Here is a 72,089-nt window from a genome sequence, read left to right as displayed (position 1 = left end):
TTGTGCCTTCTAAATTCATCCATCTCATGCTCACCAAAAGGAATCCATTAACAAGGTTGATCAAGTCTTATTACTAAACTTCTTCTGAATGACATGAAACTGGAGAACTTTCAAATAACACTAGGTTACCTCAACAGGGATATGCATATCTCGAACAATAAGAATATCATATTTATTTTTGGTAGTAGGAAGAGGAAATTCAAAACCTCCAATAGTAATAGTTGAAATTTTTCCGATAGAATTGATACTATGAACTTGAGGTTGTTTCTCGGAAAGTGCACCGTATGCTCATTACCATTAACATGAAAAGTGCCATTGCCTTTGTTGCAATCAATAACAGCCCCTGCATTATTCAAAAAGGGTCTACCAAGGATAATCGACATACTAACGTCTTCGGGAATATCAAGAATAACAAAGTCCGTTAAGATAGTAACGTTTGCAACCACAACAGGCACATCCTCACAAATACCGATGGGTATAGCAGTTGATTTATTAGCCATTTACAAAGAAATTTCAATAGGTGGCAACTTGTTCAAATCAAGTCTACGATACAAAGAGAAAGGCATAACAATAACACCGGCTCCAAGATCACATAAAGCAGTTTTAACATGGTTTCTTTTAATGGAGCATGGTATAGTTGGTACCCCTGGATCTCCAAGTTTCTTTGGTATTCCACCCTTAAAATTATAATTAGTGAGCATGGTGGAAATCTCAGCTTCCGGTATCTTTCTTTTATTTGTAACAATATCTTTCATGTACTTAGCATAAGGAGGCATTTTAAGCATATCAGTCAAATGCATACGCAAAAAGATAGGTCGAATCATTTTAGCAAAGCACTCAAAATCCTCATCATCCTTTTTCTTGGATGGCTTCGGAGGAAAGGACATGGGTTTCTAAACCCATGGTTCTCTTTCTTTACCTTGTTTCCTAGCAACAAAGTCTCTCTTATCATAACGTTGATTCTTTGATTGTGGGTTATCAAGATCAACAGCAGGTTCAATCTCTACATCGTTATCATTACTAGGTTGAGCATCAACATGAACATCATCATTAACATTAGCACTAAGTTCATGTTCATTACCAGATTGTGTCTCAGCATCAGAAATAGAAATATCATTGGGATTCTCAGGTGTGTCTATAGCAGGCTCACTAGCATGCAAAGTCTTATCAGTTTTTTTTCTTTTTAGTATGAGGACTAGGTACTTCAGTATTAATTCTCTGAGAATCCTTATCAATTCTCTTAGGATGCCCCTTAGGATACAAAGATTCCTGGGTCACCTTACCACCTCTAGTCATAACCCTAACAACATTATCATTATTCTTACTATTCAGCTCATTAAGCAAATCATCGTGAGCTTTAAGTACTTGTTCTACTTGAGTTGTAACCATGTAAGCATGTTTACTAATAAGTTTGAGATCACTAACAGTTCTACTCATATAATCACCCAAGTGGTCAAGCATGTAAGCATTACTTTTCAATCATCTATTAACATAAGCATTGAAGTTCTCTTGTTTAACAATGAAATTATCAAACTCATCTAAGCATTGTCTAGCAGACTTATTATAAGGAATATCACCTTCATCAAATCTACGGAGAGAGTTTACCTCTACTACCAGTGTCGGGTTATCAAGACCATGTATTTCTTCAATAGGTGGTAGATTCTTAACATCTTCAGCTTTAATACCTTTTTCTTTCATAGATTTCTTTGCCTCTTGCATATCTTCAGGACTGAGAAATAGAATACCCCTTTTCTTCGGAGTTGGCTTCGGAGTTGGTTCAGGAAGTGTCCTATCATTTTCATTACTCAATATATTATTCAATAGCAATTCAGCTTGCTAAACAGTTCTTTCCTTGAAAACACAACCAACACAACTATCCAGGTGGTCTCTGGAAGCATCAGTTAGTCCATTATAAATGATATCAAGTATTTCATTTTTCTTGAGAGGATGATCAGGCAAAGCATTAAGTAATAGGAGAAGCCTCCCCCAAGCTTGTGGGAGACTCTCTTCTTCAATTTGCACAAAATTAAATATTTCCTTTAAAGCAGCTTGTTTCTTATGACCGGGGAAATATTTTGCAGAGAAGTGATAAATCATATCCTGGGGACTACGCACACAACCGGGAGCAAGAGAATTAAACCATAACTTAGTATCACCCTTTAATGAGAAAGGAAATAATTTAAGAATATAGTAATAACAAATTTTTTCCTTATGAGCAAATAGGGTGGCTATATCATTCAATTTAGTAAGATGAGCCACAAAAGTTTCAGATTCATAACCATGGAAAGGATCAGATTCAACCAAAGTAATTGACTCAGGATCAACAGAGAATTCATAATCCTTATCAGTAACAAAGATAGGTGAAGTAGCAAAAGCGGGATCATATTTCATTCTAGCATTCAAGGATTTTTATTTCAGCTTAGCTAACAATTTCTTAAGATCTTCTCTATCATTGCAAGCAAAGAAGTCTCTAGCAGTTTCTTCATCCATAACATAACCCTCAGGAACAACAGGCAATTCATATCTAGGGGGTGAATCATAATCATCAGTTTCAATAATATCATCAGTTTCAGTAATTTCATTCTCTCTAACCCTAGCAAGTTGTTCATCAAGAAATTCACCTAGTGGCACAGTATCATCAAGCACAGAAGTAGTATCACCATAGCATCATGCATAGCAGAAGTGGCATCATCTTTGCAACATATTGGAATCAATAGCAGGAGTAGGTGTCACAAGTGTACTCAAAACAGAAGGAGAATCAAGTGCAGAGCTAGATGGCAGTTCCTTACCTCCCCTCGTAGTTGAGGGAAAAATCTTAGTTCTTTGATCTTACAAATTCCTCATAGTGATCAATAGATATAAATCCCAAGTGACTCAGAGAATAGAGCGATGCTCCCTGGCAACAGCGCCAGAAAAAGGTCTTGATAACCCACAAGTATACGGGATCACAATAGTTTTCGGGGGTAGAGTATTCAACCCAAATTTATTGATTCGACACAAGGGAAGCCAAAGAATATTCTGGAGTATTAGCAGCTGAGTTGTCAATTCAACCACACCTGATAGACTTAATATCTACAGCAAAGTATTTAGTAGCAAAGTAGTATGGAAGTAGCGGTAACGGTGGCAATAGTAATAATAGTAGTATTATAGCAATCGGAACAGTGGTAATGGAGAAGTAACTTAGCAAAGATCAATATGTGAAAAACTTGTAGGCAATGGATCAGTGATGGATAATTATGTCGGATGGCATTCATCATGCAATGGTTACAACATAGGATGACACAGAACTAGCTCTAGTTCATCAATATAATGTAGGCATGTATTCCGAATATAGTCGTACGTGCTTATGGAGAAGAACTTGCATGACATCTTTTGTCCTACCCTCCTGTGGCAGCGGGGTCCTAGTGGAAACTAAGGGATATTAAGGCCTCCTTTTAATAGAGTACCGGACCGAAGCATTAGCACTTAGTGAATGCATGAACTCCTCAAACTACGATCATCACCGGGAGTGGTCCCGACTATTGTCACTCTGGGGTTACCGGATCATAACACATAGTAGGTGACTACGACTTGCAATATCGGATCAAGAACAAAAATATATTCATGGAAATATAATAAGTTCAGATCTGAAATCATGGCACTCGGGCCTTAGTGACAAGCATTAGGCATAGCAAAGTCATAGCAACATCAATCTTAGAACATAGTGGATACTATGGATCAAACCCTAACAAACTATCTCGATTACATGGTAAATCTCGTCCAATCCATCATGGTCCAGCAAGACTATGATGGAATTACTCACGAACGGCGGTGAGCATCATGGAATTGGTGATCGAGGATGGTTGATGATGACGATGGCGATGGATTCCCCTCTCCGGAGCCCCGAACGAACTCCAGATCTGCCCTCCCGTGGAAGAACAGGGCTTGGCGGCGGCTCCGTATCGTAAAACATGACGAATCCTTCTCTCTGATTTTTTTCTCCCCAAAAGTGAATATATGGAGTTGTAGTTGAGGTCGGTGGAGGTCCAGGGGCCCACACTATCGGACGGCACACCCCAGGGGGGTGGGCGCGCCCCCACCCTTGTGGCTAGGGTGTGGGGCCCCTAGTGCCGATTTTTCGCCAGTATTTTTATTAATTCCAAAAGTAATCTCCGTTGATTTTCAGGTCATTCTGAGAACTTTTTATTCTGCACAAAAATAACACCATGGCAATTCTGCTGAAAACAGCGTCAGTCTGGGTTAGTTCCATTCAAATCATGCAAGTTATTGTCCAAAACAAGGTCAAAAGAGTTTGGAAAAGTGGATACGTTGGAGAGGTATCACTTATCCTCGAAATAGACTGGAGCGACTTCTGTTTTTCTTTTGTGTATTTATCAACAATGCGTCAGAGTCTGAACTACACATGCATAAAAAACGATAGTGTGAGTATGGGTGAAGTGTGTGCACAACTAGTACATTGTAAAAGTAGCAGATAGCAGGTGGGTGAGAAATAAATGACGAGAGACGTATGATAGCTCTACGACATGCATGGCATGCAAAATTAGATTCTAGGATTTTGAAATATGAGTACAGGGATGGATGGGAAATGCAAGTACTCCTCCAGCACACCACAAGATGTGGTCCTATGAAAATAATAGTGGACCGAAAACAAATAGGCCAGTCCATTTTTTATGCACTGTCCAATGTACAAAGAATGGGCAGATGGCCTTCATCTACCTCCAGCCAGTCAGTTTTGACGATCTTCCTCGAAACACCAGCAACCACCGGCCTAGTCCCCTATCTCCGCCCTTCCCTCGACCTCACCACACCACCGTGCTTGGCACAACCCCGCAGCCATCCCTTTAAGACCCACCGAGCTCTAGATCTAGCGGAAGCAGCTCCTACGCCCACACCCCTAAGATAGGCACCGATGTGCCATTCCCATGTGAAAAGGCAGACTAGGTGCTCCGTGTGCCTAAGCGGGTGCTGCTTCTTTTAATTGCGAGTCAACTGAGCTAAAATTGAAATCTAGGCGGGTCTAACTAAGGTGAAATAGTAAATGGGGGGGACTGTTGTAGGGCAAAACCCTAGAGGGGATCTTTTCACACTTGGAGGGGGAAAAGAGGAAGAACACTCACGAGCACAAGACACAAAACACTCAAACAAACCCGAATATCACATCCACTAGAGTAGCATACATGAGATCCACAAGATTACATGAACAATTCAAGGAAAATAGCACTAGGTAAGTTCTTCCCACTAGGTGAGGTCTTGATCTTGATCTTCTCCAAGAGGAGGGCTTGATAATCCCAAGGATTCTTCCCAAAAGGGGTCTAGATCTCCAAGAGGAGGGGATACAAGGAGCAAAGCTCAAAAATGTCTCACATATACTTTGCTAACCCTAACAAATGGTCTAGGTACGAAATATATAGATAGGGGGATGGAGGGGACGAAGAGGAGGCCCAACAGCAGCTCACAGCCATCCATCCTGATGGGCCCGTGCGCACGGGGGTCCCGTGGGCACGGTACATGCCTGTGCGCACGGGGTGCTCCGGTGCCAACTCCCTGTGTAGCCCGTGGACACGGGGTCTCGGGGGCCTGTGCGCACGGGGTCGCCTGGGACTTCTTGTCCAGCTCCTGTTATGCTTCTCCTTCTTCCTCGTGGCCTTGTGGTTCTTCTCCTACTCCTTTGGGGTGTTCCTCACCAGCTTGTGGTCGTCGGCCTTCGTATCTAAGGACACATAGAGAACTTTGGTGAGGTAGCAAGCAAGTCCAATGGATATTCATGATATATTCTTGAAGAAGAACAAGTTCACATTAATTTTGGTAGGTCTACTTGGGACTCGAGCTGCTATGACGGTGTACATGGAGATGACCGTGGGATGCTCTGCATCAGCAACCTTGTGCATTTAGCATCATGAAGAAGGTGCAGTAAGAAGCGGTCAACTAGTTTCTTTCATGGGATGATTAAAGTGTGAGCACAGATGTAAGATTTGCATGAATAAGGGGAGAGGAGTGCCTCTTTTTGTTGGCAGTGTTGTGTCCTCCTTCTATTTGTCCAATGATCTTCATGTGGTTCACTGGAAACAAGATGTTGTGGAGGACGGTGGAGCCTTGGACGAACCCATGGCCAAGTTGTTGAGTGTGGTGCGATGGCCATCTGTCGGCAGCGGGGAAGCAGATCCGAGGCACTAAACAATGGCGTAGCGGGAATAGCTCTAGCGCGGTGGACTTGTCGCGATAGTGGACTAGCTACGGTGAGGCGCAGGACGGTGTGGTCGAAGTGGCTCGGGTATGGCGCACGTCGACATTGGCATAGTCGAGGCAGCTCTGCCTCGGCTTCAGCTGCTAAGTCCTTGAGGGCATTGCAGTTGCGGTGGACGATGACATCAAGGTACCGGCTCCGGTGTGATGGAGGAGGACGGCGATGGGCGTGATGGGGTGGAGGATGGAGGAAGCTAGGGCTTCACGGAAGGTGGAGAGGGCGTGATGTAGGGTGGAACCCTAATCGACCGATCTTTCATGAAAGGAGTGGATCCCGCGAAGAACATGAGGAACGCGAGGGGGAAAACGAGGGAAAACACAAGGGGAAACACAAGAGGAAACACTAAACCAACACGAATAAGTCACACATGTGCTAGATCCTCGAGTACATAAGGAAAGATACACGATCCACGGAAAACTAAGGACGATACAAGGGTAGCCGGTCTTCTCCGTGAGGTCTTGAGTCCTTCCCTAAAAGGGGTCTTGAATCCGCTTGGGGGATCTTCTCCGGTGGAGGCTCGAATCTCCGAGGAAAAGGTATCCAAGTGGATGAGCAAAGCTCTCACACAAAATATGAGCTAATCCTTTGCTAACCCTAGCTAGAAGGAATAGGATATTTATATATAGTCTTAGTGCAAAAGAGGGGGGGGCGAAGGGGTACATGGGCTGCGGCCCAACACGAAACAACGCACAGGCGTCGGACGTCCGGGAGTTACCGGTCGTCCGGAGGCTCGCGAGGGTCCGGACTTCCGGTGCCTGTCGGACGTCCGTAGATTCGGCTCGGGTGGTCTTCGGTCGGACGTCCGGGCGTCGGTCGTCCGTGGGGAGTCGGAAGTCCGTAGTTTATGCTCGGGTGTGGAAGTGTCGGACGTCCGGTCTGGGTCGGACGTCCGGAGCCTGGAGGTCGTCGGACGTCCGGTCCTGGCCTGCCGTCCGGAGACTGAAGCTTCTTCTGCATCATCTGTTCTTCTTCTCCGTCTTCATGTCCATCTTCATCTTCATCTTCTCCTTGCTCCTTAGCTTCTCCATGATACCTGACTATGCACAATGTGTCCATATGAGGTAGTAGCCATGTCTCATGTGCATGAAAGTGGAAATGTGAGAGGAGAGATGTCACCTCGGTTTGAAGAGCTCTTGCACGTGCTCGTGTCATGGGTCCGCTAGGCACTTTGGTGAGACGATGGTAGGTCCATGGAGGTGACCTTGGGATGCTCCTCATCATCTCCCCTCCGTTGGGGAAGATCCATCCTCAGATCAAATTCATCACCATGGTAGGGAGAGAGATCTTTGACGTTGAAGATGTCGCTCACAGAGTACTTGTCACGTGGAATGTCGATCTTGTAGGCGTTGTCGTTGTAGCGTGGAAGCACCTTGAAGGGTCCATCCGCTCGTGGTTGAAGCTTGTACTTGCGTTCTTGTGGAAAGCGGTCCTTGCGAAGGTGTAGCCACACGAGGTCACCAATGTTGAAGACCATAGGTTGCTTGTTGAAGTTGACCTTGGTCGCAAGGTGTTGAACTTGGCGCTCGATGGTGTTTCTTGTATCTTCATGAACCTTCTTGAGATGTGTGACCCATGCACTTGCATCCAAATTGATGCGCTCTTGGAGTGGTAGAGGAAGAATATCCAATGGGGACAATTGCTTGAATCCGTAGATGACCTCGAAGGGGGACTTCCGGTTGTTGAGTGTTTTTCTCGGTTGTAGGTGAACTCGGCGATAGGTAGGAACTCTTCCCACTCCTTGATGTTCTTCTTGATGAGTACTCTAAGTAGAGCGGAGAGTGTGCGGTTGGTCACCTCCGTTTGGCCGTCGGTTTGTGTATGATACGCCGTGGAGAAGAGTAGCTTGATTCTGAGCTTGGCGCATAGCGTCTTCCAAAATTAGCTAAGGAACTTGACGTCACGGTCCGAGTCGATAGTCTTTGGCACTCCATGTAGACGCAATATTTCCCTACAAAAGAGATTAGCAACTTGTGAAGCATCGTCTATCTTGTCGCAAGGAAAGAAATGTGCCATCTTGGAGAAACGGTCCACAATGACAAATACCAAATCCTTTCCATTTCTATTCCTAGGCAATCCAAGTACGAAATCCATGCTAATGTCTTCCCATGGTTGATATGGAATTGGGAGAGGCATGTAAAGGCCATGAGATTGATCTTTGGACTTAGCTTTGCGACATGTAGAGCATCGGTTGGTGAAGCGATTGACGTCGCGAAACATCTTGGGCCAAAAATATTTCTTGGAGAGCGTTGCGAAAGTCTTATCGCGTCCAAAATGTCCCATTAAGCCTCCTCCATGAGATTCCTGCAAAAACAACAAATGAAGAGAAGACTCGGGGATGCAAAGCTTTTTAGCTCTCATAAGATATCCATCTTTGATGTAATAGCGTTCCCAAGAGGTGTGTGTCAAACACTTGGTATAAGGAGTAGAAAAGGTAGGATCGTGCTCATAGAAGTCTTTTATATGCTCAAAGCCAATGACATCCAATTCAAGTTGAGTAACGAGCATGCATATGCGGGAAAGGGCATCCGCCACAATATTTTCCTTACCTTTAATGTACTTAATGATATAAGGAAAAGACTCAATAAATTCACTCCATTTAGCATGATGCTTGTTCAACTTGGTTTGGCCCTTAAGATACTTGAGCGTTTCATGATCGGTATGAATGATAAGCTCATGAGGGCGAAGATAGTGTTCCCATTTGTGCAAAATGCGGACTAAAGCATACAGCTCTTTGTCATATATGGGGTAATTGAGTTGCGCTCCGGAGAGTTTCTCACTAAAGTAAGCTATGGGGCGCTTCTCTTGCGTTAACACACCTCCTATGCCATTACCACTAGCATCTCAATGAATCTCAAAGGGTTTGTCAAAGTTGGGTAAAGCAAGCACGGGAGCATGAGTAAGAAAATTCTTAAGCTCATTGAAAGCGGTATCTTGGGATGGTCCCCAAACAAAAGGCGCATTCTTCTTGCTCAAAGCATGTAAAGGCGAAGCAATGGTGCTAGAATCTTTGACAAAGCGATGATAGAAACCCGCAAGGCCAAGAAAGCTACGCACTTGTTGCAAATTGGTTGGTTGTGTCCAAGTCTTAATAGCATTGATCTTGGACTCATCAACATGAACACCCTAGGAAGAGACAACAAAACCCAAGAAAACGAGCTTGTCAACGCCAAAAAGGCATTTCTCCACATAAGCATAGAGATGCTCTTTTCGAAGAGTTTGCAAAACGGCTCCGACATGGGTGACATGCTCTTTGAGAGACTTGCTAAAAACAAGGATATCATCGAAGTAGATCACAACAAACACACTAATGTAAGGGCGAAAGACATGATTCATAAGATGCATAAAAGTACCCGGTGCTTCCGATAGACCCATAGGCATGACTAACCACTCATACAAGCCAAACTTGGTTTCGAAAGCGGTTTTCCATTCATCACCCTCTTGTATGCATATTTGATACTAACCACTCTTAAGATCAATTTTTGAAAAGATAGTGGCACCGCTAAGTTCATCAAGCATATCATCAAGGCGTGGAATGGGATACCTATAATGAACGGTGATAGCATTGATAGGTCTACAATCGGAGCACATGCAAAAACTACTGTCTCGTTTTGGCACAAGGATGACCGGGATGACACAAGGGCTCAACCTTTCACGCACATGTCCATGGTCTATGAGATGCTTTACTTGCCTTTGTATTTCTTTGGTTTCTTTGGGGTTGACGCGGTAGGGAGCTTTGTTCGGGAGCGGTGCTCCGAGGATGAGGTCGATGCGGTGCTCAATGCCTCGTAGTGGAGGTAGTCCCGGACGTAGCTCGTCGGGGAAAACATCGTGAAATTCCTGCAAAAGTGAAAACAACACTAGAGGAAGAGTGTGAGAGGTGTTAGCTTGTGGTGCATTGTCCTTGCACAAAAGGACGTAGTGTAGGACACTAGATGGGTTCTCACACACTCCTCTTATCTCACTTTTGGTGGCAAATAGGACTAAGTTCTTCTTTTCCCTCATATTGGAGGTGCTCGATTTGGGCTTATGGCGCTCACTCTCTTTTTGGTGACTCGCTCCCTCACTATGATCTCCACCATGGGTGGCTTGCTTGACGGCGATCACTTGGCTTGGCGACACTGGACGAAGGACGTACTCCTTGCCCTTCATCTTGAAGATGTAGTGGTCCGTTCGGCCGTTGTGGATGACTCCTCTATCAAATTGCCATGGGCGTCCAAGGAGAAGGTGGCAAACGGTCATTGGAATGACATCGCACTCCAATGTGTCTTCGTAGGCGCCAATTTTGAAAGAGACTTTAACTCGATGCTCGACTTGGATAGTGACGGAGTCGCTAAGCCATTACACTTTGTATGGATGTGGGTGCTTCCTCTTGGGCAATTGGAGCTTGGAGCAAAGTTCTTCACTTGCGAGGTTATGACAACTCCCTCCATTGTTGATGACCTTAACGGATCGTCCATTGATGCCGGCCTTGGTGTGGAATATGTGGCATCTTTGGTCTTCTTCTTGGTGATGTTGGAGAGTCAAGACCTTGGAGACAACAAGAGCGGGACTTGAATCTTCATCTCAAAAGACTTGTTCCTCTTCATCGTTCACTTGCCGGTGCATGGCGACTTCCTCAAGAGCGTCCATTTCTCCTTCACTCATCGAGTCGTAGGTGCCGTCGTCGTTGAGGATCATGGTCCGCTTGTTGGTGCACTCATAGGACTTGTGGCCTCAGCCTCCGCATGTGAAGCATTTGAAGGAACTCTTCTTGATGGTCTCATCGGTGGGGGTTGAGGATGATGAAGCTCTCGTCTTGAAGCTGCCCGTAGTAGGAGGATGACTTGGAGTTGATGAAGCTTTCTTGGAACTCGACTTGGCGAAGTTGCTTGTAGAAGGCTTGGTAGACGGTCTTGGAGTCATTGAAGCTTGGTTGTTGGAGAAGCCGAAGGACTTGGATGAGAACTTGGCATACTTGAAATCGTCTTGCACTTGACGTTCCGCCTTTGTAGCTTGATGCACTATCTCGATGAGGTTCGAGTATGGTTGGAAGTCGGCGATCTTCTTGATAGGATGGTTGAGTCCATTCAAGAAACATGACATAGTTTGCTCATCGTCTTCCGTGACATTGGCTCGTATCATGGCAATCTCCATCTCCTTGTAGTACTCTTCAACACTCTTGGTTCCTTGCTTGAGTAGTTGGAGTTTCTTGAAGAGGTCGTGGTTGTAGTAGGTAGGCACAAAGCGTGCTCTCATGACATCCTTCATTTTTGCCCAAGTAGTGATGGGTGGTTCACCTCTTGCCTCTCGGCGCTTGATAACTTGTTCCCACCAAATGAGGACATAGTCTTGGAACTCAAGGGATTCCATTGCGATCTTCTTCTCTACTTCATACTTATTTAAATGGAAGATTTTGTTGACCTTCAATGCCCATGATAGGTACTCTTCACGATCGTTGCTTCCATTGAACTTGGGCATGGTGAACTTGAGCTTGCCGTAGCATTGCTCTTCATTGTGTTAGGGTCGAGGATGATGACATCCATGTTGTTGATAATTGTCAAGCTCGTGTCGCTCTTGGTGAGGAGGGTTGTCAACCTCATGTTGCTCTTGTCGTGGAGGATTTCCATTGTCGTCATGCTCTTGATGAACTTGATGTTCTTGGCGAGCTTGTGGAGGAGCTTGTCGAGCTCGAGGAGGAACTTGACGATGCACACGAGCTTGAAATCTTCGTTCTTGAATTTCTTCACGAAGTGCTTCTTCATGTTCACAAGATTGTCGGCCTCAGTTGGCTACGGATCGAGTAGAATCTCGGATGGCTTGTTGCGCCGCAAGTGCTTGAGCTTCATGGAGTTGTTGTTCTTGGTGTTGTGCCTCGGCATCTTGTGCATCTTGGTGTAGACGCGCGCGCTCTTCCTCTTCATGTTGGCGTTGGCGTTCTCGTGCTAGCGCAACAGCCTCTTGGGTTTGACGTTGTCGGCGCTCTTGAGAGTTGGTGTCGCGTAGAGGATTGAGGCTTTCTTGACGATCGTTGCGCGCGGCATGGTGTAGAGTGTTCGATGTTGGTGTACTTGAGCCGGAGAGGGTGAAGTCGGAGTGTCGACTTGAACGGATCCTTCTTGAAGAGGAAGAATCGGAAGAAGAGCGGTTGAGCAACAAAGCGCAAATCCCGTCCATCCTTGCGTCATTCTCTTTCTTGTGATCGTCGAGCTTGTGGTCAAAGTAGTCCCTTGTATGTTGCTCGAAGAGTCGCAAGTCGGTGGCGAGGTTGTCGATGCGTTCACTCATTGCTTGTTGCTCTTGATGCAAAGCACATTGTGCACCAAAGAGGTGACTCTTGGTGACGTAGGAGTTCATGTCGTCGTCGTGATCAATGAAGAGTCGGTTGGTGGAAGTACTTGGCCTATCCATCGTTCCAAGAAAAATCTGAGTGGTAGAAAGAGAAGAACGAATACCAAATGTACCTTGACCGATGTTGATAGTGGATCGATCATCATTCCAATGTAGGATAAGGAAATAGCACAATTGGTACTAGTTCTTGTCGATTCTCACACCTACACAAGTAAAACCTTATGCTGGAGCTTGGTTAGGATGGTGGCACAAAATTTGATGCAATTGTAAGTGAGCTTCAATAATGTTAGAAAATATTCGCAAGATGCAATGTAACAAGTAGACCAAGCATATAAGGTACACAGAAACACACACGCAAAACGATAAGTGGGGTCGTGCAACCAAGGATGAGCCAAAATGTGGAATCCCAAAAAATGCTCGTGTTGCACAATGTTGTATGATGCTATGGTTCTTGCTTAAAAGCTCTTTGCTTATCTTTCCCTTTTGCTTAAAAGCTTGTTAGGCTCTTTGTTGTTTGAGCTCTTTTCTCATGCAATGCTTCACGAACCAAGATATCAATTGTGTATGCGATGACAACCTTGTGACACAAGAGATGATAACAAAATATGCAACAATGATGTATGTATGTTATGGGAAGTATGATCACTAATGTGCACACGTCTCTTTGCCGGCAATACTCAATGGCTAGTCTCGATGGGTAAGCAACGCAAAGGAGTAAGGCTATGATGGCTATCAATGTAATGGCAAGAGTGATATGTCTAATACCAAGCTGAGGTTACCATTCTTGCTTACGGTATGGTGTCAAAATGGTGGACCGAATACCAAGATGTAGTCAAGGTGGTCGTTGCTGATGACGCGTCCGTGGCGAAGATGAGCGGCGGTGATGTTGATGTCGAACTGTACCTAGATAGCCGAAACACAAAAGGATACGGAACCACAACTCAAATTCTCAAAGCTCGAAGTGGCAACACGTGTCAAATTGCGAAACGGGTAAGCAATGGTGGTGGTATGTGGAAATGGTGATGGTGTATAGGTGGTAGGAGTGTGTATGCTGAAATGTGAGGCGGTGGTGGTGCAAAACTGGAAAAAAAATCAGTTCTGTCAGGGTTCGTCGGACGTCCGGTGCCTGGGTGAAATTTGGGCACGGGGTGAACAGCTAGGGTTCGTGGTGGAGATGTGGAAATCCGTCGAATCCAGAGGATTTTGTGGATGGAAAGGGTGGAGACAAGAGGGAAAATCTAGATCCACTCAAAAAAAAGCAAATCCACTGATCAAATCCAACAAAATTTCAATACACCAAAAAATCAAAAAAAATTGGGGCTATTTTTGTGGGGAATTTTCGAATTTGGGACAAAAACAACAAAAACTAGGCTATCAACACAACGGGGAGGCTCCGAAATCATGATCAACGTGGCCTTGATACCAAGATGATGTAGGGTGGAACCCTAATCGGCCGATCGTTCACGAAAGGAGTGGATCCCGCAAAGAACACGAGGAACACGAGGGGGGAAACGAGGGAAAATACAAGGGGAAACACAAGAGGAAACACTAAACCAACATGAATAAGTCACACATGTGCTAGATCCTCGAGTACATAAGGAAAGATACACGATCCACAGACAACTAAGGACGATACAAGGGTATCCGGTCTTCTCCGTGAGGAGGTCTTGAGTTCTTCCCTAAAAGGGGTCTTGAATCCGCTTGGGGGATCTTTCGTGGAGGCTCGAATCTCCAAGGAGAAGGTATCCAAGTGGATGAACAAAGCTCTCACACAAAATATGAGCTAATCCTTTGCTAACCCTAGCTAGAAGGAATAGGAGATCTATATATAGTCTTAGTGAAAAAGAGGGGGGCGAAGGGGTACATGGGCTGTGGCCCAACACGAAACAGCGCACAGGCGTCGGACGTCCGGGAGTCACCGGTCATCCGGAGGCTCGCGAGGGTCCGGTCGTCCGGTGCCTATCGGACGTCCGTAGATTCGGCTCTGTTGGTCTTCGGTCGGACGTCCGGTCGGGGTCGGGCGTCCGTGCGTCGGTCGTCCGTGGGGCGTCGGAAGTCCGTAGTTTTGGCTCGGGTGTGGAAGTGTCGGACGTCCGGTCTAGGTCGGACGTCCGGAGCCTGGAGGTCGTCGGACGTCCGGTCCTGGCCGGTCGTCGGACGTCCGGTCCTGGCCGGTCGTCCGGAGCCTGAAGCTTCTTCTGCATCATCTCTTCTTCTTCTTCTCCGTCTTCACGTCCATCTTCCTCTTCTTCTTCTCCTTGCTCCTTAGCTTCTCCATGATACCTGAGTATGCACAATGTGTCCATATGAGGTAGTAGCCATGTCTCATGTGCATCGAAGGGGAAATGTGAGAGGAGAGATGTCACCTCGGTTTCAAGAGCTCTTGCATGTGCTCATGTCATGGGTCCGCTAGGCACTTGGTGAGACGATGGTAGGTCCATGGAGATGACCTTGGGATGCTCCGCATCAGGGCGTTTTGGCGCCCACGGAGTATGAAAGGGGAAACTGAGGGAGGGGGAGATAAGGGGGGATGATGTTTTGTTTTGGGACGTGCTTGTTTGAAATTTGGGGAAAGTTACAAACTTTGCCCCCGTCTAAACTTTCAGACATATTGCGGGTCGGGGGTAGGACGATAATCTCAGGTGTCCCAAATAGTGTGTGGGATAGATTTTGGCCGAGCGCATGGGTGTTTAGGCACCCACGTTGTATGAATGCTTCTCGGAGGCAGTTGACTAACGTCTTGGTGAAGTTACAAACCTACCCCGGTTTAGACCTTTGGACATCGGGCCGACATGCTACATGGGTCAGAGTCAGGACAATAATTTCCTACCACCAAACATTGGTCTCACGCGGTTTTGGGTGACTAGAGGCTTATTTGGCACTTCGTTCAATATTTGGGAGTAGAAGCAATAACGTTTACAGTTCTCTTGATTTGAAGTTTCAGGATTTGTCAAACTTCAAATATCTTGACTCCTGAAAATCCTAAAACTACGATTATTTTGGAATGGAGGGGGTACATTTGAATGTACATTTTACATGAGTATATATTAAAAAATTGCAGCTGAGCTCAATTCATGCATGGTTCCACATATAATCTCGGTGGCAAAAAATAGTTAGACATGCGTATGAATATATAGCATGTTCACATGCACAACAAAGATTGATGCCCCCTTTTACATATACAAATGCCATTATCTTGAATTCAAATAGTTGAATGCACTTCCGATGAGTTCAAATCTTTGAAACCACTTTTATGTTGAATTCAACATGTATTCTATTTTGTAGCTAGAAATTTGGAATGTATCCATGTATGTGACAAATATATAAAGTGCGTGACACTGACAACATGGAGTGCACTCATGTTTATATATGAATTGCAATAGCCATGCATTGTCTAGATTTCAAACCACTCTCACTCTATGAATCAATAATGTGCCATACACATGCTCAAATTCAATAGAGTAGGTGTTTGATAGACCAATGTCCGTTCCTACGCAAATTGCAAAATTCACGATCCCATCCAATTTTTTAATGCAATTTATACTTTAATTTAATGCATAGAACCGCCTTTTACTCGTAGATGCACTATGCCTCGGCCCCTGCTCACACACGCGCTATCTCTCTATCTGACGCATAAGTGCACACACTTTATATACACGACATTTCTCTCTCACATATGCTCACACTCTCTCCCGGGGTGTCTTACATACACACTCTCTATATATCTCCCCTCTCTCTCTTACTGCTATCTACGAATCTTTTCACTAATCTCAGTCGGAAACACTATTTCTCTCACATGCATACACATGCACAGTCTCTGCTGGGCCTCTATATGCACATATATTTGCCTACGTGTCTCCCGCACGCACACTATCTTTAGGCCTCTCTCACACACATTGCCCCCTCTCTCTTACTAGTTGGCTGATATGATTCCACCAGATCATTCGGTAGGATATCCCTGATTGTTAGGCTAGATGGTAATAAGAGGCAAACTTTTATCAAAGTCCGTGCCCTTGCGGTTGAGGGAAACGCTACTCCCGATACTATATATTGGTAATTGGGGTGTGTACAAGTACTTGTGAATACCAACCATCGTGTGTGTATACTGTAGACGAACAAGCCCCCGGGCATATATAACATACTCGAGGCCTAGGGTCACAAATCATACTTTGCTTATCGTCAGTGGGGATAGAGTCCTCCACGACTACGGTAACTTTGTCTTGTACGTCGAGTCCTGCATGAGTCTTCGTATAACGCGTCTCGGTTCAACCTATGTGGCACAGGACAGAACTGACCTATGAGTTCTCCCCTCGACCCACCACACCTAGAATGATGTGTCCACCACACCCCGCACACCATCGACCGTCAAGAAAATAAGAATATACAATAGTACAAACTTATACATGAAAGTTAATTGCATGGTGCATCCAATGATATTTGTTCCGTATTGTGGATGTTCATATTTTCTCCTATAAAATTGGTCGTGGTAAAGAGAAGCAAAAGGCATCTCTCTCTCTCTAGCGCACACCCCCTTTCTCTGCACCACTTTCACGTACGCACACAAACTATCTCTCGGCCCTCAAAAAGTATGCCCCTGACACATTCACATGTGACGGTCACTGTATTCCAAGAGAAAGCGCTATACGGTCACTGTACTTCAGAATATGGTCACCATATACATTCTTGTGGTGATCATACAGTCTCTAGCTCACTATACATCTCTGTATTTTGTTGATGACACTGGCGGTCATTGTAGTTGAAGCATGCTTCGTATTTTGTTGATGACACATACCGTCATTGTATTTGAAGTGAAAGCATGATCATGTCCACTGGACTTCAGAGTAAGCTCATTAAGGTCACCATACACATTTTGTGATGCGAACCAACCTATGGTTGGCCGGTTAGGAGGAAAGTGGTATCCCCAGCCCCCCAGGGTTCAAGTCCTAGTGCTCGCATTTCAAGATGATATAGCGTCTCACTCTCTCGAAGGTGCTCATAGGGGTGTATGCGCGTATATATGAGCCCTTGCGTTTGTCTTGTGTTAAAAATACATGTGGTGATTACACGGTCACTGGCTCACCATACAGCTCCGTAATTTGTTGATGACACGATAATTTGACCAGTCAAATGGTCCACGTGGTGCAACTAGTGTTGCACCATCAGCGCACGTTACCGTGGGCCCACTTGTCAGTGCGTATATGAAAGAAAGAAATGATAGCTTGCGTCTGTACTGTGTTAAAAAAATACATTTTATGGTGATTTTACAGTCATAGGCTAAACGTACAGCTCCGTAATTTGTTGATGACACGATCAATTGACTAGTCAAACAGTCCTCGTTCATCAGCGCATATTACCATAGGATCCACCTATCATCGCGTATATGAAAGATAGAAACCGTAATAAATTAGTGGTCGGTGGGGTTTCGAAGTAGTGACCTCAGGTTGGCAGCCCACGCGCCCAAACCACAGTAGACAAGGTCGCATTGTGATGATATGCCGAGACATCCCTTTTAATTGCACGCACACATGCATGAGCTACTGTGGTGAATACAAATACACCACACAAGCGCAAAAACATGCCCGCAACACTCGCATGCATGCATGTAATACTCACACGTGCACATGCACACACACAACACTCGCACGAACACATGTCGCATGTAGGCATGCAACACTGACACGTACACATGCACGCATGAACACACGCACGCACGCATGCATGCAACACTAAAACGTACACATGCACACAACACTCACTCGTACACATGCACACACACAACACTTGTATGCCTACATGCACATAGCACATGACGCAAGACACACACTCAACCTATACATGCATGCACCCTTTGTTAAGGACATGGATTGTTACAAGTATTAATCAATATTATCTGTGATAAGTAGAATATTGATGTTTGGTCTTTATGAATCACAACGTATCGAACAGGCTATCAACGTATATATGAAAAAAAATTAAAATTCTCTTACATTATATAGTAGGCCTATCAACCTACATGAATTAGATGATGTCACACTCAATAAACAATCATCTCTACTCCTATAAAAGACTAATTTCATGATGATGGTGTGCCTGCCATCCATCATTTCTGACCATTAGATCTGCATCTAATGACTGTGATGTAAGTTGTGGCCTTTTTGCAATAATATCCCACTTCTCTGTTCCAATTTACAGGAAACCACTTAGTATCTTGAAAACAACCACATTCCTCCCTTACCTCATCAAAACAGCCCAACAAATATATTTTGAGTGGAACATAAGATATTTTTAGTGATATACGTATATAAAAATAGCCTGTTTTCTTTCAAATTTATGAATATGAATTATTCTACATTGGATTCATTGCAACGCACAGGCACATTGCTAGTCAGTTTATGAAATGGCCGCTTCTCACTGCCCTGGTCCACCAAAAAACCCTCCCCCTCCCGCGTGTGATTCCTGCCCGGTGCCAGCTGCCTGCATCATGCGGAGCCGGATCCTCTGCCGTGCGCTGCCTGCATTGGGTCACTGAGATGCAGGTCAGCTACCCAACGGGTCCACACGTCAGTGGAAGAATGACACGGTGTCATATGTCAAAGTCGAGGGCGCCGCTCGTTGCACGCCCGGCTAAACACGCCTCCTTGCCGCATTCAAACGCCTCCATGAAACCTGTGTGGAAGTCGAGAAACCCACTCCGGCCACACGTCCATCCATGATCAGGCTGGCATTAAGCACAACACTGGCCGAGCTCCTCCGTCCAGCCTCTATTTAATCTCCTATTTAAACATGCCAAACGCCAGCCAAGAATCACACTCCCCTCACCCGGCAAAGAGTAGTTATCCGGCATACAAGCTGGCTGGGTGGCCTGCCGAGACCATCGGATATGAGCTATGCAACTCACTGATCCACCTCTATCCCCTCGTCCGAGGGAGCTAGTTGTCACCCCAAGCCGACGTGTGGTTCAACAACTCGCCGCTCCAAGCTAGCTCGACGAGGAGCGGCGAGGTCCTCCATGCCGGCATGGCGTGGAGCATGGGCCTAGTCCCTGCCATCCATGACACCGCCTCGTACCGCGCCTCACGTGTCTGCGACCGCGCCTCACGTGTCTGTGGCCAAAACTCTCGTGCCTGCGGCCGCGCCATGCAATAAAAGATAGAAGTGAGGTGCGTAGAGAGCGATGGGTCAATGGCCAGCACCGTCGCGTCCGCCGCCATCATTGAGGAGAAGAAGAACACGGGAGGACGCCGCTGCTTGGGTTCCATAAAAGCCACCACTGAGGCGACGTGCTGTAGGGTGGAAACCCTAAGGCCGATCTTTCATGAAATGGAGGGAATCCTACGAAGAACGTGAGGGGAAACATGAGGGGAAACACTCAAATCAATGGAAATGATCACACATGTGCTAGATCCACGAACATAAAGAGTGATACAGGATCCAAACAAAAAAAGGATGATACAAGATGCGACAGTTCTTCTCCGTGAGGAGGTGATGAGGACATCAATACCATTGTTACACCCACATCCCCTGCTGCTATACATACTGGACCAATCACTAGAGCTCGCGCACGCCAATTGAATTACGAGGTACTTTCGTTTCTTGGTAATGATTCTAATGTTCATGAGAATATGATGCTGCCTAAATTGGTTACATTTGTTTTGCTTACAAATGAAGGGACTAGCATGGATAAGAGGGATGAACACTGGAACAAGACCAAGCATGCAGATGATGGCATGCGCAAGGGGATCAAGAACGGAGTTACAAGTGATGATTTCAGGACTTTGAAGCCACCATAAGGAGTGCATGAAGCCTTGGAAGAAATATACAAGATGCCACTTCATAAATTTCATCCAGAGGCTATTCTAGGTACTAAGTCACCTTATTATTGGGCCTGGCCTATGTATTTTGAAATACATAAGTATAGGCTGTTTTTAGAGTTCGTATGTGTGAGGAAACAAGATTTAGGGTTGGTTTCAGACCCCTCCTCCAAGGGCCATGACATTCCCCCCTCTTCCTCCATATATACAGCCCTTAGGGCGTCGTTTAGACTTTGGGTTTTGTTGAGATTAAAAGTTCGCCATAGCTGCAACTTCAATACTTCATTTGTGTCCAACGACCAGACCAATACGTCACGGAACCCAAATTCATTAATAAAGCTTTCCTCTTTTATTCACAATATCTAGATTGCAATCTCAGTTTCTTGCTTGTTCTTGGTTTGCTCGTAGGAAATAGACCCTCGTGGTCAGGTTGATCATGCTCCAGCGTGGTCAATAACCCTCGGAAGTTGGTTTAGCGATTGCTAAGGCGCGACGTCTTCGCACGTTCATAGTCGGATCATCAAAGTCGACTGCCACAGAAAATGATATCTATCTCATCGAAACATCAGGACACCTTTGCCTCTATCAGGAGGTCTTGAGGGGTCTTCTCGTGAGAGGTCTGGAATCCACTTGGGGGATCTTCTCCGTAGTGGCCGCGGTCTCCGAAGGAGAAAGTATCAAGTGGATGAGCAAAGCTCTATCTCCAAAATGAGCTGTGGCATTTCTAACCCTAGAAAGAGGGAGGAGGAGTATATATAGTATGGGGGTTGAAGGGATACATGGGCTTCGGCCCTTTACTTTGTGCAGACAGGTGGGGCCAGATGTCCGGGCCTTCTCGAGGTGTGGGATGTCCGGGAATGAGGGATGGATGTCTAGGCTGGTGGGGCAGGCTTGGGTGAGGTTCTATGAAGGGCACCGGATGTCCGGGCCGGAGTCGGGCCGGATGTTCGGGCACTGTAGCATGATGGCTGGGCGGCGGCTGGTGACACCTCCACGAACCGGATGTCCGGAGTCACGGCTGGATGTCCGGGTCCTGGGAGATGTTGTCGGTTCTCTTCATCCGTGAACTTGGGGGCTTGTCCGTCTTGACGTGCATCTTCGAGGGGGCCTTCTTGGTACCCGATCATGCCTAAAATTCCTGATATAGGGTAGGAACCCTAGGGGACGATCTTTCATGAAAGGAGCGAATCCCGCGAAGAACACGAAGAACACGAGGGAAAGAACGAGGGGAAACACGAGGGAATCACTAAACCAGCAAGAAATAGTCACACATATGCTAGATCCTCGAGTACATAAGAGATCACACGATCCACGGTCAACTAGGGACGATACAAAGGTAACGGTCTTCTCCGTGAGGAGGTCTTAAATCCACAAGGGGATCTTCCTATAAATGGGTCGTGAATCCAAAGGGATCTTCTCCAAAGAGGGGCTGCGGTCTCTCTCGTGGAGTAGATCCGATGTGGATGAGCAATGCTGTATCTCTAAATATGAGCTAAACCAATGCTAACCCTAGCTAGGAGGAATAGGAGGTCTATTTATAGTCTTAGTGCAAATGGGGGTGAAAGGAGGGGGTACATGGGCCTCGGGCCCGAATCCTGTGCACAGACAGGTACCAGATGTCCGTTGGGGGCCGGTCGTCCGGTGGCTCAGGGGTGGCCAGACGTCCGGTAGTCGCCGGTCGTCCGCTTGTTCTGGATCGGATGTTGAAGTAGTGGAATTCCGGAAGTGGCCGGTCGTCTGGTCGCCACACGTCCGGTGGCGTCAGACTCCCGCTCGTTTGGCTCGGGTGCGGTGTCGCCGGTCGTCCGGTCTGGGCCGGACGCCCGCTCGCTGTAGCTCAGCTGGGGCTTCAGGCTTCGGACGTCCGGTCCCGACCGGTCGTTCGGTGGATGGGGCTTCAGGCTCCGGACGTCCGCTGGCTGGGGCTTCATCCGCAGCTCTTCTCATTTTCCGTCTTCATGCCCATCTTCCACTTCTGATTCTCCTTGCTCCTTAGCTTCTTCATGGTCAACTCCTTGATACCTGAGTATGCACAATGTCTCCGTTTGAGGTAGTAGCCATGTCTCATGTATATCGAAGTGGAATTGTGACAGGAGAGATGTCACCTTGGTTCTGAGAGCTCTTGCACGTGCTCGTGTGATGGGCCCACTAGGAACTTGGTGAGACGATGGTAGGTCCATGGGGATGACTTTGGGATGCTCTGCATCATCTCCCCTCCCTTGGGGAAGATCCGACCTCGGATCAAATTCTTCATCACCATGGTAGGGCGAGAGGTCCTTGCCATTGAAGATGTCGCTCACGTTGTACTTGTCGCGCGGGAGGTCGATCTTGTAAGCGTTGCCGTTGTAGCATGCGAGCACCTTGAAGGGTCCATCCGCTCGAGGTAGAAGCTTGGACTTGCGTTTGTTGGGGAAGAGGTCTTTGCGAATGTGTAGCCACACAAGATCACCAATGTTGAATATCATGGGTTGCTTGTTGATGTTGAGCTTGTTCACAAGTCGTTGTACTTGGCGCTCGATTGTGTGCCTTGTATCTTCATGCACCTTCTTGAGATGGTTCACACGTGCACTTGCGTCCATATTGATGCGCTCTTGTAGTGGTAGAGGAAGAATGTCCAATGGTGACGATGGGTTTAATCCGTAGACGACCTCGAAGGGGGACTTGGCGGTTGTTGAGTGTCTTGCTCGGTTGTAGGCGAACTCGGCGATAGGTAGACACTGCTCCCACTCCTTGATGTTTTTCTTAACGAGCACGCGAAGTAGAGCTGAGAGTCTGCGGTTGGTCACCTCTGTTTGGCTGTCGGTTTGTGGATGATACGCCGTGGAGAAGAGTAGCTTGATTCCGAGCTTGGCGCATAGGGTCTTCCAAAAGTAGCTTAGGAAGTTGACGTCACGGTCCAAGACGATCGTCTTTGGCACTGCATGTAGACGCAATATTTCCCTACAAAAGAGATTGGCAACATGTGAAGCATCGTCTATCTTGTTGCAAAGAATGAAATGTGCCATCTTAGAGAAACGCTCCACAATGACAAATACTGAATCCTTTCCATTTCTAGTCCTAGGCAAGCCGAGTACAAAATCCATGCTAATATCTTCCCATGGTTGATATGGTATTGGGAGAGGCATGTAAAGGCCATGTGATTGAGCTTTAGACTTAGCTTTGCGACATGTAGAGCATCGGTTGGTGAAACGGCTGACGTCGCGAAACATCTTGCGCCAATAGTAGTTCTTGGAGAGCGTAGTCTTTTCGCGACCAAAATGTCCCATTAGTCCTCCTCCATGAGATTCCTGCAAAAGCAACAAACGAAGAGAAGACTCGGGGTTGCAAAGCTTGTTAGCTCTCATAAGATATCCATTTTTGATGTAATAGTGGTCCCAAGAGGTATGCGTCGGACATTTTGCATAAGGAGTAGCAAAAGTAAGATCATGCTCATACAAGTCTTTTATGTGCTCAAAGCCGATGCCATCCAATTCAAGTTGAGTAACACGCATGCATATGCGGGAAAGGGCATCCTCCACAATATTTTCCTTACCTTTAATGTACTTGATGACATAAGGAAAAGACTCAATGAATTCACTCCATTTAGCATGACGCTTGTTCAACTTGATTTCACCCTTAAGGTACTTGAGCGTTTCATGATCGCTACGAATGATGAATTCATGAGGCCGAAGATAGTGTTCCCATTCATGCAAAACTCACACTAAAGCATATAGCTCTTTGTCATAGATGGGTAGTTGAGTTGCGCTCCAGAAAGTTTCTCACTAAAGTAAGCTATGGGGCACTTCTCTTGTGTTAACACACCTCCTATGCCATTACCACTAACATCACAATGAATCTCAAAGGGTTTATCAAAGTTGGGTAAAGCAAGCACGGGAGCATGAGTAAGCAAATTCTTAAGCTCATTGAAAGCGGTATCTTGGGATGGCCCCCAAACAAAAGGCACATTTTTCTTGCTCAAAGCATGCAAAGATGAAGCTATGGTGCTAAAGTCCTTCACAAATCTACGGTAGAAACCAACTAGACCAAGGAAGCTATACACTTGATGCAAGTTGGTTGGTTCTGTCCAAGTTTTGATAGCATTGATTTTAGAGTCATCAACATGAACACCCTTAGAGGAAACAACAAAACACAATAAAACGAGCTTATCAACGCCAAAAAGGCACTTTTACATGTTAGCATAGAGACGCTCTTTTCGAAGAGTTTGCAAAACGGTTCGAACATGGGTGACATGATCTTGAAGAGATTTTCTATAAACAAGGATATCATCGAAGTAGACCACAACAAACACACCAATGTAAGGGCGAAAAACATGATTCATAAGACGCATAAAAGTACCCGGTGCTTCCGATAGACCCATAGGAATGACTAACCACTCATACAACCCAAACTTGGTTTTGAAAGCAGTTTTCCATTCATCACCCTCTTGTATGCGGATTTGATAGTAACCACTTTTAAGATCAATCTTGGAGAATATAGTGGCACCACTAAGTTCATCAAGCATATCATCAAGGCGTGGAATGGGATACCTATAGCGAACGGTGATAGCATTGATAGGTCTACAATCGGAGCACATGCGAAAGCTACCGTCTCGTTTTGGTACAAGAATGACCGGAATGGCACAAGGACTCAAAGTTTCACGCACATGTCCATGGTCTATGAGATTTACTTGCCTTTGTATTTCTTTGGTTTCTTCAGGGTTGACGCGGTAGGGAGCTTTGTTCGGAAGAGGTGCTCCGGGGATGAGGTCGATGCGGTGCTCGATGCCTCGTAGTGGAGGTTGTCCCGGAGATAGCTCATCGGGGAAAATATCTGTAAATTCGTGCAAAAGAGAAGACAACACTAAAGGTAGAGCGTGAGAGGTGTTAGCTTGTGTTGCATTGTCCTTGCACAAAAGGACATAGTGTAGGACACTAGATGGGTTCTCACACACTCCTCTTATCTCACTTTTGGTGGCAAAGAGAACTATGTTTTTCTTGTCGCTCATCGTGGAGGCGCTTGATTTGGGCTTGTGGCGCTCACTCTCTTTTTGGTGGTTCGCTCTCTCACTATTCTCTCCATGATGGGTGGCTTGCTTTTCGGCGATCACTTGACTTGGAGACATAGGGCGAAGTACGTACTCCTTTCCTTTCATCTTGAAGATGTAGTGGTTCGTTCGGCCGTTGTGGATGACCCCTCTATCAAATTGCCATGGGCGTCCTAGAATAAGGTGGCAAACGGTCATTGGAACAACGTCACACACCAAATTGTCTTCGTAGGCGCCAATTTGGAAGGAGACTTGTACTCGATGCTCGACTTGGATAGTGCCGAAGTCGCTAAGCCATTGAACTTTGTAGGGATGTGGGTGCTTCGTCTTGGGTAATTGGAGCTTGGAGCAAAGCTCTTTACTTTCTAGGTTATGACAACTCCCTCCATCGATGATGACCTTGACGGACCTTCCATTGATGCCGGACTTGGTGTGGAATATGTGGCATCTTTGGTCTTCTTCTTGTTGATGTTGAAGAGTCAAGACCTTGGAGACAACGAGAGCGGGACTTGAATCTTCATCACAAAAGATTTGTTCCGTGTCTTCTTCGTTCACTTGCTAGTGTATGGCCACGTGCTCAAGGGCTTCCATTTCTCCTTCACTCATTGATTCGTATGTACCATCATCGTTGAGGATCATGGTCCGCTTGTCGGTACACTCGTAGGACTTGTGGCCTCGGCCTCCGCATGTGAAGCATTTGAAGGAACTCGTCTTGACGGTCTCATCGGTGGGGGTTGAGGATGATGAAGCTCTCGGCTTGAAGTTGATTGTAGTAGGATGACTTGGAGTAGTCAAAGTTTTATTGGAACTCTACTTGTCGATGTTGGTTGGAGAAGGCTTGGTAGATGGTGTTGGAGTCGTTGAAGCTTGGGTGCTGGAGAAGCTGTATGTCTTGGATGAGAACTTGGCGTACTTGAAATCATCTTGTACTTGGTGTTCTGCTTTGGTAGCTTGATGCACTAGCTCGATGAGGTTCAAGTATGGTTGGAAGTCAGCGATCTTCTTGATAGGATGGTTGAGTCCATTCAAGAAACGTGCCATTGTTTGCTCATCATCTTCCGTCACATTGGCGATTATCATGGCAATCTCCATCTCCTTGTAGTACTCTTCAACGCTCTTGGTTCCTTGCTTGAGTAGTTGAAGTTTCTTGAAGAGGTCGAGGTTGTAGTAGGTAGGCACGAAGCGTGCTCTCATGACATCCTTCATTTGCGCCCAAGAAGTGATGTGTGGTTCACCTCTTGCCTCGCGACGCTCGATGACTTGTTCCCAGCAAATGAGGACATAGTCTTGGAACTCAAGGGATGCCATCGCGATCTTCTTCTCTTCTTCATAGTTGTGCCAGCGGAAGATTTTGTCGACCTTCAATGCCCATGAAAGGTACTCTTTGGGATCATTGCTTCTAGAAAACTTGGGCATGGTGAACTTGAGCTTGCCGTATCGTCGCTCTTGATTGTGGCCGGGTCTTGGATGATGACGTCCTTGACGAGGGGGATCGTCTCTCACAACTTTATCTTGGTGTGGAGCATTTCCAATGTCGTCTTGTTCTTGTTGAACTTGATGTTCATGGCGAGCTTGTGGAGGAACTTGTCGAGCTTGACGTTGCACGCGAGCTTGATGTCTTCGTTCGTGAACTTCTTCGCGACGTGCTTCTTCATGTTGACGAGTTTTTCGGCCTCGGTTGGCTACGGCTCGACTTGAATCTTGGAGGGCTTGTTGTGCCTCAAGTGCTTGAGCATCTTGCAATCGTTGCGCTTAACGTTGTGCCTCGGCATCTTGTGCTTCTTGGTGTAGACGCGTTCGCTCTTCCTCTTCATGTTGGCGTTGTCATTGCCGTTCTCGTGCTTGCACAAAGGCATCTTGGTTTTGATGGTAGCAGTGCTCTTGAGAGTTTGTGTCGCGTAGAGGATTGAGGCTTGCTTGAAGATCATTGCCCGCGGCATGGCGAAAAGTGTTTGATGTTGGTGTACTTGAACCGGATAGGGTGAAGTCGGAGTGTCGACTTGAGCGGCTCCGTCTTGATTAGGACGAATTGGAAGAAGACCGGTTGAGCAACAAAGCACGAATCTCGTCCATTCTTGCATCGTTCTCTTGCTTGTGATCGTCGAGCTTGTGGTCTAAGTAGTCCCTTGTACTTTGCTCGGAGAGTTGCAAGTCGGCGGCGAGGTTGTCGATGCGTTCACTCATTGCTTGTTGCTCTTGATGCAAAGAACGTTGTGAACCAAAGAGGTGGCTCTTGGTGACGTAGGAGTTCATGCCGTCGTCGTGCTCAATGAAGAGTGGGTTGGTAGAAGTACTTGGCCTATCCATCATTCCAAGAGAAATATGTGAGTGGTAGAAAGAGAAGAACGTATAGCAAATGTACCTTGACCAAAGTTGAAGGTGGATCAATGATCACTCCAATGTGGAACAAGGAAATAGCACAATTGGTACCAATTCTTGTCGGTTTCTCACACGTACACAAGTAAAAGCTTATGGTGGAGCTTGGTTAGGATGGTGGCACAAAATTTGATGCAATTATTAGTGAGCTTCAATAATGTTGGAAAAGATTCGCAAGTTTGCAATGCAACAAGTAGACCAAGCAATGTAAGGTACACGGAAACACACACGCAAAAAGATAATTGGGGTCGTGCAACCAAGGGTGAGCCAAAATGTGGAATCCACAAACATGCCCCTGTTGCACAACACTAGAGAGACTCTTGCACAATTGCACAATAGGCGGATACAAAGACTTGTGCACAACCTACTAAGCAAAAATGCAGGGACTTCTATCCCAAGTATGCTTTATGTATGGTGTTTCGATGCTATGATCCAATATGATCTAGTATGACAATCTTAATGTTGTATGATGCTATGGTTCTTCCTTAAAAGCTCTTTTCTTATCTTTCCCACTTGCTTAAAAGCTTGTTTGGCTCCTTGTTGTTTGAGCTCTTTTCTCATGCAATGCTTCACGAACCAAGATAGCAATTGTGTATGCGATGACAATCTTGTGGCACAAGAGATGATACCAAGATATGCACCAATGATGTATGTATGCTATGGGAAGTATGATCACTAATGCGCACAAGTCTCGTTGCCGGAAATACTCAAAAGATAGTCTCGATGGGTAAGCGATGCAAAGGAGTAAGGCTATGATGGCTATCAATGTAATGGCAAGAATGATGTATCCAATACCAAGATGATGTTACCGTTTCTTGCATATGGTATGGTGTCAAAATGTTGGCATGAATACCAAGATGTAGTTGAGGTGGTCGTTGTCGATGACGCGTCCGTGGCGAAGATGAGCGGCAGTGATGTTGATGTCGAACCGTACATAAATAGACGAAACACAATAGGACACAGAACCGCAACTCAAATTCTCAAAGCTCGAAGTGGTAAAACCTGTCGGAGATCGAAACAGGTAACTAAAGGTGGTGGTATGCAGAAGTGGTGATGGTGTAAAGGTGGTGGGAGTGCGTATGCGGAAGTGGGGCGGTGGTGATGAATAAACTGAGAAAAATTAGTTTCGTCAGGGAACGTTGGACGTCCGGGATGGGCCGGTCGTCCGGTCGTCGGGAGTCCGGAGGCGGTCGGACGTCCGGTGCCTGGACACTTTTCGGGCACGGGATGAACAGCTCGTATGCGAGGTGGGGAGATCGAAATTCATCGAATCCGGCCGATTTCGTGGATGGAAAAGGTGGAGACGAGGGGGAAAAGGTAGATCCACTCAAGGCAAGGCAAATCCACAGATCAAATCCAACAAAATTTCAACACACCAACAAATCACAAAAATAAATTGGGGCTATTTTTTGTGAAATTTTCGAATTAGGGACAAAATCAACAAAAACAAGGCTAGAAACACAACGGGGAGGCTCCGAAATCGTGATCAACGTGGCTCTAGATACCAAGATGATGTAGGGTAGGAACCCTAGGGGCCAATCTTTCACGAAAGGAGCGGATCCGGTGATGAACACGAAGAACACGAGGGAAAGCACGAGGGGAAACACGATGGGAAACATGAGGGAATCACTAAACCAACAAGAAATAGTCACACATATGCTAGATCCTCGAGTACATAAGAGATCACACGATCCACGGTCAACTAGGGATGATACAAAGGTAACGGTCTTCTCCGCGAGGAGGTCTTAAATCCATAAGGGGATCTTCCCGTAAAGGGGTCTTGAATCCAAAGGGATCTTCTCCGAAGAGGGGACGCGGTCTCTCTCGTGGAGTAGACCCGATGTGGATGAGCAATGCTCTATCTTTAAATATGAGCTAAACCAATGCTACGAGGTCTATTTATAGTCTTAGTGCAAATGGGGGCGAAAGGAGGGGGTACATGGGCCTCGGGCACGAATCCTGTGCACAGACAGGTACCGGACGTCCACTGGGGGCCGGTCGTCCGGTGGCTCACGGGCAGCCGGACGTCCGATAGTCACCGGTCGTCCGCTTGTTCTGGCTCGGATGTTGAAGTAGCGGCATTTCGGAAGTGGCCGGTCGTCCTGTCGCCGGACGTCCGGTGGCGTCGGACTTCCGCTCGTTTAGCTCGGGTGCGGTGTCGCCGGTCATCCGGTTCGGGTCGGACGTCCACTCGCTGTAGCTCGGCTGGGGCTTTAGGCTCCGGACGTCCGGTCCCGACCAGTCGTCCGGCGGCTGGGGCTTCAGGCTCCGGACGTCCGGTCTAGACCGGTCGTCCGGTGGTTGGGGCTACGTCCACAACTCTTCTTCTTTTCCGTCTTCACGCCCATCTTCCTCTTCTGATTCTCCTTGCTCCTTAGCTTCTTCATGGCCAACTCCTTGATACCTGAGTATGCACAATGTCTCCGTTTGAGGTAGTAGCCATGTCTCATGTGCATCGAAGTGGAATTGTGAGAGGAGAGATGTCACCTCAGTTCCGAGAGCTCTTGCACGTGCTTGTGTCATGGGTCCACTAGGCACTTGGTGAGACGAAGGTAGGTCCATGGGGATGACCTTGGGATGCTCTGCATCAATTCCGGACTTAGGTAGTAGCCATGTCTCGAGTAGGTCACACGAAATATCACTAAGGAGAGATGTCACCTTTGTCTCGAGAGCTCTAGCTCGTTCTTGTGTCATCGGTCCTTTGGCACTTGGCGAGACGATGGTAGGTCCATGGGGATGACCATAGGATGCTCCGCATCATCTCCCCCCCCCCCTTGGGAAAGATCCGACCTCGGATCGAAAGCCTTATCACCATGGTAGGGAGAGAGATCCTTGACGTTGAATATGTCGCTCACGGAGTACTTTTCGCGTGGGATGTCGATCTTGTACAGATATTTGTTGTAGCATTCGAGCACCTTGAAGGGTCCATCGGCTCTAGGTAGAAGCTTGGACTTGCTTTCATTGGGGAAGTGTTCCTTGCAAAGGTGTAGCCATAAAAGATCTCCAGTGTTGAATATCATGGATTGCTTGTTGATGTTGAGCTTGGTCGTAAGTCATTGTACTTGTCACTCAATGGTGTGCCTTGTATCGTCATGCATCTTCTTGAGGTTGCTCACTCATGCACTTGCATCCATGTTGATGCCCTCTTGTAGTAGTAGAGGTAGAATGTCCAATGGGGACAACGGGTTCTGTAGACGACCTCGAAGGGGGACTTGCCGGTAGTAGAGTGTCTTGTGCGGTTGTAGGCGTACTCGGTGATGGGTAGGCACTCCTCCCATTCCTTGATGTTCTTCTTGATCAGCACGCGTAGGAGAGTAGATAGCATCCAGTTTATGACCTCTGCTTGCCCGTCAGTTTGAGGATGCTATGCCGAAGAGAACAAAATCTTGATTCCGAGCTTGGTGCATAAGGTCTTCCAAAATTATCTTAGGAACTTGACGTTGCGGTCCGAGACAATCGTCTTTGGTACTCCATGGAGACATAATATTTCCCTACAAAAGAGATTTGCAACATGTGAACATTGTCTATCTTGTTGCATGGTATGAAATGTGCCATTTTAGAGAATCGGTCCACAACAACAAACACAGAATCTTTGCCATTCCTAGTTCTAGGAAAACGAAGCACAAAGTCCATACTAATATATTCCCATGGGTGATGCGGAATAGGAAGTGGCATATAGAGACCATGGGATTGAGATTTAGACTTAGCTTTGCAACATGTAGAACATGGGTTAGTGAAGCGTGAGACGCCGTGGGACATCTTGGGCCAAAAGTACTTCTTGGAGAGCGTAGCAAATGTCCTGTCATGTCCAAAGTGTCCCATAAGTCCTCCTCCATGAGCCTCTTGCAAAAGTAACAAACAAATAGTTGACTCGGGGATACACAGTTTGCTAGCTCTCATTAGATAATCATCTTTGATGTAATAGCGTTACCAAGATGTATGCGTCAAACATTTTGCATATGGAATATCAAAAGTAGGATCATGCACATACAAGTCTTTTATGTGCTCAAAGCCAATGACATGTAATTCAAGTTCCGATCCTGAAGGAGACTTGAACGGTATGCTCAACTTGAATGGTGCCGGAGTCGCTAAGCCATTGGAACTTGTGGGAGTGCAGGTGCTTCATCTTGAACAATTGTAGCTTGAAACATAGCTCTTCAGTTGCCAAGTTGTGGCAACTTCCTCCGTCGATGATGACCTTCATGGACCTTCCGTTTATGCCCGCCTTGGTGTGGAAGATATGGCATCTTTAGTCTTCGTCTTGTTGATGTTGAAGGGCCAAGACCTTGGAGACAACGAGTGTGGGGCTTGAATCATTGTCACAAAAGACTTGGTCATCTTCTTCCTCATTCACTTGTCGGTGCATATCCACATGCTCGAGGGCTTCCATTTCCTTTCACTCATGGAGTCGTATGTGCCATCGTCATTGAGGATCATGGTGCGCTTATTGGTACACTCGAAGGACTTGTGGCCTCGGCCGCCGCATGTGAAGCATTTGACGGAACTTGTCTTGATGGTCTCATCCGGTTGAGTTGTAGATGATGAAGCTCTCAGCTTGAAGTTACTTGAAGTAGGAGGACTACTTGAGGTTGTCAAAGTTTTCTTATAACTTGACTTGTTGCCATTGCTTGGAGAAGGTTTGGTTGTGGTAGAAGGTGGTTGAGTCGCTGAAGCTTGGTTGGAGGAGCCGTAGTTCTTGGAAGAGTATTTGGCATATTTGAAGTCATCTTGCACTTGTCGCTTTGCCTTGGTGGCTTGATGCACTAGCTCGATGAGGCTAGAGTAAGGTTGAAAGTCGGCGATCTTCTTGATAGGGTGATTGAGGCCATTCAAGAAACGTGCCATAGTTTGCTCATCATCTTCCGTGACATTTTCTCGAATCATGTCAATCTCCATTTCCTTGTAGTATTCTTCAACGCTCTTTGTTCCTTGCTTAGGGAGTTGTGGATGCTTGAAAAGGTCGTGGTTGTAGTATGTTGACACAAAACGCGCTCTCATGACATCCTTCATTTGATCCCAAGTAGTGATGGGTGGTTCACCTCTTGCCTCTCGGCGCTCAATGATTTGCTCCCACCAAATGAGGACATGGTCTTGGAACTCAAGGGATGCCATGGCGATCTTCTTCTCTTCCTCATAGTTGTGCAAACGAAAGATCTTGTCAACCTTCAATGCCCATGAAAGATACTCTTCGGGGTCGTTGCTTCCAGAGAACTTGGGCGTGGTGAACTTGAGCTTGCCGTAGCATTGTTCTTCATTGTGTTGGGGTCAAGGGTGATGACGCCCTTGTCTTCGAGGATTGTCGAGCTCAAGTTTCCCTTGGCGTGGAGGATCCCCATTGTCTTGCTGCTCTTGGCGAACTTGTGGTTCTTGTCGGGCTTGTTGTGCTTGTCTACCTAGTGGAGGAGTTTGTGGAACTTGTAGATGCAATTAATGAGGACATCAATACCATTGTTACACCCACAGCCCCTGCTGCTATACATACTGGACCAATTACTAGAGCTCGTGCATGCCAATTAAATTACCAAGTACTTTTGTTTCTTGACAATGATTCAAATGTTCATGAGAATATGATGATGCTTAAATTGGATACGTTTGTTTTGATTACAAATGAAGGCCTAGCTTGGACAAGAAAGATGAACCTTGGAGCAAGTTCAAGCATGGAGATGATGGCGTGCACAAGGGGAACAAGAACAGAGTTACAAGTGATGATTCCAGGACTTTGAAGCCACCATAATGAGTGCATGAAGCCTTGGACGAAATATACAAGATGCCACTTCATAAATTTCGTCCAGAAACTATCCTAGGTGCTGCATCACCTTATTTTTGGGCCAGGCCCATGTAATTTTGAAATACTTGATTATAGGCTGTTTTTAGAGTCCGTATGTGTGGGGAAACAAGAGTTAGGGTTGGTTTCGGACCCCTCCTCCAAGGGCCACGAAATTCCCCCCTCTCTCCTCCATATATACAGCCCTTAGGGAATTGTTTGGACTTTGGAGTTTTGTTTAGATTAAAGTTCACCATCGCTGCAACTTCCCGTACTTCGTTTGTGTTCAACGACCAGACAAAGGCGTCACAGAACCTCACCTTGATCAATAAAGCTTTCCTCTTATATTTATATCCATATTGCAATATTAGTTTCTTGCTTGTTCTTCATTTTCCTGCAGGGAACAGACCTTCATGGCCAGGTTGATCATGCTCTGGCGTGGTCAATAACCTCTGGGAGTTGGTTTAGCGATTTCTAAAGTGCGACGTCCTTGCACGTTCATAGTCGGATCGTCAAAGTCGGCTTCCACAAAGACGATAGCCACCATCTCATCGAAAGATCGGGACACCCTCGTCTCTATCAAGAGGTATCAGATTCCCAGGTTGCTCGGTGAGATTTTACAATTTTTCCATAGTTTAGATTGATTTTGTTCTTCATACCTACAGTCCACGAAAAAGCCAAAAAATTAGGGTTAGTTCATCATATCTGAACCAATCTAAGCCTTTGCATAATCTTTTTATGGTTTTGCATTGTTGAATTTGCGGTTGCATCGTCGTGTCTAGTTGCTGGTCTTAGTGTCTAGTCCTTTAGAGATTCGAGTTCTGTTCACAAGTTGTCACACCGCCGCTGCATCATCATCGTCACCGCTGCCATATACCACCATCATCATCACCTCTTGTGGCACCCCGGCTCAGAGAAAATCGGAACGCCCCGTATTCCAGCCCAGAGATCGAGGAGAAGTCTTCTGGAATATGGCACTGCTTAGCATAGAACAAACCAGATTTCTATTATTACACGAATATGATTACAAGGTCTTCGATATTACAATGAATAACATCGGCACGACGACACTACGCCATCCTCAGTTGCTCTATGCAAGCAGCAGAACAACTCGAAGCAGCAGAATAACTCTAGCGGCAGAAAAACTATTGGCAGCGGAACAACGACGACGGTTGTCGGTGTCAAAACCGGCAAATCTCGGGTAGGGGGTCCCGAACTGTGCGTCTAGGCCGGATGGTAACAGGAGGCAGGGGACACGATGTTTTACCCAGGTTCGGGCCCTCTTGATGGAGGTAAAACCCTATGTCCTGCTTGATTAATATTGATGATATGGGTAGTACAAGAGTAGATCTACCGCGAGATCAGAGAGGCTAAACCCTAGAAGCTAGCCTATGGTATGATTGTATGTTATGGTTGTTGTCCTACGGACTAAAACCCTTCGGTTTATATAGACACCGGAGAGGGTTAGGGTTACACAAGGTCGGTTACAAAGGAGGAGATATCCATATCTGTATTGCCTAGCTTGCCTTCCACGCTAAGTAGAGTCCCATCCGGACACGAGACAAAGTCTTCAATCTTGTATCTTCATAGTCTAACAGTCCGGCCAATGGAGATAGTCCGGCTGTCCAGAGACCCCCTAATCCAGGACTCCCTCAGTAGCCCCTGAACCAGGCTTCAATGACGATGAGTCCGGCGTGCAGTATTGTCTTCGGCATTGCAAGGCGGGTTCCTTCTCCGAATACATCACAGAAGAATTTGAATACGAGGATAGTGTCTGACCCTGCAAAATAAGTTCCACATACTGCCGTAGAGAGAATAATATTTTCGCAAATCCAATTTGCTGACTTGTTTTGGCAGCATGACGTTATGTCATGGCCTGGTGATTATTCGAACCGTTTTTCTTCAACCAGCTCCACACATAACGCGCGGCGGTTTCTTGACACATCTTGTCCAAGCAGAGATCGTGTTCCCCCAATTACGGGATTCTCATTAATGCGGTCGTGGGTAACCCAACCGTGTCTAGGACTCCTAGATTATAGGCAAGTCCTAAATGGCTACGGAGAGGACGCTTGATATTCACCCTCTTTATAAAGGGACAAGGTTTTGCTTTTTCCCTCTCGTGCTCAATCGAACCCTTCCCCCGCCTTGAGTTCTAACACCCAAAGCCCAGGTTAGGTGCTCTGGATCTTCAATCATGTCTTGATCCATCCTTCAAGGCCGATGGATGCCCTCCTCCGTTACGGAAGAGGTCATCAAGAAGTTGAGGGAGGCTAGATACCTGACCACCGAGGTTTCGCATCGGCTGCCTGCTCGAGGGCAGGTCTTCCCTACTCCCGAACCCAACGAGAATGTCGTGTTCGTCTCCCACTTCCTCCGAGGCCTAGGCCTCACTCTGGATCCCTTCGTCAGGGGTTTGATGTTCTATTACGGGCTAGATTTCCACTATCTAGCTCCAGACTCCTTTCTCCACATCTCGACATTTATTGTCGTGTGTGAGGCCTTCCTCCGCATTACTCCTCACTTCGGCTTGTGGCTCAAGACCTTTGAAGTGAAGCCGAAGATGACAAGAGCGTGCGGAGGTGCATCAATAGGCAAGATGGTAGGAGCTCCATGGCCGAAAGGTTCCTTTCCAGAGGCGTCCGAATTATGGCAACGGGAGTGGTTTTACGTCACGGCTCCCAGAAGTGCCAAGTGGGCGGCTGCCCCCGCTTTCTGCTCAGGCCCCCCACCACAACTGATGTCATGGATTAGCAGAGGTCTGAGCTGGGGTCCAGCCAAGGATGTGCCTATACTGCAAAGCTGCATTCAAGATCTCTTCGAGGGAGATATTAATTTGGTTGTGGTACTGCAAGTTATGCTGGTTCGTCAAGTCCAGCCTTGCAAACACCGGCCCCTTCGCTTGTGGGAGTTCAACCCAGAAGGACCGCGTGCCATTCAAAGTTTCCTCGGCCTGACGCACGAGGAGATGTACAAGTCATTCTTCGGACCTCAAATAGAGTGTCCGGATACTACAGAGGACATGGGCCTGAGCAGCAACCGCGCCGCCGAACAAGTAAGAAACCCTCTAACCGAACACATCGTCTTTTATTCATCATGAAGTTATTTCTGAGAGTTCGCTCTTTGACAAGGACTGGCTAACAAAGGCGAAGATGATTCGGTGTTTGGCCCCCCTCCCTGAGGGTTTGGAAATTCCGGTATTGGAAAAGATGCTCGAGCTCGCACCTTGCTCGGAGCCCTCGAAGGAAGATACAGGGGGGATAATACAGGCAAACGCGAGCCCCCATCGCTGTCAGTTCCAACCAAGGGAACAAGCGCCTCCATAAAAGAGGATGACCGAGGGAGGAAGAGGACTGCTTCCGTGGATCCGGAAGCCGAGGCCTCCAAACGGGAGAAGAAGTCTCCAACAGAAGGTCCTGCCTCGGGGGGTGCTCTTGCCGCACAAAGTCTGCGGGGGGATCAGCCCTCCAATGAGTCATAAGTGATCCAAAAAATACTTTAATAGTGAAGGTATACTATCTTTCTTCTGAGAAAATAACCGCCGCATATATCTTGCAGTTCGGGTCTTCGCCCTTCTCAGCTGAGCTCGTCTTCGGGGAATCTTCTTCCGGAGATGATGGAGAGCGAAACGCCTCCCCTGGACTCCTCCACTCAAGAAGCGAGTGACCCTGGAGTGTCGTCACGGAGGGCCTCTCCGGATCCGGTGAGGCCAGAAGATAATCCCATTGACCCCCGAAGTCCCCAGCGTCCGGCTTTCGAGGAGAGCGAACAAAGGAGTCCGGCACCATCTGGTATGCGGTCGGACGTTCTGAGGGAGCTGTTGGGGTGAGCAGCCATCTTAGAAGAACACCGTACGCTGATGGGTATGGTGATGGAAAGAATTTCGTCCGCCGAAAGTGGATTACATGAAGCCTTTATGAGTCTACTGGCAGGCTTTGAGGTACGTGAGATAATATGTGATAGTACCGCACATGTTAGGTGTGCCCTGTGTAGATAGTAGCACCTAAGACTCTGTTTGTCGTCGAGAACGGCGGCGAGCAGAGGATCATAGTCCCAGGCAATAACCGGACAACCTTTATGTGCAGGTGGTGGAAGCTCTGGTGGCTAGTCGGACTAATGAGTTTGCCGAATTAAAACGGCAACTGGATGCGGCAGACGCCGACATCGAGCTTGTTAACAAGAGGCTTGACGAATCACAGGGTAAGTAATGCTTTCTTGTGAATGTCACACAATAAGAGCAGCATGATGCCAGTATCTTTAATATGTTGTGACTGCAGACGGAGCTGCCACCGTGGAGACCCTTCGGCGGAGCTCGCCCGAGCCAAGGAACAAGCGAGGATTAGTAATGCGGCTGCTTTGAAGGCGGCCGAAGAGTTGAAAGCCGAGAAGGCCGCACATTGCGAGAGCCAAGAGAAGATGGCCAAGATGGCCTTAGAATTAAAAGGCACTGCCAACCGTTGCCGGCTCCTTGAAAAAGAAAACCGCGCGAAGGCAACAGACCTTGAGAAGGCCACGGCGGCAGGCAAAGACACCCGCTCTGCTATGAGAGCGAAGAAGGAGGAGCTGCGGGAAGCCGGGGATATTGCGGCTGGGAAGCCCTTCATGCTACGGAGGAAGTTCGGAGATCCACGGTATGCCCCTCTGGATCGGTTGTGGAGTTCGACAGATGCATATATGGACTTGGCGGCGAGCGCTGCCGATGCGGCCAAGTACTTCCAAGGTCAAACAGATTATGAAGTGGACAAGCTGTTCTGGTCGCAATTCAACGTTCCAGAGCGTCCGCTTTCATTGACTAACCAACTAGCCGAATGGGCCGAACTGAATAGGTTGTCCGGACTCGCCATGAGGTCTGTCGTGGATCAGCTATGGCTAGAAAAGCCAAAGCCGAACAACTATTTCAGCTTAGTGCAGCAGGTCCTTGGTGCGGTGCCGCGCATTAACGCGATGAAGAGGTCAGCATGCATAGAAGGCTCGCGGATGGCCCTTGCCCGTGTTAAAGCATACTGGGCGGAGATGGATGCTACCACTGTTGTGGCGCAGGGTTCGGCCATAGGCCGAGTGGCTGCCGAGCACTATTTCGAGGAGGTTCTCGAGGGTGCTCGTTTGATAGAGGCCCAGTGCTCGAAGAATATTATGTTTAAGTGATATGTATTCTCATTGTAAACACAATATTTTTATGAAATTTTATAGGGCTGTGCTTATACTTTTGCCTGAAAGTAGTATGATGCCTCCTGTGCGGCCGTTTATGTATACGTGTGTATAACCTGAAAGATTGCAGTCGTCGGCTTCAACCCCCACGCATATAATGCGGAGGTGCTCGCAAAAAACGCGTGTTCACACTTAACCCAACGTCTTGGTCCTATTAATGAGGTGATAGCGCAGCGAACGAGGCAACCGGACTATAATGCTTTAACACTTTCACTTAGCCATAGGAGTTTGACAGTGGGGCTACTAGATAGCCCCTGGTGGCTCCGCACTCTCCCAATCTCGGGGTGCATACATGCCTGGCCGGGAAACGACCCTTCGTTAAGGCGGAGGAATTCTAACATCCCTGTAGGTCATCGAGTGGTTGACCAGTCTCATGCTATATCATGACAGTCAGTTTTCGGCTTTCTCTACTGAGGTGCTCGTCCGGATGAACCAGGGCACAATCACAGTAGTTCTCCTGGTGCTGCCTTAGCCGATAAAGCGGAACGTAAGGCACCAAAACACAGGAGCTGGGAAAACCCAACATTTGACCAAAGACAATGATTCGGAGCTGATGCATATAAGGCCAAACTCGCGATGCCGAACACTCCCTAAGGTATTCGGTCTTTATGGTATAAACCGGGCCTAAATAGTGCCCTTTGTAAGAAGCCCCTTGTGTCCGGGTACGTGCATTATTCTGACGTGGCCACATGCCAAGACGTCAGCATCCTTCTCAATTGCGCTGAGAATTCGGTGGATGTGTATCAACAAGAGACAGTAAAAAAAGGTTTACGGAGGGTCTTAATCTAAAAAGAATCCTTGGAGTGGGTCGCTACTGCACGTCTGCGCCTGTGTCTCCGTTGTACCGTATCCTGGACGGGTGTAGCACGATGGTCATCTGTAAAAGAGAGGAACTTAAGTGAAAAGTTGTTGTGCAAAAAGGTAGTATTTAAAGAAACCATGTATAATTCAAGATGAGAAAAAATTGCCAGTTGTCTGCGCGCGTTGAGCCGCTTGTATTTGTAATAGGGGTGTGACCATCGATCCGGTATGAATTACATATAGCTGCGCCGGACTCGTCTAACCATGTCCATGGTCTTGACGACCTATCAAATGCTTTAGTTGTTGAGGCCGTTTTTAGTGTGCGGCTGCCAAGGCAGCCGCACTCTCTTCGGCGCGCAAAGATCGCTCAATACTTCCATTTACTGTAATGATGCCACATGGACCGGGCATCTTTAGCGTGAGGGAAGCGTAATGCGGTATTGCATTAAAGCGAGTGAAAGCTTCGTGTCCAAGTAGTGCTTGATAGCCACTTTGGAATGGAGCAATGTGGAAGGTTAAATGTTCACTACGGAAGTTATCGGGGAAGCCGAATATAACCTTAAGTAGCAGGTAGCCCGTGCAATGAGCCCCTGGGCCTGGCGTTACTCCTTTAAAGGTAGTATTGCTATGGCGAATTTTTGTTGGGTCTATCCCCATTTCGCGGATTGTATCCTGGTATATCAGGTTTGGACTGCTGCCGCCGTCCATCAGGACTCGTGTGAAGTGGTATCCATCAATTATTGGGTCTAATACCAGGGCAGCCCATCCTGCACGCCGGATACTTGCTGAGTAATCACGATGGTCGAAAGTGATGGTTGAGACAACCAGTGGCAGGACTCAGCGGTGATAGGCCCTTGGGCATATTTTTCTGGGAGTGCCGTTTTGTTTCTCCCCTTGATCACGTGTAACACGTTTACTGTTTTGACTTCTGGTGGAAATTTCTTTTGTTCCCCAGTGTCTTGCTTGAGAGGCTCATCCTCGTCTTCGCTTGGTGTATCCTCCCCCTTGTGTACGGCGTTGAGCTTGCCGGACTGCTTGAAGACCCAACATTCTCTGTGGGTATGATTAGCGGGTTTACCAGGGGTGCTATGGATCTGACATATTTGGTCCAGAATTTTGTTTAGGCTGGACAGTTCGTCTCTAGCGCCTTTAGAGGGCGGCTTTTGCTGACCTGGCCGAGAGCTTTTGAATCCGGCGTTTACTGCCGTGCTCTTCGTGTTGTCTTCTTTATTCCGGTGTTTGTTATTGTTGTTGCGCCGTGATTTCCCGTTTCCATCTGTAACTTCAGATGTACTGGGGTCGCTGGTGCTGCATCTGGCTAGCCAGCTATCCTCACCCGCGCAAAAGCGGGTCATGAGGCTTGTTAATGCTGCCATTGTTCTCGGCTTTTCTTGGCCGAGGTGTCTGGCAATCCATTCGTCACGAACGCTATGCTTAAAAGCTGCCAAGGCTTCGCGTCCGGACAGTCGACAATTTGGTTCTTTTTAGTAAGAAACATGTTCCAAAGCTTTCGGGCTGAGTCTCCGGGCTATTGAGTTATATGACTCAAATCATCCGCGTCCGGAGGTCGGACATAAGTCCCTTGAAAATTTGCCCGAAAGGCATCTTCGAGCTCTACCTAGCTTCCAATGGAGCTTTCGGGGCGGCTCTTAATGGCGTGGAGATCATCTCCCCGAGCCATATGGATATGGAGGATATAGTCCTCAATCCAGACCCCAGGGTCTGTTGTTCCGTCGTATGCCTCTATGTTTATGGGTTTGAATCCCTCTAGAAAAGCATGGTCTAGCACCTCATCGGTGAAACATAGGGGGTGTGCGGTACCCCTATATCTGGGTGTACCACGTTGTTCGGATGTTTGTTGTGTTGCATCGTATGCTGGAGCACGCTTGCGTGGTCCATAGATGGATTTGGTTTCACCGTCCTTTTGATGCGAGCCCTCGCGTAGACCGCGTATTGGCTTATGTGCAGCGTTGCTTGCCGCTTTATGTTGGCCTTGAGGTCGTCTATCCGGCCAGATGGCTGTTTTAATTTTTGGTTGTGGGGGGTCTAAGGCCTCCTCATCGAATCCAGGTAGCAACTTCCGCTTTGGGTAGCTCTTGGTGGGGCGATTGCCGCCGTACTTCGCTGATGTGTTGAGTACTTTACTCCATCTGATTTGGAGTGTGTCTTGCGCAGCCTTGAGCCTTTGCTTCTGCTTTTTTAGACTCCTTGCGGTGGCAACGAGCCTTTGATGGGCATTCTGTTGCTCCGGGTGTCTGTCCGGTGTGATATCGTCTGGACTATTATCTTTGACAGAGTCGGGTTGTTCGGTTTGATTATACGTGTTGTCGTGGTCCGGCAATAGCTCGCGCTGCTCTAACGCTGGGTCTGTATGATCGTTGTTTCTACCGAGGCGGGATTTGGGGCGGCGCTTACGCCGCCGCTTTGACTGCTTCTCGAGGGGACAAGCCTTCGTAGCGTCCTTCCGTTACTCGTCGTCGTCTTCTTTTGGTGTGTCCACCATGCATACGTCTTATGATGAGGTGGCTTTCTAGTGCCCTATAGACGCTGGTTCATGTTCGTCTCCTACATCGTCATCCATACCGTCGATGTCTTCAGAGTCGAAGTCGAGCATGTCGGTTAAATCATCGACAGTGGGTACGAAGTGGGTGGCGGGTGGGCGTCGAATTTCTTCATCGTCCGCATCCCAATCCTGTTGGCCATAATCCGGCTAGGGCTCTCCTGACAAAGAGAGAGAGACCTTAGTGAATTCAGAATGTCGCCGAGGGGCGAGTGCTGAAAGATGTCCGCGGCGGTGAATTCCATGATCGGCGCCCAATCGGATACGATTGGCAGGGGCGCGGGCGGTTCGGAGTCCGGAAAATAGTCCGACACCTTGGAGTCACGGGCTTCATGGGGGATTAGGCTGGTGTTCGGCTTGATCGCCGTTGAGACTGCAGCCCCTCAGGCGGTGTCTAGCCACCCGTCCTCAATTGGCGCAGTTGGGTCCGAGCAAAGGGTCGGAGCTGATGCGGGCGCGGCCTCTGGGGTACTGTTCGGCGGCAGAGCTAGGTCATACCCATCGTGACAGTGTGGCGCGCCCGGCTGTGGCTCGAATCCGTCGAAGATCAAGTCTCCGCGGATGTCGGCCGTGTAGTTCAAACTTCCAAATCTAACCTGATGGCCAGGGGCGTAGCTTTCAATCTGCTCCAGATGGCCAAGCGAAATATCCCGCAGTGCAAAGCCACCGAATACGAAGATCTGTCCGGGGAGAAAAGTCTCACCCTGGACCGCATCGCTATCGATGATAGTAGGAGCCATCAAGCCTAACGGCGACGACACAGAGGAACTCTCAATGAAAGCACCAATGTCGGTGTCAAAACCGGCGGATCTCGGGTAGGGGGTCCCGAACTGTGCGTCTAGGCCGGATGGTAACAGGAGGCAGGGGACACGATGTTTTACCCAGGTTCGGGCCCTCTTGATGGAGGTAAAACCCTACGTACTGCTTGATTAATATTGATGATATGGGTAGTATAAGAGAAGATCTACCGCGAGATCAGAGAGGCTAAACCCTAGAAGCTAGCCTATGGTATGATTGTATGTTATGGTTGTTGTCCTACAAACTAAAACCCTTCGGTTTATATAGACACCGGAGAGGGTTAGGGTTACACAAGGTCGGTTACAAAGGAGGAGATATCCATATCCGTATTGACTAGCTTGCCTTCCACGCTAAGTAGAGTCCCATCCGGACACGAGACGAAGTCTTCAATCTTGTATCTTCATAGTCTAACAGTCCGGCCAATGGAGATAGTCCGGCTGTCCGGAGACCCCCTAATCCAGGACTCCCTCAACGGTGGTGAACTCCACTCCGCAGGGACTCTGGCTGGAACGCTTATCCTAGCTCGCGAACACAGGAACAACACCAAACAAGCAAGCAATCCAGGCACGACCTACAAGCTGGCATGACACGCCAGGTCAGTACATTGAATGTACTTGCAAGGTCACAATTAACCAGAAGCATTCAAAACAAACAACAGCATGGCAATTACAGGTTAAGCTGGAATTAACATGAGATCATCAGGATAGCATGGCATGAACAACATGAAGATAATACTGCCAGAACAATATGAGCATGGCATGAACATATGAATCTGTCAATACTAACATGCAACATGATAACACTACATGCACCAATTATTCTGCTCGGGTTATCTCGCAACCATCACACGCAGCACTTACCAACCTCGGACATTACATGATCATCTCAGTGTCAAATCAAGCTTGGTATAAACAATACCGTAGTAATCATTAAATTACCACAAGGAGCTTGATCTTTACCCATGATTCTCGCACAACATCACGAATATCCAACAACTCGGTATCCTCGATACCACGGGGATCATTCCGGTGATCACAACCACGACCAACACTTGGTCTCAAACGGTGATCATTCCGGCGATCACAACCATGACCAACACTTGGTCTCAAACGGTGATCATTCCGGCGATCACAACCAACTTATCTCCTCATCGAACCGGGGTTGTCATTAATCAAGTTATTATTAATACTTTTGACTCACGGTGGGACCGACACGAACTGGGCCCTTATCCGCGGGCGCGGCTATCGATAGGTTTAATATACACTCTACAAAGGTAGCACACTGTACCCACACCACGGAACCCATGGCCTCGCAATCCCATTCGGGTGGACCAACGGCGTTCCGACGAAACCGATCTATTGTCATGACAGTCTCCCGGCCACTCCGACCCACTCCCAACTAGGCTAGTCCTGGGTGGCCCTGTGTCTACCAAAGACACCCCGACCACCGTCGTGGTCAAAACTTCCTCACGGGGACCGGATCCATAAAAATAAAAAACAACGGGCACACAAGGTTATGTCCTCCTACCTGATCAGGGTAAGCACGCCCATAACCTTCCCTCGTGGGAGGCACCGGCGAGATGCACGACAATAGACCCAGTTAGGACCTTACCCATATGGTAAGCGTGGTTGCACTGGTCAGTTTCGATCTGGCGGCACCATGACTCAGGCAACAGTTGTTCAATTCAAATTAATCGGGTTAAACTTCAATGAAAAATGCTGAGTCATGATAAAATAACATGATGCAATGACAATGCATGAGCATAATATCAACATAAGCACGAGATGCAACATAACTGTCCATCATATCAACTATGAAATAATCTCCAACTGAACATGGCATAATGACGAGCATAAATATTACAAGTGCAACACTACTCATAGTATAACATAACATCACCAGTAGCATCAACCAAAAATAACATGCAATAAGTTATCAATAACATCACCGAGTAACACTTAGCCAACTAACAGCAACGGAATAATGCCTATTAACAGTACTCGGTAACCGACGTTAGTCATGCACCGAAGAGCATGACCAACCCAACATGTACTACTATCAAGCATGGCAATATGAAAGTAATACTAGCATCTAGCAGGGCATGATAACCAGGTGCATAACAACATAGCAAAAAAGTAAGCACAATCCCAGAAGCATTTCCGAAACAACGATAACCATATTTTAAACAAGCAATCATTTAATAAATATTCAAGTTGAAAACCATGGCTACTGCATGACTATCATGCAAGTGGGTATTGTGGCTTGCTGGGGGTGAAGAAGGCACCGGGAAGAAGTGCGGTGAAGCCGCGGAAAGATTTGCCGGAAACAGTTCTCTCTCAGAGGGGCTGTTTACGTGCAAGGGCAAAAAACTCATTACACAGTGTCAAACCAAAGTGAAAGTGAAACCAATAGAACGGGCTCGACGAAACGAAGAAGTGGGCTTTGGAATCACCTCATTTGGAATTGTGGTTAAAAAGATATGAAGTGTTTTCTGCCAGGGACCTATCTGTGATGAAAATATTTTCAAACAGGGCCTGTACAGAAAAATAGAAAGCGCCTTTCGCCGGAATATGCTTTTCCGACTGAGAAAACACAAACTAGACCGCAACAGAGCCCGAGTACGCTTCCGGATAGGGAAGACGTATTCCAGCGGAATACGCTTCCACTTATCCTAGTCAGCAGAGGCGGGGCCGGCTCCTGTCTCGCTAACTGGTGGGGCCCTGGGGTCCACACGCTGGTCAACTCCCTCCTCCCGCTCCTCCTCTTCTTCCCCCGACACGGGCGCATAACAGAGGCGAGGCCGGCCGCCCCGACGACGACCACTGGCGGCTCCGGCCACCTCTCGCGGAGTTCTGCACACCGGCGTGCCCAGGGAGGAGCGGCGCATCCATCCAGAGGGTTGGACAGCGCCGGGGAGGAGCAAGATTGTAGCAACCAGACCTCAAATAGTCTGATCTCTGTGCTCCAGTGTCATCCCTGGATCAGTAATGCTGACAGCACACAGTACTCGGAGGATTTATAGCAGAGTAGCAATCACACACTTATTACATCGAGTGTCTCAAAAGAGAACTTATTACAATAAATATGGCTTAAGGCCATCTAATAACGATAACAGTGGAAGGCTTGGAAGATAAGTGAGTCCATCAAATCCAACGGCATCACTGAGTATAGAACCACGACCTAAAAACTCCTTAATCGTCGTTTGAAAAGTCTGCAACATTACCGTTGCAGCCCAAAAACGGGTCAGCACATGGAATATGCTGGCAAGGTAACACATAGAGAGTAATGGAATGAAACAACTATACTACATGAATATTTGGCTGGTGGAAAGCTCTATGGCTACAATTTTGCGTAAAGACAATTTTTCCCTGCTACAAAGGAATAAATTTAATTACTATCATGGTGGTTGTTAAACATTGAGAATGGTTGACAGCATTCTCAATCCCAATTAAGCATCATCATTAAACAAAGCCCAACAAAATTAATTTAGGGTAACATGTTGAGATTCAGATGATAATCCAAGAACTAGATACTCAAGATGTCCATAACCGGGGACACGGCTAACCATGATTAGTTTATTACACTCTTCAGAGGTTTGCGCACTTTTCCCCACAAGACTCGATCGCCTCCGTTTGGTTTCTCGCACTACATGGTGTTTGAGAAGACGGATGACCGAGACATGGTCTTTCAAAAGCGCTAGCACCTTACGATCGGGTAGACCGTACCACCTACATCCCCTACAGCTGCTAGTCTACCACTGTAAGAGTTCGCATAACTTAGTCAACTATGCTAGAGCCCATAATAGCTTGTGGATGCACACGGAAGTTTCTAGTATGAATAGTCTCATGACCCCTTTGAGCCTGGGTGGCGGTCCAAAAGAAAAACAGGCAAGTCCTGGAATACCCAAGTGCCTCAATCCACCCAGATGTGTGTTTAAGTTGCCACCTTAGATAAACCATTAAATTAACAATCTCACATCTGTCATGGATATCACTCACCCAATCCACGTCTACTAGCATAGCATGGCATAATAAGCAAACGTAGAAGTAACTCCCAAAGGTTTGATAATAACAGGTAATAGGTACTACCTCATCTACTTCCCATCCCATAATTTAATTAGATCCTAATCATGCAATGTGTGAGGATTGATCTAATGCAATAAAACTAGGTAGTTGAAAAGGTATGATCAAAGTGTTACTTGCCTTGCTGATGATCCGCGAAACCTAACGATTCGAAGTAACAGGCGGCGCACTCCGGGTACTCTATCGCAAACAAACAAACAAGCATACAATAAGTACTCATCTAATGCAGGTAAAACTCAAATAAGAGATCTAACCAGAAGGTTCAACTTAAGAACTCCTGTTGGCAAAAAGAATCAAATCGAACAAAGCAACGAAAATCCAACGGCGAAAGAAAACAACTTCGTTCTAGTAATCTGGATCTAGGGCAAATTTTACAGTAGCAAAATCTTGTTTAAGTTGGTTAAACGGATAGACGGTTTCGTGACGAATCTCTAGGCGCTTGAATCGCCTGATTCCGATAAACGAGCGAAAAGTTATACAAAAACGAAAATCGGATCAGGAATCGCGATCAGAAAAATCGCGGATTTAATCCGAGAAAAAGAAAAATGACGAACGCCGATTTTTTTTCTCTCTCTCTTTTTTTACGACGGCACGGAAAACGAGGCAGCGACAAACCTCGGCGGCGGGATCCGGCGACGGACGCCGACGGCGGCGGCGGCTAGGGCGGGGGCGGCGGCGGCGGCTAGGGTTTCCCTCGGGGTGGGCTGCCCCGGCTTATAAAGGCCCCCCTCGGGCCGGAGTCCTAGTCGGACACGGCCCGTAGGTCGGTTCATTTTTTTTAATTCCGATCGGAAGAAAAATAAAAAGAAATACTAAACGGACTCCAAAAATTCCGAAATAAATTTTCACGGGCTTCTAAAATCAAGCCGCACAAGGTGAACATTTATTTGGGAACTAAATGCAATTTTGAAAAACACACTTTTTTCCTAAATTCAAATAAAACACCGAAAAGCTCCAAAATAAAATCTTATTTGATTTTATTATTAAATCCTCAATATTTCTTTATTTTGGGAAAGTCATTTTATTCCCTCTCTCATATTTTTGTAATAGAAATAATTAATGATAAAATAAATAAAATCAAATGATCCTATTCTCAAAATTTGAGAAAACTCAAATATGAAAATAACGAAATCCCCAACTCTCTCCGTGGGTCATTGAGTTGCGTAGAATTTCTAGGATCAACCAAAATGCAAAATAAAATATGATATGCATGCTCTAATGTATAACATTCCAAATTGATAATTTGGGATGTTACAAAGATGGGGGGGAGGGATGGCGCCATGAGGAGGCCAGAGAGCTTCGGGCGACGGCGGGTCTTGGCGGGGACTAGCCAGCACGGCCACTCCGGCGGCAAGAGGAGTGGATGGGGAGGTGCGCAGGGCTCCGGTGGGTCTTCTGGTGGTGGAATGAGGAGGGGAGGGGCTCGGCATGCCGCGAATTTAGTCGGGCTCCGGCGAGAGGAACTGTGGCCATGGGGTCTAGGAGGGGCTCTGGAGCTCGGGCTAGAGGTGGGGAGGGCCTAGAGCATTGGGGTGGAGGCGATGGTGTGCTCGGAGTGGCTCGGGGTGGGCTTATATAGCCGCGGGGCAAGGTGCCGCGCTGTCGTCACCGCGGACGCGTGCCCTCGCTCGCGAGCTCGGGGGAAGACGACGTAGGAGGAGTAGTGGAGGCTCTCACGGGGCAGAGGAGGCCAAGGGGGAGCAGGGAGGAAGAAGACGGCAAAGAACCGAGCCAAAACGCCACTGTACGTCCGTGGGCAGATGGCGGTTTGCGTCGGTGAGGATGCTGCCGGAGGGGGAGCGGGGTCCAGTTGATCGGCGACAACATGAGGAAGACAATGGACATGCTCACGCGCGCGAAGCCGACGAGAGGGGAAGGGTCCCGAGCACAAACCACGTTCTGGCCGCGCACACTGCATGCCAAAGCGGTGGTCACCACCAGTGCTGGCATGCGTGGGAGGCAAACAACTGGCAAATGATGTCTAGGGGTTGGTCTTTCCTGGGGAGGATGTAACTGCGGTGCTAGATCGATGAAACAAGCTCTGGTTAAAAGGTAATTACCCTCTGAAGTTTACTGCAGTAAACTTTGATGAGCACTGGCGATCCACAAGAGAGGGATTGGGTCAAATGGAGTTGTCTGGTAGATTCAGGGTAAGAAGGACTTACATCCTGGTAATTTTGAGAAGAATTGGACCACTAATTAATATAGTTGCTTTATAACTAAGTAATCTGGTCCAGAATGAAGATCATGATGATGCTCTCAAATGGAGGAGCCACTTGAGCTGAACTTTGGCAAGGCAGGCTTATTTGGCCATATGAAGATGCTGCAAAAGGTTTCATACCAAGTGGATAAACCAAAATGGTACTTCCTTCACAAACATTTCCACTGACCAGAAACTTGCAAAAATTCTAGAGGACAAATGGCTTGATGAAACATGCCCAAAATGGGTGGAGGTAGGTTATGTGGATAATAGCAGGCCTAGAAAAATTGGCAGCCATAATGGAGAAAGATACAATATACTTGGTTCACAAACTGAAATTTTGGACAGAATCAAAGAATTGATGGTGAGCTCACATGGAGGCATGACATGAGCTCTACTTCGGTGGAGAGTGATGATTTGGTTATATGAAGGGCCATGCAAAATTGCAACTCATTTGGATATGCCTAGCTTGTACTTCCTTCACAACCACTTCCTTCAGATAGGAACTTTGGAAAATCATAACTAAATAATTACTAGGCAAATGAGGTTTCACTTTGGCATGTGGAAATGATATCGACAGGAAAAGGTGTCCAAGGAGTTTGAGGTCAATTGGGAAACGATAAATGGCACTTGCTTCACATTCTGCCATTTTGGGCAGAATAGGAAATGAATTATTTGAGCATGATGATAAACATGACAAATGAAATATTTTGTCATATTTAAGAAAGATATGACCCAAACAATTTATGAGAATTATTTGGGAATTTTAGGAGTGATAGAATTATAGGTTGCTTCACAACCTAGGGCAATTTGAGTTATGCCTTTAATAGAAAAGGAATATTTCCAATGAAAAGAATATTGGGATTTGGGCTAGGATGAAAAATGACAGGGTCTAGGGAAGGATTTGGGTATGACAAGCCACTCTGGAAGCAAAGAAGAGGGCATCTTCTTCACTTTCCAGACCACATAGCCGCGGAAAAAGGAAACTCAAGGAAAAACCTCAGAAAAACAAAAGAAAAAGAAAGGGCCAAAAATCAGGCTGTCACAAACCTTACCCCCTTAAAGAAATCTCGTCCTCGAGATTTGTTTGCTCAGGGAATAAGTATGATGATACTGACTTAAGGAAACCATTTCCAACTCGGGTATCCTTTTTTCTTATTTTTGTTCCCACTGAATTTTTATCTGACTGGCCCTGGAGTGGTTTGCTTTAATATATCCATATTCTGAGAGATCTTACCTTGCTTGCTCATGCTTATACAGACTCCAGTTTCTTTTTAGATCTGCTGACTTAACTGACTATGATGGGTTCTCATGACTGAAATATATGTCGGGCTCACAAATCCAAGAGTGATTTCCGCTGGGTGTGTCATCCGGCACTTACAATCTTTTATGAAGTGGTGATCAGATTTTCCTAGTGGACACCCAAGCTCTAACTCCTTGCATTGGGTTTCTCCACTAAATGTAGGTCCTTCGGGTTCCAAACAGTGAATTGGGTCATAACCGCTTTCCTGACAGATTTTGGCTTATCGTGGAAGTTTCGGAATCATCTTAACTAGTTCCACTGTCTTGAGTATCGGATCCGTACCAAATATTTGATTGTTGCCTGTCGTGGTTAACATAAGAGTTTGACCTGTAGGAAAATATCTGCAGACTTGACTAGCGGCGGTTCTGCACCACGCAGGTCTTGCAACAATTTTCATACCCACATTACTGGTCTTGCTCCTTCATTATTGTTTTCTTGGTCTGGATCCTTGGTTGAAAGAGCCGGGTCATATTGCTTCTTTGTATCACCATAGGTACGGTCGGTACAATTTTTCGGCAATGGTAGCCTATCCTCATTTTTCTGACAGGATACCCCATTAAATGGCAGGTTCAACACCCCTCAAGTTCTGACCGATTCTTGCTTCTGACCAAAATGTTGCAGATCTGATTCTTCAGATTTACTGCCATATGCTGTCAATTTACATCGTACTACCTTGTACCAATGTCTTACTGAGGAAGATTGGCTGATTTGTGCTCGAAATTTTCATCAAATAGCTTGCTGAAGAAGACTGGGTATCGCGCTTCAGAAGCTTACCCCCTTAAAGACTTTGCTGGGGAAAGACTCGGTACCTTATGCCGGAAGCTTTTCTGGTTGCCTACTTAAGAAGACAGAGTACCTTGTACAAGAAATTATCCATATATCGTACTAAGGAAGATAGATGAATCTTGCCTTCGAAGCTTTTCAGGTATCTTGTGAGGGAAAATTGGGTTGCTTACACCAGAAGCTTCTTACTGCGATATGCGGACCGATTTCCACATATATAACCATCTTACAATTTTTGTTATTGATTTCTTGTATGAAACGGGGTTTTGCAGGACTATCCTCCTTTCTGAGTACATGCCATATTATTGCTTGCTTCCAGGTACGTCGAGTTCCAAAATCATCCTCAACGAAAAATTAAACTTATATCTGAGCCATACCTTTGATAATATTCTGTCAACCTTGCACACAATTTATCTTCTTGTTGATTTGATCATTTCTTCTATGAGGAGTGCACACTAAGGGAGACTTGACACTCAGTAACATGATCAGATATCCCCCAATCTGAATACAATCGGCTGAGAATTCCATACTGCTGTGAGGAGTGCACTTTAATGCAAACTTTATACTGACATTCCATCCAGGATTTTTCTTTTGTATTCAGACGAGCTATTTCCAATTTCACTGCAGTCTGCTGACAATTACATTCTGTTTAGCTGAGTTTCCAAATATATGCATTTCTTGCTGACTCTTTGGGTCCGGTGTCGGCTGATGAGCAACTTTAATAGGGGAAAAATTTGTAACACCGAAGGCCCAAAGAAAGAAACAAAAGAAATGACTAAAACAAAAGCACACAAGCATACTACTAATATAATAAATCAAGAAATCATCACATATTACTGCTACTCACACCATAATATGCATGCACACCTAAGCACACAAATATCGCAGAAACTCTGGTATTACGGTCTAATATGCTGTGGCAGTGTGCACGAAAATTATATCCATGTGTGGAAGGAGTTGGCGTAACCGAAGCTACACCAAGCACTGGCTGAACAGTGGCTGGATCTGGATGGATACATAGGTGAGAACGGACTTGACGATAAAGTAGTGAGACACAAAAGTCACGACCACCTCTTCATCAAGCGTACGAAGGGAATCGTACCCGTCCAAAGAATGAAATGACAAGATAACAGTGGAAGACTGGGTTTATTGGTATTGCCCCTTTTTTGATAACCAAGATCAGTAAGGGTTGCCAAGGGAACGAGATGGAGGGCAATGGATGATGATGTGGTCGCATCACACCGAGGAGCAGTCATGCTAAGAAAGATGGTGCAGGCGGTGGCCCGAAAATGATGCCACCTACACTCACAAGATTAACCGTTAGTGACAAAATAGCAATCTATATGCATGCTATGCGACAAACAAGTGCAACAATCAAGTGCAACAAACCAACTGGGGTCTATACTACCGCTTCCTAACGTTCGCGCGGGCCAAGGCATCCTACAGCCAGACCTGCTCTGATACCAAGCGCTGTGGCACCCCGGCTCAGAGAAAACCGGAACTCCCCGTATTCCAGCCCAGAGATCAAGGAGAAGTCTTCTGGAATATGGCACTGCTTAGCATAGAACAAACCAGCTTTCTATTATTACATGAATATGATTACAAGGTCTCCGATATTACAATGAATAACATCGGCACGGAGACACTACGCCATCCTCAGTTGCTCTATGCAAGCAGCAGAAGAACTCGAAGCAGCGGAATAACTCTAGCGGCAGAAAAACTATTGGAAGCGGAACAATGACGACGGTAGTGAACTCCACTCCGCAGGGACTCTGGCTGGAACGCTTATCCTAGCTCGCGAACACAGGAACAACACCAAACAAGCAAGCAATCCTGGCACGACCTGCAAGCTGGCATCACACGCCAGGTCAGTACATTGAATGTACTTGCAAGCTCACAATTAACCAGAAGCATTCAAGACAAACAACAGCATGGCAATTACAGGTTAAGCAGGAATTAACATGAGATCATCAGGATAGCATGGCATGAACAACATGAAGATAATACTGCCAGAACAATATGAGCATGGCATGAACATATGAATCTGTCGATACTAACATGCAATACGATAACACTACATGCACCAATTATTTTGCTCGGGTTATCTCGCAACCATCACATGCAGCACTTACCAACCTCGGACATCACACGATCATCTCAGGATCAAATCAAGCTTGGTATAAACAATACCTAGTAATCATTAAATGACCACAAGGAGCTTGATCTTTACCCATGATTATCACACAACATGACGAATATCCAACAACTCGGTATCCTCGATACCACGGTGTTCATTCCGGCGATGACAACCATGACCAACACTTGGTCTCAAACGGTGATCATTCCGGCGATCACAACCATGACCAACAATTGGTCTCAAACGATGATCATTCCGGCGATCACAACCAACTTATGTCCTCATCGAACCAGGGTTGTCATTAATCAAGTTATTATTAATATTGTTGACTCACGGTGGGACCGACACAAACTGGGCCCTTATCTGCGGGCGCGGCTATCGATAGGTTTAATATACACTCTACATAGGTTTAATATACACTCTACAGAGGTAGCACACTGTACCCACACCACGGAACCCATGGCCTCGCACTCCCATTCGGGTGGACCAATGGCGTTCCGACAAAACCGATCTATTGTCATGACACTCTCCCGGCCACTCCGACCCACTCCAAACTGGGCTAGTCCTGGGTGGCCCCGTGTCTACCAAAGACATCTCGACCACCTTCGTGGTCAAAACTCTCTCACGGGGACCGGATCCATAAAAAAAAATGGGCACACAAGGTTATGTCCTCCTACCTGATCAGGGTAAGCACGCCCATAACCTTCCCTCATGGGAGGCATCGGCGAGATGCACGACAATAGACCCAGTTAGGACCTTACCCATACGATAAGCGTGGTTGCACTGGTCAGTTTCGATCTGGCGGCACCATGACTCAGCCAACAGTAGTTCAAGTTCAAATTAATCCGGTTAAACTTGAATGCAAAATGCTAAGCCATGATAAAATAACATGATGCAATGACAATACATGAGCATAATATCAACATAAGCATGGGATGCAACATAACTGTCCATCATATCAACTATGAAATAATCTCCAACTGAACATGGCATAATGAAGAGCATAAATATTACAAGTGCAACACTACCCATAGTATAACATAACATGACCACTAGCATCAACCACAAATAACATGCAAGAACTTATCAATAACATCACCGAGTAACACTTAGCCAACTAACAGCAACGGAACAGTGCCTATTAACAGTACTCGGTAACCGACGTTAGTCATGCACCGAAGAGCATGACCAACCCAACATGTACTACTATCAAGCATGGCAATATGAAAGTAATACTAGCAACTAGCAGGGCATGATAACCAGGTGCATAACAACATAGCAAACAACTCAGCACAATCCCAGAAGCATTTCCGAAACAACGATAACCATATTTTAAACAAGCAATCATTTAATAAATATTCAAGTTGAAAACCATGGCTACTGCATGACTATCATGCAAGTGGGTATTGTGGCTTGCCTGGGGGTGAAGAAGGCACCGGGAAGAAGTGCGGTGAAGCCGCGGAAAGATTTGTCGAAAACTGTTCTCTCTCGGAGGGGCTGTTTACGTGCAAGGGCAAAAAAGTCATTTTCATAGTGTCAAACCAAAGTGAAAGTGAAACCAACAGAACGGGCTCGATGAAACAAAGAAGTGGGCTTTGGAATCACCTCATGTGGAATTGTGGTTAAAAAGATATGAAGTGTTTTCTGCCAGGGACCTATCTGTGATGAACATAATTTCAAACAGGGACTGGACAGAAAAACAGAAAGCGCTTTTCGCTAGAATACGCTTTCCGACTGAGAAAACGTAAACTAGACCGCAACAGAGCCCGAGTACGCTTCCGGATAGGGAAGACGTATTCCAGCGGAATACGCTTCCACTTATCCTTGTCAACAGAGGCGGGGTCGGCTCCTGTCTCGCTGACTGGTGGGGCCGTGGGGTCCACGCGCTGGTCAAGTCCCACCTCCCGCTCCTCCTCTTCTTCCCCCGACGCGGGCGCAGAACAGAGGCGAGGCCGGCCGCCTCGACGACGACCACCGGCTGCTCCGGCCACCTCTCGCGGAGTTCTGCACACCGGCATGCTCAGGGAGGAGCGGCACATCCGTCTAGAGGGTTGGACAGCGCCAGGGAGGAGGAAGATGGAGGGGAGGGGTGGCGCCATGAGGAGGCCAGAGAGCTTCAGGCGGCGGCGGGTCTTGGCGGGGACTAGCCAGCGCGGCCACTCCGGTGGCAAGAGGAGTGGATGGGGAGCTGCGCAGGGCTCCGGTGGGTCTTCTGGTGGTGGAATGAGGAGGGGAGGGGCTCGGCATGCCGCGAATTTAGCCGGGCTCCGGCGAGAGGAACTGCGACCATGGGGTCTAGGAGGGGCTCTTGAGCTCGGGCTAGAGGTGGGGAGGGCCTAGAGGAGTGCGGTGGAGGCGATGGTGTGCTCGGAGTGGCTTGGTGTGGGCTTATATAGCCGCGGGGCGAGGTGCCGCGAGCTCGGAGGTAGACGACGTAGGAGGAGCAGTGGAGGCTCTCACGGGGCAGAGGAGGCCAAGGGGGCGCAGGGTGGAAGAAGATGGCAAAGAACCGAGCCAAAACACCATTGTACATCCATGGGCACGCGGCGGTTTGCGTCGGTGAGGATGCTGCCGAAGGGGGAGCGGGGTCCAGGTGATCGGCGACGACGAGAGGAAGACAAAGGACATGCTCACGCACGTGAAGCCGACGAGAGGGGAAGGGGCCCGAGCACAAACGACGTTCTGGCCGCGCACACTGCATGCCAAAGCGGTGGTCACCACCAGTGATGGCATGCGTGGCAGGCAAACAACTGGCAAATGCTATCTAGGGGTTGGTCCTTCCTGGGGAGGTTGCAACTGCGGTGGTAGATCGATGAAACACGCTCTGGTTAAAAGGTAATTACCCTCTGAAGTTTACCGTAGTAAACTTTGATGAGCACTGGTGATCCACAGGAGAGGGATTGGGTCAAATGGAGTTGTCTGGTAGATTCAGGGTAAGAAGGACTTACATCCTGGTAATTTTGAGAAGAATTGGACCACTAATTAATATAGTTGCTTTACAACTAATTAATCTGGTCCAGAATGAAGATCATGATGATGCTCTCAAATGGAGGAGCCACTTGAGCTGAACTTTGGCAAAGCAGGCTTATTTGGCCATATGAAGATGCTGCAAAAGGATTCATACCAAGTGGATAAACCAAAATGGTACTTCCTTCACAAACATTTCCACTGAACAGAACCTTGCAAAAATTCTAGAGGACAAATGGCTTGATGAAACATGCCCAAAATGGGTGGAGGTAGGTTATATGGATAATAGAAGGCCTAGAAAAATTGGCAGCCATAATGGAGCAAGATACAATATACTTGCTTCACAAACTGAAATTTTGGACATAATTAAAGAATTGATGGTGAGCTCACATGGAGGCATGACATGAGCTCTACTTCGGCGGAGAGTGATGATTTGGTTATATGAAGGGCCATGCAAAATTGCAACTCATTTGGATATGCCTAGCTTGTACTTCCTTCAGACAGGAACTTTGGAAAATCATAATTAAATAATTACTAGGCAAATGAGGTTGCACTTTGGCATGTGGCAATGATATGGACAGGAAAAGGTGTCCAAGGAGTTTGAGGTTAATTGGGAAAAGATAAATGACACTTGCTTCACATTCTGCCATTTTGGGAAGAATATGAAATGAATTATTTGAGCATGACGATAAACATGACAAATGAAATATTTTGTCATATTTGAGAAAGATATGACCCAAACAATTTATGTGAATTATTTGGGAATTTTAGGAGTGATAGAATTATAGGTTGCTTCACAACCTAGGGCAATTTGAGTTATTCCTTTAATAGAAAAAGAATATTCCCAATGAAAAGAAAATTGGGATTTGGGCTAGGATGAAAAATGACAGGGTCTAGGGAAGGATTTGGGTATGACAAGCCACTCTAGAAGCAAAGAAGAGGGCATCTTATTCAGTTTGCAGACCACATAGCCGCGGAAAAAAGGAAACTCAAGCAAATACATGAGAAAAACAAAAGAAAAAAGAAAGGGCCAAAAATCAGGCTGTCACACCGCTGCCATATACCACCATCGTCATCACCGCTGCCATATATCATCATCGTTATCGCCGCTGCCATATACCACATCTCCACCGCCATCACGATAATCTAAGTCCACCTCCATCACAGATTCGCCACCAGTCCGTGTTCCACTGCCCTACATATATCCGCCACCAGTCCGAGTTTCCACCAGATTCATCGCCGCCACCAGTCCTAGTCCGAGTATAGTATTTGTTGCTTTGTTTTTGATTTCCAGATCACGTCATACTCCGAGTCGTGATAGAGAAAGAATCTCGAACTTCCGTGTTACTCGCAATAGAAAAATAGTTGCAGTTTAAAAAAACGAAGTCTGGAAAATTCTGGCTAGGCAGTTTTTAGACCATTTGTAGACTTTTTAATGAGGACGAGGCTACCACAGTTACGCCCATACCCCCTGCTGTTTTACCTCTTGAAACAGTTACTAGAGCTCAGATACGCCAATTAAATTATCAGGTAATTTCATTTCTTGGTAATGTTTCTAGTGTTCATGAGAATATGATGTTGCCTAACTTAGATACATTTCTGTTGCTTGCAATTGAAGGGCCTAGCACAGACAAGAAGGATGAACATTAGAGCATGGTCAAGCATGGAGATGAAGGTGCGTGCGAAGAGAACAAGAACGGAGGTTCAAGTGGAGATTTCCGGACATTGAAGCGACCATGATGACATACAAGAAGATGGACGAAATATACAAGATGGCCTTTCATAAATTTCGTCCATAGCTTATTATTGGTGTTGCGCCACCTTATTTTTGGGCCAGGCCACTGTAATATATTTTTAGAGTCCATATTGTATGGGAAACGACTTAGGAGGTGTTTTAGTCCCACCTTGCCAAGGGTGGACAAAATCCCCTCTCTTTTCCCTATAAATATAGCCCTTAAGGCATCGTTTAGACTTGGGTTTTATTTAGTTAAAAGTTAGCCATCGCTGCAACTTCGTGTACTTCGTTTGTGTCCAACGACCAGACCAAGACCGCTTATGAAACCACACTTTTATCAATATTTCATCCATATTCGCAAAATTCAGATTGCTTAATCATATTATTGGTTGTTCTTCGATTGCTTGCAGGAATAGACCTTCGTGGTCAGGTTAATCGTGCTCCAGCGTGGTCAATAACCTTTTGGAGTTGGTTTAGTGATTGCTAAGGCGCAACCGCGTTGCACATTTGTAGTCGGATCGTCAAAGTCATCTCCACCAAATCGATAGTTATCATCTCATCGAAAAATCGGGACACCCCGCCTCTATCAAGAGGTATCAGTTTTCAGGTTGCTCGGTGAGATTTTACAGTTGTTCATAGTTTAGATCGCATATGTCATTCATACCTACAGTCCACGAAAAGCCACAAAAAAAATTGTAGATTAGTTTATCCGTGTCCCAGACAGTCTGAGCCTTTCTCTATTATCACTTAATTTTGCATCGTTGAATTTTCGGTTGCATCTTGTGTCGAGTTGCTAGTTTTAGTGTCTGAACTTTTAGAGTTTCGATTTCTAGTCATGTTTTATTCACGCCGGTTCCGCACGCACATTAGTCCACTTCGTTGTTATCTTCCGTTGCAATATATTATTTCCACCGCGGCTGTCACCATCCATCAGTTGTTCTGTCATCATCTTGGAGTTTGATTCATCTAGAGAGATCTCGTGGGCAGATTTTGCTGGAATATTGGGATCACACACACAAAAACAGCAAGATTGAGGCAGTAAGAGGAGAAGAATGAGTTGTCTTACGTGAGGAAGGTCGTAAGGGAGTACTAGGACGTTTGGAAAGTTGTGTTGTTAAGGAAAGTACTACCCATCACGTCACTTGATCCGTGGAGATAAAAAAAAGAGGTTGGCGGAATAAGAGGAGAGAGAGATTTTCGTTCTGGCCTTTAAAAGGGAAATCTGATTGTTAAAAATAAGAGGGGAAGGAAAGTGCACCTGGAAGTTGCCTTAATCATCACGTTTGAAAAAAAAAGTAGTACTAGTTGGCTGATTCGGTTGGTAGTTTCCACGTTTGGAAGTTTCCTTGGCGAAATTTAAGGAGAAAAAAAATTAAAGACCATAAGGAGCAGCCAACGTTGGAGTAAAAAGGTTTAGTTTGCAAGGAATGGCTTCACGTGGTAATCATGAGCAGATTTGGAAGGAGAAAAAATATTAGAAGGAAGTAATTCACGTGAGTTGAGTCCTACTTGGAAAGTCTTCTAACCGTTTAAGGGAAGAAAGAAATTTAAAAGGAAATAGAAGTCGTAGATTAGCTACCATGGAAATCCCAAAAATATAGGATGGGATTTTTTTCGCTCAGTTTGAAAGAAGGAAACAAGAAAAGGGAGTTACATCCAGATTGGATTTTTTTTAAAGAGTGAAAAAATGTGCACCGATTGAGGTTGCCTTCTCTCTCACGTGGTGTTTGTTTGAAAAAAAAATAGGAGGAATTTTCGCTAGAAAAGATAAAAAGGCAAGTCTGGTTAGCTAAAAAAAAGAGAGAAGATTCCTTTCGGGGGAGGTGGAGATCGCAGCAAAGAAAAAGTTATAGAAAAAGAGAAGGCAAGTGCTGATCCGAATCTGCCCTGTTAAAGGAAATTTCGTTTTTGCATATTGTTTCCAAAGAAAGGTCTCACGTTGTAAAAGAGAGAAGGTACACGCACATCTTTTGGACGGATAATAAACAACAGATTTGGCAGCTTCTATTGACTTGTGCTGGTCGGGCTGAAAAGTTGCACTCGAAGGAAACAAAAGTACATATATACGTGCTAGTTTGTTTGGTTGGCATCTTTCACCTGGAGAGCACGCTGCAAATAAAAATAGGATATGGTGGAAATATAAGATAGATTTAAGTGGTTTATTCTGTTTGAAGAGCATCTTATTGAAAGTATCCTCGAGTGCAGTTTTTTCCCTCATCGCATTTTGTGTGTGTTGCTTTGACCATGCGTGAAGATCATTTGTGTTGTATGCTCGCGTCTCTAGCACGGTACAACCTAGGACCAGCACTCGACCACTTTGAGCGAATTTTCAGCTTGCATTAATTAACGTGGTTATAGCATTTTTCTTCACATATTTAAAGCCAACCCAGCTCCACATATTTCTACATCGTGCATACATACGTTTACCTGGCAATCGCTTGACCAACTTTTGGAGTTATTTGACACCGTTAGTTGCCGGTCACCACCTGTTGCATGGTAAGAACTTGCAAGACTTTGAATTTTGCTCTGTTGTGAGCATTTTACCACCACATCTAGTAGTTCATAGGAACATTATTTTTGAATTTTGTTCCTTGTTTCTACTAATCATGGCAGGTTTTAGAGTCAGTTGGGCTTCATCAATCGTCGGAGATGTGCCATCACCTCAAAAAATATAACAACCATCACAAGAGGTACAAAGACATCAGAATGCACACAATCAGGTTCTTGCTTCCATGCCACCTTTTAATGGTCGTTTTAAGTCTGATTTATACATTGAATGGGAGTTTGACATAAATAATATATTTGCTTCCAATAATTTTCATGAACGTAAAAAAGTTAATGTTGTTGTTGGTTCTTTCACTGGTTATGCTGTAGTTTGGTAGAGTGAATATTGTCGGTTATACCCTAATGATATACCTACTACTTGGGATGATTTGAAACTTGCCATGCGACATACATTCATTCCTGCTTATTATACTCGTGACATGATTAAAAAGTTGCAACATTTAAAAACAAGGTAGTGACACCATAACGAAATATTATGATACTTTACAAACTACCTTGCTGCATTCCTCTTTAGAAGAAAGTGAAGAAGATTTTATGAATAGATTTTGGGGAGGATTAAACCGTGACATTCAGGAGATACTAATTCATGAAGAGTGTTATTGTAACACCCCGGATGTAACTTTCCCTATTTGTACTCCAACTCTTGCCGTTTCCGGCGTTAAGTTATATTTATTTCCTCGGGTTCGCGTTTTTGTCTCCGTGTGTTGTTGTAGTTGTCATGCATCTCTTATCATGTCATCATGTGCATTGCATTTGCATACGTGTTCGTCTCATGCATTCGAGCATTTTCCCCGTTGTCCGTTTTGCATTCCGACGCTTCGTTCTCCTTCGGTGGTCACTTCTAGCTTTGTTTCGTGTGTGGGGATTAAACATTTCCAGATTGGACCGAGACTTGCCAAGCGGCCTTGGTTTACTACCGGTAGACCGCCTGTCAAGTTTCGTATCATTTGGACTTCGTTTGATACTCCAACGGTTAACCGAGGGACCGAAAAGACCTCGTGTGTGTGGCAGCCCAACACCCCTCCAATTTGGCCCAAAACCCACGTAACTCTGCTCCATCATCTAGAGTGTTCGATCACAATCGCGTGGCCGAAAACCACACCTCATTTGGACTCTCCTAGCTCCCTCTACCTCTATTTAAAGCCCCCTCCCGAAATTCGCGGATCTCCTCCCTCTCAAACCCTAGAAATCGCCCCCGCCGTCACCGGACACGTCTGGCCGCCGCCGGACAAAATCGCCACCGCCGCCCGCGCCAATCAGGCGCTGCCACGTGTCCCCGCGGCGCCCCACTTTGCCGCCTCCTCCGCCGGCCCGCCGCGGCCCATCGCGGGCCCTCTCCGCTGCCCGAACCGGCCCGCGCCATCCTCCCTCCGCGCAGCCCGAGCCGCGCGGCTCCTCCAGCCTGGCGCCGCCGCCCGCTTCTCCGGCTGCCCGAAGCTCGCCGCTCCGCCGCGGGCCTCCGCTGACCGGAGCCGAGCCCGGCGCCGCTAGCCGCCGCCCCCACCGACCTCGGCCGCCTCCGCCGCCCCCACCGACGTCGGCCGCCTCCGCCGCACGTTCCTCTCCGGCGAGCCCTCCTCCGGCCCGCGGCCACCTCACCATCTTCGGCCGCGGCCAACTCCTCCGCCGGTGAACAGTACATCGCTGGAGCCACCTCGGGAAGCGTGCGATCCAGATCTGAAATTTTAGGTTGACTTTGTTTTTTTCTCAGTCCCAGAAATCTCAGTTCATATGCACATGTTCGCGGCTCCATAACTTTACATCTGTAGCTCCGATTCATGCATATAGCATATCAAAATGTTCATCTCAGAGAGTACATCATTTCATTCCATTGCATCATTTTCATTAGAGTTCATCTTGATGCCCGAAATGCTGTTAGAAGAGGCTACTTGAGTTAATTGTCAGATCTCTTACTTCATCTTAGACTTTTGTCATTTTTACCATGATTATTGTGTGCATGCTATGCCCGTGAGTTCTACATATGTTTTGTTAAGGGTTTTGTCATCTCTCTAGAGGTGCAACCCATGTATTTTTAGGATGTGTGTGGTGTCTTGTGCAAGCTTGCAAAGTGGTGCACTTGCTAATTCTGTTTTCAGGGACTTAGTAGTTTTCACTAAGTCCTGGAGCTGTTTATCTCATGATGCCATATGTTCTTGTTGTTTCCTAGTGATCGGTGCCTCTTTTGAGGATGATCAGTAAGGGAGTTTTGTTAATATTATAGTGCTATATCCATCCATGTCTTTGTTTGCATATATGGAGCACCCTAGCTTGAGTCAATCGAGCTCTACTTTTGCTACTTTGTGAATCTGGGCAGATCGTCAACTTGTTTGCGATTTTGCCGATGTTATTGCAGTTGATCCGTGCATGCTATGCCATGTCTAGCTTGCATTTTGTGCCTTCTTAAGGGATGTATGCTTATCTTGCCATGACTTGCACCGTGGTGAGTGCATCGAGCTCGTAAACATGCCTTCGTGAGTTATGTTTCAGCATGTCCCAGTTTTCACTAAGTCTGAAAACTGATTATGTTTTTGCTATGTTCACATGCTTGCAATTGTATTTTCTGATCCCTTTTGGCTCAAGGTCACTAAGGGACTTTTGTTAAGCTTGTTGAGTAGCTCCATGCCATTTCTTTCTTTGTCATGTTCAGGTCCTGTAGCATGTTGTTTTGTTGCTCCGAAGAGGGCTATATGATCTGAAATTCCAGACAAGTGTTAATTTCACTAAGTCTGAGATCTGTTTTACCATTTGCGTTTTTGCCATGCTTGTTTGAACCTCCTAATGGATGAATTGGCCGTAGATCAGTGCTAGACTTTTGTTAAACATCTTGAATGCTTCCCTGCAATGTATTTTGTTGTCATGTTTGGGTGCTGTAGCATGTTCATTTCGTTGCATTTAGATGCCTACTTGCTGTAAATCGCAGACCGGTGTCATTTTTAAATCGCTTGCCATTTCCAAACCGTAACTCCGATTCCGGCGTTCTTTATATCGTTTTCAAGAGATTTCATCTCATCTTTCCAGTGGCACACTTGGATTTCCAAGTTGAGGCCAAGTTCATGCATTTCCTGTCATATCTTGCATTTTGCATCCCGCATCGCATCCCGCATAGCATATCATCTTTGCATTGTGTTGTTTGAGTTTGCACGTGGTTGATTGTATCCTTGTTGCTTGTTTGTCTTGTTTGGGTAGAGCCGGGAGACGAGTTCGCTAACGAGGAGCCCGTTGAGTTTGCTTTCGAGGATCCAGTCAGCTCTGACAACTTTGCAGGCAAGATGATCATACCCTCGAAATCACTACTATATTTGCTATGCTAGTTTGCTCGCTCTTTTGCTATGCCATTGCTACGATGCCTACCACTTGCTTGCAAGCCTCCCAAATTGCCATGTCAAACCTCTAACCCACCATTGTCCTAGCAAACCGTTGATTGGCTATGTTATCACTTTGCTCAGCCCCTCTTATAGCGTTGCTAGTTGCAGGTGAAGATCGGAGGCTGTTCCTTGTTGGAACATTTATTTACTTGTTGGGATATTATTATTTTGCCATGTTATCTTAATGCGTCTATATACTTGGTAAAGGGTGGAAGGCTCGGCCTCTCGCCTAGTGTTTTGTTCCACTCTTGCCGCCCTAGTTTCGGTCATATCGGTGTTATGTTCCCGGATTTTGCGTTCCTTACGCGGTTGGGTTATAATGGGAACCCCTTGATAGTTCGCCTTGATTAAAGCTTTTCCAGCAATGCCCAACCTTGGTTTTACCATTTGCCACCTAGCCTCTTTTTCCCTTGGGTTTCCGGAGCCCGAGGGTCATCTTATTTTAAACTCCCCTGGGCTAGTGCTCCTCTGAGTGTTGGTCCGACCGAGTAGACTGCGGGGCCACCTCGGGGCAACTTGAGGGTTGGTTTTACTCATAGGATGTCTCATCTGAGTGTGCCCTGAGAAAGAGATATGTGCAGCTCCTATCGGGATTTGTCGGCACATTCGGGCGGTGTTGCTGGTCTTGTTTTAACCTGTCGAAGTGTCTTGAGTTACCGAGATACCGAGTCTGATCGGAACGTCTTGGGAGGAGGTATATTCCTTCGTTGACTGTGAGAGCTTGTCATGGGCTAAGTTGGGACTCCCCTGCAGGGATTGAACTTTCGAAAGCCGTTCCTGCAGTTATGGGCAGATGGGAATTTGTTAATGTCCGGTTGTTGATAACTTGAACCTTAACTTAATTAAAATGAATCAACTGAGTGTGTTACCGTGATGGCCTCTTCTCGGCGGAGTCCGGGAAGTGGACACGGTGTTGGAGTAATGTTTGCGCAGGTTGCTCTCTAGTTTCTCGCTCGTGCTTTGCCTCCCCTTCTCGCTCTCTTTTGCGAATAAGTTAGCCACCATACTTGCTAGTCGCTTGCTGCAGCTCCATATATTTACCTTGCCCTACCTATAAGCTTAAATAGTCTTGATCGCGAGGGTGCAGATTGCTGAGTCCCTGTGCTCACAGATTACTATTACACCAGATGCAGGGCCCGATGATTCCGCTCCAGGAGACGCGTATGAGCTCAAGTGGGAGTTCGACGAAGACTCTCAACGTTACTATGTTTCCTTTCCCGATGATCAGTAGTGGTGCCTAGTTGGGGGTGATTGGGACCGTGTTGCATGTTGGGTTCTCTTTCATTTTGGCCCTGTAGTCGGGCCATGAGTGTTTGGATGATGTAATGTTATTTATATACTTGATTGACGTGTCGAGTGTAAGGCAACTATGTTATCTCCCCTTTATTATTTATATTACATGGGATGTTTGTGAAGATTGCCTAACTTGCGACATATGCCTTCAATGCGATTATGTCTCTAAGTCGTGCCTCGACACGTGGGAGCTATAGTCGCATCGAGGGTGTTACAAGTTGGTATCAGAGCCTTCCCCGACCTTAGGAGCCCCATTGCTTGATCGTTTTTAGCGCCGAGTTGTGTCTAGAAAAATGTTTTGAGTCTTTTAGGAATTATATATCGGAGAGATTAGGAATTCTTTTTACTTCCCAGTCTCCTCATCGCTCTGGTAAGGCATCCTGACGTAGAGTTTTGACTCTTCTCTTCTCAAATTTCACTAAATTTTTTTTAGGATCACGCGAGTATCTTGGAATCGTTCCGATGGTTTTATGATGAGAACATTGTCTTGGTGCCTCCTGTCAGGGGTTTAGTGGAAGTGTCCCGGGGAGTTGAGCTCTGAGGTGTTGTCATCATAATTTTATCGTTGCAGTTCTGGAATACCTGAGTCTAGTACGCCGACATCGAAAATCTCTTTTATGCAGTTCGTTGGTGAGATAACCTCGACGCCACCCAGTACTGGGGCGGGAGTTCGGGAGTATCGCCATAACTTGTATAACGGATACCTTTCGAAGGTTGAGGTAGATGGTTTCCGAAGGTTTCTTGGTTATGTGTTGAAGGATGGATATAGCTGGATGTAGGATTTGCTAGTTTGGGTGAGATATTATGCTTCCCCTGTATCCCCAACACCTGATTGCATAACCGGAAAGGTTCGGGAGTTTCATAGGTGGTAATTCTTGTAGCTCTAGTTTTTCTTCCACGGATATTGGTTTGAGATTGGGATTTCTTACCGATTATTCGTTCTTGATCCGTACCTTGTTGATTTATTTCTCTACCTTAATTCTATGTGGCTTCTCAATTTATGGATATGTGACCATTTCAAGAGGAATGCATTCGTTCATTTTGTTCGGATGTGAAGACTGTATGTTGCAATTTTCATTCCGTTGGATTCAGCTTCAATATTTGTCTGTCAATGTGCTAATGGTGGTCAACCTCTTCAGGATGGCTCCTCCAACGTGCACGACTCCGAATCTTGATCGGCCACCACCTCCACCTCCTCTAGAGGCATGGCAAGCTGTGATGGCCGCAACCAATGCAAACACACAGTTGATCATGCAAATTCTTCAAGAGCGCAATCAAGGCAACCAAGGGAATCAAGGCAACCAAGGGAATCAAGGCAGCAATCAGAATCACTTTGCTACACTCAACCAGTTCCTTGCTAACAGGCCAAAGACTTTCAGCAATTGTGTTGAGGCAACCGATGCTGACAATTGGCTTGTGGATCTGTGCAAGCATTTCGAGTGCAGTAACGTCAGGACTGAGGACTTTGTCAAGTTCGCTTCCTTCCAACTCAAAGATCAAGCTGCAGAATGGTTCCAGCAGTACAAGGACTCCAGAGGTGGACGTGTTATCACTTGGGATGATTTCCGTCGAGATTTCCGAGCTCATCATATTCCCCAGAGCGTGGTTGAAAGCAAGCGTGAGGAATTCCGCAACCTGAAGTAAGGCTCTTTGTCTGTCGATGACTACAACAAGTTGTTCTAGAAGCTCGCCCGCTTTGCCAAGCAGGATGTCCCTGATGAGAAGAGCATGATATACCAGTTCAGGGGTGGTCTCAGAGAAGATATCCAGCTCGCTCTTGTTCTCTTTGAGCCCTTGAGGTATGATGAGTTCTACAACATGGCACTGAAGCAAGAGGCTGCTCAGTTGAGGTGTGATGCTTCCAAGAAGCGAGTCAGAGATGTTACTCCTTCTTCCTCTACTCAAGTGGCCAAGCACCAGAAGTTTTGGCTTCCTCCTCCTCCGTTCCGTCAGCCGTATCAGCAGAAGAGCAAAGGTGGCAGTGGTTCTTCCCACCCACCCAACCCTGGCTTTCAGAACAAGACTTCGTCTCAAGCTCCAAGATCGAGTGCTCCGTATCACCGTCCGCTTTCTGAGGTCACGTGCAACAAGTGCCAACAGAAGGGTCACTATGCCAACAAGTGTCTCAACCAGAGGCGTCTTCCTCCTCCTCCTCCTGTCAGATCGACAAGTACAGCGGTGGTCAAGCATAACCCCAAGTTTGCCAAGGTCAATTTGATGAATGCAGCTCAGGCAGAGGACTCGTCAGATGTGATCATGGGTAACCTTCCTGTTAATGATATTCCAGCTAAAGTTCTTTTTGACACTAGTGCATCGCATTGCTTCATTTCCAAACCTTTTGCATCAAAGTATGAGTGTGATTATCAGTATCTGCAAAGTTCCTTGCAAATTGTGTCACCGGGCAAGCAGATGACAGCTAACACCTGCGTCCCTGAGGTTACCATCACATTGGGTGACTACAAGTTCCTTTCTTCCCCAAATGTTCATGGTAACTCGGATATTGATCTTATTCTCGGAATGGATTGGCTTTCTAAGCACAAGGCACATCTTGATTGTGCTGCCAGGCAGATTCAATTGACTCATTCGTCTGAGGATGTAATTATCTTTGCCACTCGGGATAATACTATCCGTCTGTTTTCTCTCAATGAGAAGGGTGAATTGGATGCTATTTCGCAAATTCCAGTCGTTTGCGAATATCAAGACGTCTTTCCAGAAGAGCTCCCAGGAATGCCTCCGCACCGGCCAGTTGAATTCGTTATTGATCTTGAGCCTGGTACGGAACCTATGTGCAAACATCCTTACAAGCTCGGACCTGAAGAGTTGAAGGAGCTGAAGAAGCAACTCGATATGCAAGAGAAAATGGGTCTCATCCGGCCTAGTTCTTCTCCGTGGGGTTGTGGTGTTCTTTTTGTGAAGAAGAAGGATGGAACGGACCGACTTTGTGTCGATTACCGTCCAGTGAACAAGAAGACCATCAAGAACAAATACCCACTTCTCAACATCAACGAGCTGTTCGAACAACTCAAAGGTGCCCAAGTATTCTCCAAGCTTGATCTCCGTATGGGTAATCACCAGATTCGCATTCGTGAAGAAGATATTCCCAAGACAGCATTCAGAACAAGCTTTGGTTCATATGAATACACTGTCATGTCTTTTGGCCTCGCCAACGCTCCTCCGACGTTCTCTCGAATGATGAATTTCATCTTCAATGCCTACACCAATGACTTCGTTTTGGTCTATATCGACGACATTCTGGTTTTCTCGAAGAACAAGGAAGATCATGCCAAACACTTGCGTTTGGTGCTTGATAAGCTCAGAGAACATCAGTTCTACGCCAAGTTCTCCAAGTGTGAATTTTGGCTCGATGAGGTTCTTTATCTTGGTCATATCATCTCTGCCAAGGGCATTGCCGTGAATCCTGAGAAGGTGTCTGCAATTGTGAATTGGGAACCTCCTCAGAACGTGAAGCAACTCCACAGTTTTCTCGGTCTCGCAAGCTATTGCCGAAGATTCGTTGAAAACTTTTCTAAGATCGCGAAGCCTCTCTCTAATCTTCTTCAGAAGCACGTCAAGTACGTTTGGTCTCCGGAGTGTGATATTTCTTTCAACACTTTGAAAGAGAAATTGATCACTGCTCCAGTTCCGACTCCGCCTGATGAATCCAAGCCGTACGAGGTCTTTTGTGATGCCTCTCTCCAAGGTCTTGGCGCAGTATTGATGCAAGAGAAGAAAGTTGTTGCTTATACTTCTCGCCAGTTGAAGCCTAATGAGAAGAACTACCCCACTCATGATCTCGAGTTGGCGGCAGTTGTGCATGCTCTTTTGACTTGGAGACATCTTCTATTGGGAAGAAAAGTGGACATTTTCACTAATCACAAGAGTCTCAAGTACATCTTCACTCAGCCTAATCTCAACCTCAGGCAAACTCGATGGGTCGAGATAATTCAAGAGTATAATCCGAGTATCAAATATACTCCAGGCAAGGCCAATGTGATTGCTGACGCTTTGAGCAGGAAAGCCTACTGCAACAGTCTGATTCTTAAGCCTTATCAACCCGAGCTTTGTGAAGCTTTCCGCAAACTTAACCTGCAAGTTGTTCCTCAAGGTTTCCTCGCCAACCTTCAAGTCTCTCCTACCTTGGAAGACCAGATTCGCCAAGCCCAGCTACTTGATGCTATGGTGAAAAAGGTGAAGATTGGGATTGCCAAGAATCAGTCCAAGTACAAGTGCTTCCCCCTTGATGACAAGGACACTCTCTTCTTCGAGGATCGTATTGTTGTACCCAAAGGTGACCTCCGTAAAGTGATCATGAACGAGGCTCACAATTCCCTCCTCTCCATCCACCCTGGGAGCACGAAGATGTATCAGCACCTTAAGCAGGCTTATTGGTGGACTCGAATGAAGCGCGAGATTGCTCAATTCGTGAATGAATGTGATGTCTGCAGAAGAGTGAAGGCAGAACACCAAAGGCCAGCAGGTCTTCTCCAACCTCTTGCCATTCCAGAATGGAAGTTTGACCACATTGAAATGGACTTCATGACTGGGTTTCCAAAGTCCAAGCATGGCAATGATGCTATATTCGTTGTCATCGATAAACTCACCAAAGTGGCTCATTTTCTGCCTATCAAAGAGTCGATCACTGCAGCTCAATTGGCGGAATTCTATACCTCTCGTATTGTCTCTCTGCACGGTATTCCACAAGTGATCTCTTCAGACCGTGGCAGCATCTTTACCTCGAAGTTTTGGGATTCTTTCCAGAAGGCCATGGGCACGAACATCCGCTTCAGCACAGCTTTCCATCCTCAAACTAGCGGTCAAGTCGAGCGTGTCAACCAGATTCTTGAAGATATGCTCAGGGCTTGTGTGATCTCCTTCGGCATGAAGTGGGAGGATTGTCTTCCTTATGCTGAATTCTCCTACAACAATAGTTTTCAAGCAAGTTCGGGCAAGGCCCCATTTGAAATTCTGTATGGCAGGAAGTGCCGTACCCCTCTCAACTGGTCTGAAACCGGTGAACGTCAGCTGCTGGGTAATGACTTAATCATAGAGGCAGAAGAAATGTGCAAAGTCATTCGTGATAACCTCAAAGCAGCCCGATCCCGTCAGAAGAGCTACTATGATAGTAAGCACCGTGATTTGGCTTTCGAGATCAGAGATCATGTTTACCTCCGTGTCTCTCCTATGAAAGGTACTCGTCGCTTCGGTATCAAAGGGAAGCTTGCCCCTAGATACGTGGGACCTTTCAAGATTTTTAGCAAGAGAGGCGACCTCGCCTATCAACTCGAGCTTCCTTCAAACTTTGCAAATGTTCATGACGTGTTCCATGTCTCTCAGCTTCGAAAGTGCTTCAAGACTCCTGACCGCACCGTTAACTTCGAGGACATTGAGCTCCAAGAAGATCTCTCTTATCATGAGCACCCAGTTGCTATTCTTGAAGAGACTGAACGCAAGACTCGCAACAAGTCAATCAAATTTCTCAAAGTTAAGTGGTCACACCATTACGACCGTGAAGCTACCTGGGAACGCGAGGATCACCTCCGTTCTTAGTACCCGGCGTTCTTTCAGTCCTAGATCTCGGGACGAGATCCTTTCGTAGTGATGGAGTGTTGTAACACCCCGGATGTAACTTTCCCTATTTGTACTCCAACTCTTGCCATTTCCGGCGTTAAGTTATATTTATTTCCTCGGGTTTGGGTTTTTGTCTCCGTGTGTTGTTGTCGTTGTCATGCATCTCTTATCATGTCATCATGTGCATTGCATTTGCATACGTGTTCGTCTCATGCATTCGAGCATTTTCCCCGTTGTCCGTTTTGCATTCCGGCGCTTCGTTCTCCTCCGGTGGTCATTTATAGCTTACTTTCGTGTGTGGGGATTAAACATTTCCAGATTGGACCGAGACTTGCCAAGCGGCCTTAGTTTACTACCGGTAGACCGCCTGTCAAGTTTCGTATCATTTGGACTTCGTTTGATACTCCAACGGTTAACCGAGGGACCGACAAGGCCTCGTGTGTGTGGCAGCCTGTAACGCCCTCGATGCGGCTATAGCTCCCACGTGTCGAGGCACGACTTAGAGACATAGCCGCATTGAAAGCAATGTCGCAAGTCAGGCAATCATTACAACATCCCATGTAATACATAATAAAAGGGGGAGATGACATAGTTGGCTTACACTCGCCACGTCACATCAGAGTACATAAATAACATCCATCAAACAATCACTCATGGCCCGACTACAGCGCCAAAATGGAAAAGAACCCAACATGCGACAAGGCCCTGAATCAAACCCCAACTAGGCACCACTACTGATCATCGGGAAAGGAAACATAATAACGCTGAGAGTCCTCGTCGAACTCCCACTTGAGCTCGTACTCGTCACCTGGAGCGGAATCACCTGGACCTGCATCTGGAATTATAGTATCTGTGAGCCACAGGGACTCAGCAATCTCGCACCCTCGCGATCAAGACTATTTAAGCTTATAGGAATGGATAAGGCAGATATATGTGGAGCTGCAGCAAGCGACTAGCATATGTGGTGGCTATCTTATTCGCAAGAGAGAGCGAGAAGAGGAGGAAAAGCACGAGCGAGAATCTAGAAGGACAACCTGCGCAAGCATTACTCCAACACCGTGTCCGCTTCCCGGACTCCGCCGGAAAGGGGCCATCACGGTAACACACGCGTTTGATTCATTTTAATTAAGTTTAGTTAAAGTTATCTACAACCGGACATTAACAAATTCCCATCTGCCCATA

This window comes from Triticum urartu, chromosome 4A (genome assembly GCF_056163025.1).
Source record: "Triticum urartu cultivar PI428250 chromosome 4A, HENAU_Tu73, whole genome shotgun sequence".
Lineage (NCBI taxonomy): Eukaryota > Viridiplantae > Streptophyta > Magnoliopsida > Poales > Poaceae > Triticum > Triticum urartu.
This window is presented reverse-complemented; position numbering follows the sequence as displayed.